The sequence below is a fragment of the Rattus rattus genome, chromosome 2, assembly GCF_011064425.1.
Source record: "Rattus rattus isolate New Zealand chromosome 2, Rrattus_CSIRO_v1, whole genome shotgun sequence".
In the NCBI taxonomy this organism is placed as follows: Eukaryota; Metazoa; Chordata; class Mammalia; order Rodentia; family Muridae; genus Rattus; species Rattus rattus.
Window position 1 is genome coordinate 90,372,337 of NC_046155.1, and position 72,089 is coordinate 90,444,425.

The 72,089-nt window shown below is 44.1% G+C and overlaps 2 protein-coding genes and 1 non-coding gene across 3 annotated transcripts; 2 read left to right on the plus strand and 1 right to left on the minus strand.

The window, feature by feature from the left end:
- The first annotated feature begins 461 nt into the window (after positions 1-461).
- Eif4g2 (eukaryotic translation initiation factor 4 gamma 2) lies at positions 462-11,849 on the plus strand. Its single transcript, XM_032895068.1, is given in 23 exon segments — positions 462-696; positions 1,142-1,268; positions 1,683-1,748; positions 2,341-2,481; positions 3,287-3,389; positions 3,883-4,014; positions 4,102-4,168; positions 4,308-4,459; positions 4,782-4,892; positions 5,060-5,143; positions 5,228-5,326; positions 5,477-5,585; positions 5,588-5,611; positions 5,693-5,853; positions 6,150-6,263; positions 6,853-6,978; positions 7,127-7,231; positions 7,320-7,535; positions 7,628-7,886; positions 8,003-8,207; positions 8,297-8,508; positions 8,605-8,726; positions 9,818-11,849. Coding segments are annotated over 23 exon segments (3,036 nt in total). The 3' UTR covers positions 9,884-11,849.
- On the plus strand, positions 6,315-6,502 carry LOC116895100. Its single transcript, XR_004387261.1, has one exon. It is a non-coding gene; the product is annotated as a small nucleolar RNA SNORD97 (small nucleolar RNA).
- Positions 11,850-25,565: 13,716 nt separating the features above from the next.
- Ctr9 (CTR9 homolog, Paf1/RNA polymerase II complex component) lies at positions 25,566-56,302 on the minus strand. The gene is given in 26 exon segments (XM_032892899.1): positions 25,566-26,569; positions 28,618-28,730; positions 29,042-29,128; positions 29,130-29,139; positions 30,001-30,158; positions 31,222-31,368; positions 31,508-31,643; positions 32,081-32,152; positions 32,933-33,078; positions 33,250-33,366; positions 35,406-35,554; positions 35,711-35,798; positions 35,875-36,060; positions 36,648-36,736; positions 38,038-38,221; positions 38,309-38,437; positions 38,543-38,632; positions 38,808-39,044; positions 39,147-39,254; positions 41,275-41,382; positions 43,399-43,547; positions 47,525-47,614; positions 49,262-49,379; positions 49,776-50,015; positions 54,789-54,887; positions 55,901-56,302. Coding segments are annotated over 26 exon segments (3,522 nt in total). The 5' UTR covers positions 55,946-56,302; the 3' UTR covers positions 25,566-26,142.
- Between the last annotated feature and the right edge of the window lie 15,787 nt (positions 56,303-72,089).

The following is a 72,089-nucleotide window of genomic DNA, read 5'->3' on the forward strand; positions in this document are numbered from 1 at the left end:
GCCGCCGCCGCCGAGCGGAGCCCTCTAAGATGGCCGCCGCCCCTGGCCGCTTCTTGTCGAGTGGAACAAAATGGCGGCCGCAGGCGGAGTCGGGCGGGGCGGCCTTTCCTCTGCCTCTGGGCTACTTAGAAATCTATGGCTTCTGCTCTCCTTCCCGTGCCAACCAAAGAGCTAGGCTGGCGTGAGGTCTAGTGGCGGGCGCAGACGGGATCCTGACGTGGGATCCGGGAACAGCGTGCGAGCGTGGCAGGCCTCGCGCCTGGGCGGGAGGGACGCGGCCCGCGGCAGGGCCCGGCCGTTGGCGCGGGACCAGCGAGGCGGACGAGTCCGGAGCCCGGCCTCCCGGCGGGGAGGAGGTGTGTGGGCCCTATTGCGGGATGCCCCACTCAGGCGAACCGGAGAGCGAATCTCTGTCCCTTTGTGGGCCATGGCAGCCGAGGCGCTGTCAGCCGGGGGGATTTATGGTGGAGGCGACGGGTGGGCAGGAGGCGGCCTTCCTGCGGGAGAACAAAGGGCCAGCCCGGAGGGGGCGCCTCCCGCCCAGTCCTGGGCCCTCGCTAGTCGCCGGTCGGAAGCTGAGCCAGACAGGGCCTAGGGGAGGAACTCGCTGCTCTTTTGTTCGCGCAGAGTGGGGCGGAGGTGCCTGCTGCCATGTTGTGGCCCCGGTCTTCCGGCGGCTTTCCACACGCGCCCTATGTAAAGAGGGGTTATAAGGACGAGCGAAGGAGAAGGCTGCCCAACACCGGGTAATGAGACTTCTGACCGGCCTGTCACCACCCCGGCCACCCATATTAGTACAGCAGACATTTCCCTATAGCACCACCAGTGTTGGTAGCGTTTCTGTTAAATTTTAAAGGCCTCATACATAATATGGCTGCTTCCTAGGCAGTATCCAGATTTTTTTTCCTTTTTCTACAAAAACTGTTCTTTGCATCCTTGAATACTAAGGGAATCCACGTGGCTAAACAAGATTTTACTGTGTATTTGTGGTTTTTGACTTAGTTCTGTTTTAGTCTTCTGAGGGCTGCAATGCAGTGTGAAAGTTTAATTAGCTGCAGTGCTGAAAGCTGAAATAAATTATAATCGAAAGTTTATAACTCTATATGGCAGTACCTAATTTTGGTGTTTTCTCTCTTTTCAGGCTTTTCATTTCTACCATCCCCTCCCCTCCCCACCCCATCCATTAATATTATTCTTTTGAAGATTCTTCGTTGTCAAGCCGCCAAAGTGGAGAGTGCGATTGCAGAAGGGGGTGCTTCTCGTTTCAGGTATGGTTTTTGGTGTGGGTAGACACATGGGAAGGGGGTGTTTGCAAAGGCCAGTCCTAAAAGTCATTACCAAATCCCACTTAATGTACTGTGCTTCTAGAATTGTTTTCTAAAGAGTAAATACATTACCTGGAAGTACACAGCAGGGGTGGGTTATTTTGCCTGAATGTTATGTCTGCACCTCTATGTACACTGTCAGAAGAGTACATCAGATCCCTTGGGACAGGAGTTAAAAGTTGTGAACTGCCATGTGGGTGTTAGGAACTGAAAGGCTTTCAACGTATGAGCCATCTCTAGCCTCTGGTTCACTTTCTTTTAGGCCAAAGTTCACTTTATTGTGCAATTTCTAAAATATAAATAGGGTCCCTCTCAAAGGAGGCATAATTGGTACAGTAAAAATTTTCTTTTGAATAGTGCTTCTTCGGGCGGAGGAGGAAGTAGGGGTGCACCTCAGCACTATCCCAAGACTGCTGGCAACAGGTATGGTAAAACTTGTAAGACAGTTAACTTTTAAAACTGTCAGTTTGATTAAAGACTTCCCCATGCCTAACAGGATAATTCTTGGGAAGTCATCAGTAATCTTGATGTGGATTCATAATTTCAAACTGCTTTTCATCCTCTTGGTTTATGTTTGCTGGTATTCCAAAATTACTGTCCCTACTATAGGGTATTTGTGAAGTGGTCTGTGTGGAATTTGCTTGTTAAACATTTTATTTTAGTATTAAGTCTCAAGGTTTGGTGCCTGGGCCAGCAGTTTTGGCATTGCCTGGGAGTGTGTGTGTGTGTGTATTCAGAAATGGAAGTTCTCAGGTACTACCCCAAACCTACTCGAGCAGAAATTGGGAATGGGCTTCCCAGTCTGTTTTAAGAAACCATCTGGATGATTCTGTTTGGAAAAGATTTGTAGGATTGTTTTTGTTGTGGGGAAGAAGTGAAGTCTAAGGTTTTGGGTTGGTAGCTCTTTCTCCCTTCTGTTAGGAGTTTTGGGGTAGGTATGGCAATTGTTGTGAGTGGATGCTGTGTTAAGTTCTTCCTAATTGTAAGCCACTTCATTGGTGTTTTATTAAACTAGCGAGTTCCTGGGGAAAACCCCAGGGCAAAACGCTCAGAAATGGATTCCTGCACGAAGCACTAGACGAGATGACAACTCCGCAGCAAACAACTCCGCAAATGAAAAAGAACGACATGATGCAATCTTCAGGAAAGTAAGAGGGTAAGTGCCACAGTCTGCCCTGATCGTGGTAGGGGTGAGTGAGCTGTATTCTAGTGTGTGCTGAAAAATCCATCAGGCAGGATTCATTAGGCATCCATTACACTGTAGTGGACTCTGGTCTCAACAGTATTTTAAAGAATCTTAAACAGAAGAGTATTTGACAGCAAGGGTTATTTGTTTATGACCTGCAAGCTTATGCTGGCATTTCCATGTTGGTCTTGTGTGTAACTCAGTGACATGGGTAATGTAACCATCTTAACTCATGGTCAGTTCCATATAATGAAGACCTAGTGCTCTTGAGTTTTTAGAGAGGTTTCTTGTGAAACAGCAGGAAAGCCCAAATACCATTCAGATGTTGTAACTGAGAAGTGATTCCAGCATCTCTGGATGAAACATGAGCACTTCTTTCTGTACTACCATGCACACGATTTGCATAAGCTCAAGCCAAACAAAAGCCCCACTCCTAGCCAAGAAGCTACTAACAATTACATGCTGCTGTGAGGACTTTTTTTTCTTGACATGGAGAGTCAGTTGATTTATCAACCACATTCCAAAGCAAAGTCTTATCAGGAATAAATTCGTGTTTTTAATGATTTTTTTTTTTTTTTTTTAAGAACACTTAGAGAGTTGGGGGTCAGAAAGAATATGATTTAAAAATACACTATGGAATTCTCAAAAGAAGTTGGGGGGAAAGGGAACATTTTCTTGTTTAGGGGGCTATTAAAGGGAAAGTCAATTTAAATGATATTTTTTTTTTTTAGCTCAAAAATTCTTTGTTAAGTCATACTTTGTGTTTTCTCTCCAGCATACTAAATAAGCTTACTCCTGAAAAGTTTGACAAGCTATGCCTTGAGCTCCTCAATGTGGGTGTAGAGTCTAAACTCATCCTTAAAGGGGTCATACTGCTGGTAAGTTTAAAATGTTAGCTTAAAAAGGGGGGTGAGAAATTTAACAGACCTAGGTTTGACTGAATTACTGCATTAAATGATGGGCTATAGTTCCTAGATATAGATATGATATGACAGATATATACATACATGATAGATATGATTAATGATGCTAATAAAAACAAACATCTTTAATGGTATCAAGATTCAAGAGTTAAACTATTTGTTTTGGTTGACCATGCTGTCTAGAAGTAGCTGTTGTTTTCCTTTAGTGAAAGTGGTTTTGTAAATTTTATGATAATTGACACTGACATCTTTTTCTACATAACTACCACAGGAGTTGGTCTGTGGTTTATGATTTATAGTTCGTTTCTTCCTGGGAGGGGGGTGTTTAAGAGTGTTTTTTCTGAGGTGTCCAAATTGAGATTGTTGCAAAATATAAGGTATGAATGTTATTAACGAGTCTATCTCAGCTTCCAATTCATAGTGGTTTGATTTTTAATGACTTACATAGATTGTGGACAAAGCCCTAGAAGAGCCAAAGTATAGCTCACTGTATGCTCAGCTATGTCTGCGATTGGCAGAAGATGCACCAAACTTTGATGGCCCAGCAGCAGAGGGTCAACCAGGACAGAAGCAAAGCACAGTGAGTGGCAGTTTTTGCTTCCTTTGTTTTGAAATTAATTTGAAAGATTTTTTTTTTACAAAGCGTATACTTTTTGTTTTTAAATAGACATTCAGACGCCTCTTGATTTCCAAATTGCAAGATGAATTTGAAAACCGAACCAGAAATGTTGATGGTAAGAATTTAAATTTGCTATTAACTAGCACTTGTATGCGTGTGTACGCACGTGCATACTTGCATTCCATGTCCTAAGTATAGAGGTCAGAACACTTACAAGAGTGGTTCTAAGTGTTGATTTTGTTTGCCTTTCTCAGTCTATGATAAGCGTGAAAATCCCCTCCTCCCTGAGGAGGAGGAACAGAGAGCCATTGCTAAGATCAAGATGTTGGGGAACATCAAATTCATTGGAGAACTTGGCAAGCTTGATCTTATTCATGAATCTATCCTTCATAAGTGCATCAAAACAGTAAGTATGACTTGAGTCAGTAGTGGCTTTTAGCGGGGATTTAGTCAATGAGAGAACATCCTTATATGGGGAGTATCAGGCAGTTTCTTAAATTTTGATAACCAGAGGTAACTTAGGGGAATTTTGCAGTATGCTTTACAAAGTAGAGATAGAACAGATTGCCTGTGTTAACATTCTTAGAGAGTTTCTTCAACACAGACCAGTAGGAAAGCATCGTCTTGACATGCATACTTTAGGAATTACAGATGAGTCGGTCCAAATTGAAGCAGGAAAAACTACATAAACAAGAATAACTTAAGATTGTAACATATTCTTTTGGTAGCTTTTGGAAAAGAAGAAGAGAGTCCAACTCAAAGATATGGGAGAGGATTTGGAGTGCCTCTGTCAGATAATGAGGACAGTGGGACCTCGATTAGACCATGAACGAGCCAAGGTATGTTTTTGTTGAGAAGAGTGTAAAGGGTTTGGGGATGTATCTTGTGAGGTGGTAGTATTTGCTCTGGTCGTTGACCTTTATAGCATAATAATCCAAAGCATCTTAAGTAGTACACATTTACCTTATATCTAATTGTGTATTTTTTTTGTCTCTTTTTTTATCAGTCCTTAATGGATCAGTACTTTGCCAGAATGTGTTCCTTAATGTTAAGTAAGGAATTGCCAGCCAGGATTCGTTTCCTACTGCAGGTAAGATGAATTTTAACAATGTTCAAAGTTTTGAGTTTTTCTTCTGGAATAGTAAAATAAAATTTATATTTTTTACAACTACAGGATACCGTAGAGTTGCGAGAGCACCATTGGGTTCCTCGCAAGGCTTTTCTTGACAATGGACCAAAGACGATCAATCAAATCCGTCAAGATGCAGTAAAAGTAAGAGATTTTTAATTTCTTGTCTTAACTTAGCAGTGTCCCTCTGTTAACTGGTATTGCTTTGTAGTGTCCTTCATCCAATTTGGGAAAATGGTAGCCTTAAATTTTAGTATTAAGGACAGTCAGTACTTACCCACTTTCTTCTCAAAGGATCTAGGAGTGTTTATTCCTGCTCCTATGGCTCAAGGGAGGAATGACTTCTTCCTGGAGGGACCGTTCATGCCGCCAAGGATGAAAATGGATAGGGACCCACTTGGGGGACTGATATGTTTGGACAAATGCCAGGTAATTTTAAAGACAGGAGTGTTTTGGTTAAACTAAAAGTTAATGTTCTAGTGAATTTCTAAGAATTGTCTGTATTTTAAGGTAGTGGAATTGGTACTGGTCCAGGAGTTATCCAGGATAGATTTTCACCCACAATGGGACGTCATCGTTCAAATCAGCTCTTCAATGGCCATGGGGGACACATCATGCCTCCCACGCAATCGCAGTTTGGAGAGATGGGGGGCAAGTTTATGAAAAGCCAGGTAAGACATTGATAGTATTAGGGTTAGCCTTAGGTCTAATATCTTTTGCCCTTTATTGTTTTTATATGAAGCTGAGTTGTGATGCTTTTTTTTCTTAGCATATTTCCACCTGACAGTTGTTTCGAATTGAGTAAGGTGCTTAAGAGTAGTAAAAACCACATCACTTTATTCAACAGATAGGTTAGATATTCTTCCCTGTTTCACCTTTTCTGGGCAAAGCAATGGCTTGGCTCATCCCTTTGGTACTTGATTACCATAATTTTTATCTAGACTTTCTCTCTCCCTTTCTGAAATAGGGGCTAAGCCAGCTCTACCATAACCAGAGTCAGGGACTCTTATCCCAGCTGCAAGGACAGTCGAAGGATATGCCACCTCGGTTTTCTAAGAAAGGACAGCTTAATGCAGATGAGGTACATTTGCCTACATTACTTCTATGAGTAGTTTGTCAGTGCAGAAGTCTCTTGCCCGATGATTATAAAAAGACGCGAAAGAGGACTTGAAGCTGGAATTCTTTTCCTTTTATTCTCTTCTCTACTCTTTGTCTTTAACTTCTCCTCTACTTTAATTTTCTCTGCTTCTTTTTCTCTGCCTTTTCCTCTCTCTGGATGTCCAGCGTCCTATGAGCGAAGATTATGAGATATGAGGGCAAGTTTCTAAGTTATTTATTTAGTTATCATGAGAAAATGGTAAAGATATTAAGTAGAATAAAGGGTTTATCTACATTGCTGATATTGGGAGACTTTGTAACAGTACAAACAAGGTTTGTGAACAGTTTTGGGTTTTTTTGTTTTTTAATTTCAGTATCTTACTCTTTAAATCAGGTATTTTTTCCATAAGTTAGATTTATTATGTGAAATGAAATAATTTAGTTTTTGGAGAATTATATCTGCCATGATAGTTAGATTTGTATAGAATTAGTTGTGGGTTATTGAAAGTATTAATGGTTATGTTCATTAGCTCTGTTAACTTGGTTGTATGTTGATTTGTTTTCAATTTTAGATTAGTTTGAGGCCTGCTCAGTCGTTTCTTATGAATAAAAATCAGGTGCCAAAGCTTCAGCCCCAGATAACTATGATTCCTCCCAGTGCACAGCCACCACGCACTCAAACACCACCTCTGGGACAGGTATGGATCCCCCGAAGTATAGTACACTTCTCAGTGTCCCGTAGGTGTGTGAGGACTCACGTGTTTCCTTCCCTCTGCTTCATGGTAATACTGTTCTTTTTGGTTCATTCCATCTTGATTAACCATGTGTTGTGTTTCTTATCTTTAGACACCTCAACTTGGTCTCAAAACTAATCCACCACTTATCCAGGAAAAGCCTGCCAAGACTAGCAAAAAGCCACCACCATCAAAGGAAGAACTACTTAAACTGACCGTAAGTTTTTGAAACCCTCACATAAATCATCTCTGCTGCTTGGAAAACATTTGAGGGTAGAAAATGCTAATGGGAATTGTGTTCTTAGGAAGCTGTTGTAACTGAGTATCTGAACAGTGGAAATGCCAACGACGCTGTCAGTGGTGTGAGAGAAATGAGAGCTCCAAAACACTTTCTTCCTGAGATGTTAAGCAAAGTGATCATCCTGTCACTTGATAGAAGTGATGAAGTTAAAGAAAAAGCAAGCTCTTTGATCAGTTTACTTAAACAGGAAGGGATAGCCACAAGTGACAACTTTATGCAGGTAGAACAACATTCTACTGATAGTGTGGGAAGGTAACTACTTTCCAGTTGAGATTGGAAATTAATAAAATTATTTTGGATATTCTTCACAAGGCTTTCCTGAATGTATTGGAGCAGTGCCCCAAACTGGAGGTTGACATCCCCTTGGTGAAATCTTACTTGGCACAGTTTGCGGCTCGTGCTATAATTTCAGAGTTGGTGAGCATTTCAGAACTAGCTCAACCACTGGAGAGTGGCACCCACTTCCCTCTCTTCTTACTTTGTCTTCAACAATTAGCTAAATTACAAGACCGAGAATGGTTAACCGAACTTTTTCAACAAAGCAAGGTCAATATGCAGAAAATGCTGCCAGGTAAGAAACCAACTGATTTAACACTAAGTAGAGGTTTGGGTCCTTGAATGGGTTTGTGTTTCCTAAGAAATAAATTTTTAACCTGGTAGAATGAGAAATCGCTTTTGTGTTTGCAGAAATTGATCAGAATAAGGATCGAATGTTGGAGATTTTGGAAGGAAAGGGACTGAGTTTCTTATTCCCACTCCTTAAATTGGAGAAGGAACTATTGAAGCAAATTAAGCTGGATCCATCCCCTCAAACTATATATAAATGGATTAAAGATAACATCTCTCCCAAACTTCATGTAGATAAAGGATTTGTGAACATCTTAATGACCAGGTAAGATGAGTAGTTCATTTGGCAGAAAGAAGTCTAATAATGTTTTGAGCTAGATAGCTGTTGTGTTTCTGACAAGACTTGCTTTTCAGCTTCTTACAGTACATTTCTAGTGAAGTTAGCCCACCCAGCGATGAAACAGATTCTTCCTCTGCTCCTTCCAAAGAACAGTTAGAGCAGGAAAAGCAGCTGCTGCTCTCTTTTAAGCCAGTGATGCAGAAGTTTCTTCATGATCATGTGGATCTACAGGTCAGTGCCCTGTATGCTTTGCAGGTGCACTGTTACAACAGCAGCTTCCCAAAAGGTAAGGCGATTAGTGTTCAGGAGTCAGGGATTGAGGGGCAGTCTAAGTAACACGTTGAATAATGAATCACATGCTTTTGTTTTTGGGGTTTTTTAGGCATGTTACTTCGATTTTTTGTTCATTTCTATGACATGGAAATTATTGAAGAGGAAGCTTTCTTAGCTTGGAAGGAAGACATAACTCAAGAGTTTCCGGGAAAAGGCAAGGCTTTGTTCCAGGTAAGTGCTTAGTTAAGATTTTTTGCTGTCGATTTGGCTTGGTTTGTGTTTTTCTTTGTTAGTATTTTTTAAATGACCCTCTTTATAACTTGAATGTGTCTAAAAGTACTGTCAACATTGTTACAAGCTACAGTTAAAGTAGACTGTCAGCAAAATGAGATAGTTATAGGGTGAAATCATATAGTGGGATATAAAAGTGTTAAATTAGGTGACAATTTTGGTGGGTAAAGCTGTTTGTATGATTAAGGGATTAATTAAACCTTAGGCTGGTTTTCTGTTATCAGTGGAATTAAGAGCCCTGAGAGTGGAACTTGACATCAGAGTATTCCATAATGTATATAGATAATGAGTTTAATAGTAAGATCCCAATCTAGTACTAAAGGTTCTTAGCACAATTCAGATAGTTCTCTACTAGTTTTTCTAGGCTGCAGATTTAAGGAAGCCCTGGTTTATAGTTTCTAAGGTTTATTATAGACTACTTTGTGAGGATCATCCTTAAGGATTAATCCCTACTCTACTATTGAGAATCTGACAAGTAATTCTGGTGTGCATCTTGGTATGCCCTCTTTCCATATATATATATATGGATATGCTGATATAATTTGGTTTGGTAGAGTTGCTGTCTTGGACTAGGTAAGGAAGACTACAGTGTTCCTGAAGTGTCATTGCAAGAATGGTCAAGCTGAAGTGTAAGACTAGTTAATTGAAGGTAGATGTGGTGCATGCCTTGAAGTCTGTCTAGCACTTTGAGGTTAGACGGACAGGGACTAGGTTCAGAACTGTTCTCAGTTACATGATGAATTGAAGGAACCACCTGGACTGTGAGATCTTGTCTGGTAGGCAACTGGAGCGACATCTCAGCAATTCCAAAGGTCTAGTGCCGTTTTTTTTTTAGCTACTGTGGGCCCTGCACACACGGTATGCAGGCGTAGCATACTGGCAAAACACTTGTACAGTCTTTTTAGAAGACTATGGAAAAGACTCAGTAGATAAAGACCAAAGTTCTGATACCAGAATCCACTTTTGGTATGTGAACCAAAACTTAAATTTTTTATACTGTAGCTTTACTAAATGATCGATTTAATTTACAGGTGAATCAGTGGCTAACCTGGCTAGAAACTGCTGAAGAAGAAGAATCAGAGGAAGAAGCTGACTAAAGAACCAGCCAAAGCCTTAAATTGTGCAAAACATACTGTTGCTATGATGTAACTGCATTTGACCTAACCACTGCGAAAATTCATTCCGCTGTAACGTTTTTCACAATATTTAAAGCAGAAGCACGTCAGTAAGGTTTCCTTCTGCATAAGGTTTTTGTAGTGTGATGTCTTAATCATAGTCTACCATCAAATACTTTAGGAGTATCCTTAATGTTTAGATAGAATATTAGCAGCATGCAATAATTACATCCTAAGTTCTCAAGCAGAGGCAGTCTATTGCAAGGACCTTCTTTGCTGCCAGTTACCATAGGCTGTTTTAAGTTAGAAAACTGAATAGCAACACTGAATACTGTAGAGATGCACTTTGCTCAGTAATACTTGAGTTGTTGCAATATTTGATTATCCATTTGGTTGTTACAGAAAAATTCTTAACTGTAATTGATGGTTGTTGCCGTAATAGTATATTGCCTGTATTTCTACCTCTAGTAATGGGCTTTATGTGCTAGATTTTAATATCCTTGAGCCTGGGCAAGTGCACAAGTCTTTTTAAAAGAAACATGGTTTACTTGCACAAAACTGATCAGTTTGAGAGATCATTAATGCCCTTGAAGTGGTTTTTGTGGGTGTGAAACAAATGGTGAGAATTTGAATTGGTCCCTCTTATTATAGTATTGAAATTAAGTCTACTTAATTTATCAAGTCATGTTCATGCCCTGATTTTATATACTTGTATCTATCAATAAACATTGTGATACTTGATGTAGTTGTACATGACTTCAAATAGTATCTGCAAAGTTCTGGAGAATTGTTCACTTTGTTTTGAAGTATGGATTTATCTCAGTTAAGAACTTGGGAAATTTTTAATTTCATAGTCTTAATCAGTAGTGATTGGGCCTGTAAAGAAACATCCCTTAATTGGAACATTTAAGTTTTTTTTACCTTGGGACTGTTCCTCATCAGTCTCATTCTAATGCAAACTGTCAACTTAATCTGACCTTTACCATCACAGACCTCGTGTCAACTCTTTGGCTCTGCTTTCTAAGCACCTAAGAAATAAGCTTGCCTCATTCACCAACCTCTTTACTGAGGTACCTGCTTAGCCCTTATTCTCCATTTATTCTTCACAACAAAACAACCAGCACAAGAAACTGAAAAATAAAACTGTGCATGCTTTAGAACCCAGCAGACTAAGATTGGCTCCCTCTCACTGCTTTTCATTTTTTTTCTTGCCCTTGCAAATTCACTTACTTAACCTGGAATAGTCAGTTGTCCCCTTACCCTTTAACCTTCAGATGTGGTGTAAATGTCAAAGAGCTAGCCTTGCTCTGCTGGCACAGTGAGCAGTTTGTATCAGTCAAACTGATGCAAAAGAAAAAAAATGTACTTTGGCATGGAATCCAGAGAAATAACAGACTGGGTGGTCAAGTCCTGTGTCCCCTGTCCAATATCTGTTCTCAGGTGTCACCAGCTCCTACTTGGTGACCAGAGCCTACTGTAGGCAGAGTAGTAACAGATAAGCCCTTGCTGCCTCCTAGCAGAACCATGGTCTGCCTCGGTGACTCATGTCATCAAGATTTGCAGTAGAGTAGAGGAACTGGGAAGAGTTGAAGTGGACAGCCGAAGAGGCCTGTCCCACACCTCAGCCCGGCCTGCGGTCCACTGCACTCACCCCTTGGTGAAAGCAGAGCTCTGAGGGGATAATGTGATCTCTCCCCAGTCATTGCTCAGCGGGACAGTGAATTTAAGTTTTGTGAGCTTCAATCTTAGAGAGTTGCAATAATTAGAAATTTAAGAGCAATTCAATTAGGTTTAGGATCCAAATTGTTCTGGATAAAAGATTGTCTTTGAATCTGAAGCTTGATTGACTGCATGATAACTGAGTTAGGGCTAACAGAACTAACTGAAATGATCTGTGTATACCCCACTCACTAGAAAAACTAGTAATGAATAAATGCTTGGATAGTGACCTGGGTTTTTCTTCTTTTGTTACACCACTTGATCCTAGCATTGCACAATGCCTCCAACCCATTATTTGATCTTCACAGTGTGGTGGTTATATTATTTTGTGTGGTATATACTATATTAAATAATTACCATATGATTTATATGCACGTTGAAAAGTGAGTACTTTGAAAGCAGGCACTATGACTGGACTGTTCATGTGACAAGAGTCCTTTCACATACCTCCAAAATGAGTATCCTCCAAATCCTTGAGGTGGATGTTGTGGATCAACTATACCTCTCAATGTTAAGGTAAACCAGGAGACATTTACAAAGCTCTTCCCCCACCTTGTCTTAGTGTCAGAGACAACCTGACAAGAAAAGAGTCCTGGTCCAGGAAGACAGTGGAGCAGAATAGCAATAACTGAACTTAGAGTCACATGGGTTCTCACCCTCTTATCACTTGGAACTGGGTCAGAAAAACAGGATAAAAAAATCAACTACCCTCCAAAAATGTTCTTAGAGCCCTCTACCAGATCCCAGGAGGGGACGGACATTGGTAGACAAGATAATAAGGATCTTTGTCCTGCATCCAAAAAGACTTGGTGGACACCAGGAGAATTTTGCTCCACCAACTCAACTGATATGGCTCAGAAGTAGTGATACCTTAATGGCAGCTGAAACAAACATCTGGAACACATTCTGGTTAACAGGAACGTTTAGAGATAGCAAAAAAATTACTCTGAGGATAAGGAAGGGAAGAGAGCCATGTGAGTACTACTTAGAGCAGGGTGTTGATACCATGTTTTGGGGAAATAACAGGGAAACAACCTGTAGGAAGAACCTTCAAAAAGAAAGAAGCAAAACCACAGGCCCTGAGGATGTTAAACAATCTCAAGGTCTGGGTGGTTGAGCAGAGAAAGGTGGCCTAAAGCTGGAGAGTGGTTGAATCAAAACGACCTAGTAGCTTGTGAAATTTATTCTAGTCAACATAGCCAACACTCACTGAGCATTTAATATGTCAGATCAGAGTAGACATACTGATTTATTCCCATCTAGTCTTCCCAGGTACTGTGCTTTAATTTACTGCTGTGGAAACTGAAACTTGAGTAAGTTATATACCTTGTCCAAGAACTGTACATAGTTCCCACACCTGGAGGCTCTGAAAGTGGCGCCCTCAATGAATCATGCGTTCTGATTCGAGTTACTGTTCACTTCCCCTATGTTCAGTCTGAGACCCCCACTCCCCACCCCCAGCTCAAGGATGATGCCTCCATATTCAAGTGGGTATTCTTCAGTTGGAACTTCCTGGAAAAACCCATAGATTTAGTTATGTGATTACAAAGTTAATCAAGTTGGCAAGGAAGGTTAACCATCACATCCAGAGAAGCTTTGTGCCTGTAGGATGAGCCCTTTTTTAAGATTTGGTGTGTAAGGTGTATATGGAGGGTAGGGTGTTAGGACTTTTTCAGAAGTCCATTCTCTTCCATGGTATTTATGAGGAAGGATCTCTCATGTTCTACAGCACAGCAGTATGTGATTTTCTGTCTGATTCTCCTGCCTCTACCTTCCATCTCATTCTAGGAGTGCTGGAATTACAGACAAAAGCCGCAACGGTTGGCTTTTAAGGCTGGATCTCTGGATTCAGTTCAGATCATCTGGCTTTGAGCAGTGAGTGCCATGCTACTAGCCCCCCCTTTTTCCCCCCTTTTCTGTACCTCATCCTATCACATGTGACTATATACTGGTTATTGTGATGAAAATGATATGAACAGATATCTCCACCCCAGAGAGAGCCTGAATGACTGACAAAATTTTATCCAGGCCTAGTTTATTGGGATTTTTTAAAAAGATTTCTTTATGTATATGAATACACTGTCACTGTCTTGAGATACACCAGAGGAGGCATCAGATCCCATTGTTGTTATGGTTGTGAGCCACCATGTAGTTGTTGGAAATTGAACTCAGGACCTCTGGAAGAACAGTCAGTGCTCTTAACCACTGAGGTTTCTAGCACTGGTCTCTCTCTACTTCCTGATTGAGTACAGTGTGATCAGGGACCTCATATTGCTGCCACTATGCCTTCCTTACCATCATGGGCTATATGCTCTCCAACTATATCCCAAAATAAACGCTTCCCTCCATAAATGGCTTGTTAACTAATATGGTCTCATTAACAGTCAGGACTGTCCCTGTACATGTACATGTGTCTGTACACTTGGTCCCCCAGTGGATTGTTCTATTTGGAGAGCTTAGGAAATCTTGAAGTGGATCCTTGCTGGAAGAAATTCTGTCCCTGGGGGCTAGATTGAAAGGGTTATAGCCTCACCCACTGTTTATTATGTGCAGCAGAAATTTCATCAGCCAGCTCCCTGCTCTGGCCATTGTCATTCCTTCCTCACCAGATGGACTCCTGTAACCATAAGCCAAACTCTTGAAAATCGGCATGTATGGTCATATTTTTTTCATGGCAACAGGAAAGTAAGAAAGTAACTTTACCCTGGACTTGTGTGACTGGAGCTGTAGTCACCACAGGGTTGGACCCCGAGACCCGGAAGTACTGCAAACTCAGCCTCCAAATGCCCCTGTGAGCGGAATTCTATCTCCAACTCAAAAGGCCAGATGTGGACTCACTTGGGGAAAAAGTCTTTGCCAGTGTGACCAAAATCAGAAGTCCTGAGCATGACCTGTGGTCCTGTGATGACAGTGTCACTCGATGACAGGCAGAGATGGGAGGAATATCATGTAGAGGCGCCCAAGATTGCAGACAACACTAGAAGAAAAGTGCTTCTTCCGCCTCTAGACAAAAACATTGCTTTGAAGACAGCGGATTACTGTAGTGCTGGCAGCCTACACCCCTGCTCCTGCCCAGCACCAGCACCGTCAAGAACCCCCTCAAGGACCATGCCTCCTAGTTCGCTCACTCCCTCCCAGCTCCCTAGAACTCCAAAGCCGCTCCACTCAATTGAATGCAGAGTTTAAGAGCAGAAACCAGTGGTAATGCTGGGACCCTTAATGCAGTTAGTTCCTCACGTGATGACTTCCTACCCTAAAATTTTTATTGCTACTTCATAAAGGTAATTTTACTACTGTTAGGAATCATAATGCAAATCTTTTTGGAGATAGAGGTGCCAAAGAGGTCCTGACCCACAGTTGGGAAACACTGGCGTAGGCAAACCAAGAGTAATGACATGAGCAAATGAACGATGCTTTGCTGCTCTAGTCGCAGATTCCCCGAAGACATTCATAGGAGTCATCCATTTTAGCCATGAAAAATTAGTAATTAAAAAGAAGAAAATAAGGTAATTTTACTAACAATTTCTATAATTTGGAGGGGAGTGACCTTTTGAGCTTAGGATTTTGAGAAGCTTAAAGTTTATATAAATTTATAAAATTGTCCTTCAAGAAGGCCTGAGTGAAAATCCTTAAATCATAAAAGGCAAATGGCAGCACGGTGGGGTGGGGTGGGGTGGGGTGGGGTGGGGAGGAGACTGCCAATATGTCTGATTTAAAACATATAAATTAATGGCATGCTAAGAAATAAAAATCTGCTGTATGCACCTCAGGAGTTGACCACAAACAGCTCTTCAAAAAATTAGTCAGGAAAAGGAATGTTTCGAGCCCTGAGATGGAGACATTATTCCAATTTGGAAAGTAGGACGCACAGCTGTTTAAAAGTCATGTCCGTCAAGAGCCTGAACTAAGAATTTGAATGACTCTAATGCCCATATTTTCTCCTAAGGCAGCAGATAAATTTGGAACTTATCCCAGGCGGTGGCAGCACAGGCCTTTAAACCCCGCACTCAGGAGGCAGAGGCAGACAGATCTCTGAGTTAAGACCAGCTTGGGGGAAAAAAAAAGGCTGGAGAGATGGCTCAGCAGTTGAGAGCACCGACTGCTCTTCCAGAGGTCCTGAGTTCAATTCCCAGCAACTACATGGTGGTTCACAACCATCTGTAACGAGATCTGGTGTATCTGAAGACAGCTGTATAAAATAAATATATACATATCTTTAAAAAAGAACTCTACAGAGCGAGTTCCTAAACAGAGAAACCTCTGTCTCAAAAGATAATGTAGTTTATTTCCAAATACATTAGGGGAAGCCCAGATTCAGCCACCTCTGCTGGCTATTTGATATTTGTTTGTCTCCAATGCTGGAAAGGAAACTTTGGGCCTCTCCATACTAGACAAGACTTACTGTGAGCTGCAATCCCCAACCCCAGCCTTGCAATTTTTAATCTCCAAATCACTCTTCAGAAAAGAATGAAAATCCAGCTCTCCCTGTTTCTTTCCAGCCACACAAGGCCCTTCAGTTACTTGTTTTGGACAACAGTGTTCTGTTTGGGAATGACACATTCTTCTGAAATTGTTCCAACCACTGCTGGTCTGTGATGTTCACAAAGGCCCTTGAAAGAGTTGGTTTTTAAAGAAGTTGAAAGACTTTTAAGCACTGTTCTGGGGTCTTGACTGTACAATCTCAAGAGTCATCAGAAGCCAAAACAGGCATTTTAAGGGAGTATTTTAAAATACCTGTGTATTCACTTAATTGTGTGTCTGTGTGTGTGAATTTATGTGCACCATTTGCTTTCACTGCTTATGGGGGCCTGAAGTTACACATGGCTATGAGCTGTTGGTGGTGCCAAGAATAAAATTCACATCCTCTTTACCACTGAGCCATCTCTCCAGCCCATGACATAGTTCTTTTGTTGCTGTTGTTGGCTTTGTTTTTTCGAGACAGGGTTTCTCTGTGCAGCCTTTGCTGTCCTGGATCTCACTCTGTAGAGCAGGCTGGCCTCGAACTCAGAGGTCACCTGCCTCTGCCTCTTGAGTGCTGACATTAAAGGCGTGCACATCACCACTGCCTGGCTATTTTTATTACTAAGTCTGAAGTATATATCTGGGATTGTGCACATGGGTAAATGTGCCCATGGAGGCAAGAATTATCAGATCTCCCTGGAGTTGGAATTACAAGAGATCGAGCTGCCCAGCCTGGGTGCTGGGAACTGAACTTGGGTCCAAGCTGAATGAGCTCTTACCCACTGAGCCACCGCTCCAGCTCCAAGTACTTTTAAAAGCAGTACATTGAATGAAGATAGTGCCCACCTACTGGGTAAATGGGAAGGCAGACCATCCTAATGTGAGGCCTAGAGCTCAGTATAATGTTTATAGATGTTCAGGGACCAAGATCCCCAAGGCCTGGACTTTAAGCAACACAATGGTGATATTCTCTCAAAAACCATGCGGGCAAGCTGCTCTCTGGCCAAAGATGAATTTATTTTATGAAATGTGGACAGAAGGCATCAGTTATTGACATATATTAGTATAATATATGCTTTTAAATGTGCATTTTAGGGGCTGGAGAGATGACTCAGTGGTTAAGAGCACCGACTGCTCTTCCTAAGGTCCTGAGTTCAAATCCCAGCAACCACATGGTGGCTCACAACCATCTGTAATGAGATCTGATGCCCTCTTCTGGTGTGTCTGAAGACAGCTACAGTGTACTCATATACAATAAATAAAATCTTAAAAAAATTTATAAAAAAATGTGCATTTAACACAACAAGATATTAGTAACCGAACTATCCCACATACCTCCCCCAAAGGCTTATAAATTTGAGTTAATAAAAGTGTTATGTTAATTACATGTTAAGTGTGCATGCATGTGCATATGTGTATGGGCCCATGCAAGCCATGGTATGTATGTGGAAACCAGATGATAACTTGGGGGCTCTATCTTTCCACTTGAGTCCTGGGGTGAGGGGCAGGCTTGTTGGTAGGCACGTTTACCTACTAATCATCTTTCTGGCCCTCAAACCGTTTGAGCAGAGAGAAGACCTTCACAGTGTTGCCTCATGCCTCATGGCTGCTGTTTTACAGTTCATGTGCCAACATGGCTGCTTAAAGAGTTCACAGTGGGAGAGAGAGGATGAAGGTACTACAAAGACGTCAATACAAGAGCCAAGAGTCAAGTTCCTGTCCAGAGATCCCATCTTTAGATAAATGTGTTTGTGCTGTGTGAGACTGAGTCTCGCCAAACTTGATCCCTCTGCCTTCTGCTCATAATCCTGGGTGGCTCGGATTGACCACCATTTCTGTCAAGAAACGTAAAGAACAGCAGCAACAACAAAAATAAATGAACACTTTTTGGCTAAGTCTTAATGACTGGGAGACATTGGGAAACAGATATAAAAGACATTAGGTCTGTTCCTTACTGTGACTGGGGCCTGGAAACCTGACTGGGAACAATGGCTGCTTACGGAAAACAGACTCAAGTAACAGCTGAGATCAGGTGGGCCCTGTGCTCAGACGGAGGTGAGCCAGAAGCCTGCATACTCAGTGCAGTGAGGAGAGAAGCTGTCTCACTAGGGCATCTCCGTAGGGGAGCAGTCCCAGGGTGCAGTGAGTCTCAAGGTGGAGTGTCATCAGTTTGAAGACATTGATAACAAACTCAAGAGTCATCAGAGATGCATTGATTGTCGCTGCATTGAGACACTTGGACTTGGTGTCATGCAATCAAGAGTGACCCCAGATTGAATTCTCTGTTTTTGTCTCCCCATCATTCCTGTCTGTTGTATTAATCTGAATATGTGCCTGCTTAAATTCTGTCTTTTGAATCTGCCTATCCTAGTCTGTGTGCCTGAATGTGTCTGTCCCTAACAAAGGGCTTTGCTCTCTTTTAAAATTGAAATACACAGCATCGTATGGGGAAGTAATGAGTATACTTTATAGAAATCCTTAATAATTTTACAGGGAACTAAGTCACTGACTCCAACTGACCCGCCCACTGACCCAGACAATGCACAAGCCAACACTAGCATATCACGCTGCATTTAGCATTTATGGTGACTATTCATTTTATAAGACCAGCCTATTTACAACAAATGATTATCATAACAAAGACACATGTATCACTGTCTGGTCAGGGGCTTGGAAGGTACAAACTGAAGACTGCAGCTCATCATTAGTTTCTATGTAAAAACTGATTACATGGAAAATCCAAAACAAGTAAGGGTAGTTGTTACATCAGTCTCTTTTTTTTTTTTTTTTTTTGGAGCTGGGGGCCGAACCCAGGGCCTTTCACTTGCTAGGCAAGCACTCTACCACTAAGCTAAATTCCCAACCCCTACATCGGTCTCTTAAAGGCAGGCTAAACAAACAGGCTGAGTACACTGAGGATGTCAGTCTTATGTGACCTCAGGTTACATTATTAACCCTGGCTGTGGGGTCCAGCAAAAGTTTCAGTGTTTTAGATGTAAGGTATTTTCAGAATAACTCATCGCACAAAGTGTGAGCGAGGTCCTCCAGGATGGGGAGACTGCAGTTGGTACTTTTTGCACTGACTGTTCTCACTGAAAGCTCTTCCTTCTGTTAATACCCATACCTGGTCCAGAGGAAGGCCTGGCCATCATTCTGAACCTGACCCAGGGAAGGCCTGACAATCCCCCTGACCCCCACCCCCGCCATGGGTCTGAGTTATAGGTGGCTTTGACATGACATGAATGCTCTTTCTTACAGGGGTGCATGCACCTCTCTGTTTTTGAATTCTCTGTCTGCAGGGGACTTAACAAAGATCATTTCCACTAGCAGTGTAAGGATCTATAGGGTCATACCAGAGAGCCCCACATACTAACAGTGTCTTCAGTGTCAAATGACAATGGCCAATGTCTAAGTTATAACCCTGCACCAGCCCAAGAGAGTCAGTTTAAGTTTATATCCTGATCACAGAAGTCTGCTGTGGGAGGGTAGGTGAAATAATAAAGGTGCTTGTCACCAAGATGACCCAAGTCTCAGGTTAGGGACTCAAAGGCTGGAGGCAGAGAACCAACTCCTCCAAGTTGTCCTCTGACCTGTACATGTGGAGAGAGAGAGAGAGAGAGAGAGAGAGAGAGAGAGAGAGAGAGAGAGAGAGAGAGAGAGAGAGGAGGTGGGGCAGGACATCTACCATTAAGCCTGGTGGTGGGAATTCAATTCCCAGGCCCCACATGGTGGATGGAGAGAACCAGTTTCCACAGGTTTTCCTCTGTTCTCCACATGTGAACTATGGCATACACATTACCCCTCCTTCCCCACAAATAAATGATGCAAAACCTTTTCTGAAGGGAGTACAGGGACTGAGAACGTGGCTCAGTGATTAAGAGTGATCGTTGTTTTCCCGGGGGACCTGAGTTTGGTTCCCAGCACTCCAGCTCCAGGGTATCTGATGTCTCTGGCCCCTACAGGCACTTGGACTCATGTGTACCACATACCCTCACCGAGACACAGGCACATATACAGGATTAGAATAAAATGGATCTTAAAAACAGGATACCTCTGAGCAGGGCAGATGAAACTTCTGAGTTATGTCTCACATACTCGGCCCTGGGCCTTTGTTCCAGAACACTGTTTTGTTTTGTTTTGTTTTGTTTTGTTTTGTTTTGTTTTGTTTTGTTTTGAGATAGTCTCACAATGTTCCCCAGGCTCATCTGGACCTCACTATATATAGCCCAGGCTGGCCTTAAACTGACAAAAGCAGGCCTGGAGATATGGCTCAGCGGTTAAGAGTACCCGACTACTCTTCCAGAGGTCCTGAGTTCAATTCCCAGGAACTACATGGTGGCTCACAACCATCTGTAAAGAGATCTGATGCCCTTTTCTGGTGTGTCTGAAGACAGCTACAGTGTACTTATATATAATAAATGAATAAATTTAAAAAAAAAAACTGACAGAGGCAGAGATCTGCCTCAGCTTGAGTGTACCCTATGCCACTACGCCTGGCGACACTCTTCTAACTGAGCCCCATTTTCCTCTCACATAACTCTGAGGGTAGCTCAGGTATAATCAATCCAAGCTCTTGTTAAACATCAAAGGTTTGCCAATTGTCACAGGACTATAGAATCCAGCATTTTCATCACTTGCCTGGCAATCTTTTTTTAAATTTTCTTTTCATTGTTGTTTTACATGACAAGGATTTTTTTGTGTAGCCATGACTGTCCTGGAACTAGCTCGCTCAGTAGACCAGGCTGGCATTGAACTCACAGAGCTCCCGCCTGTCCCTGCCTCCCGAGTGCTGGGATTAAAGGTGTGCATCATCATCACCTAGCAGTCTGTGGAGTTCTTACAGCAGGTTTTGTGTGCCATGAAAAAGACTCGTTGGTTTAAAGATATTTGAAAGACAAGTTGGGTGAGAAGGTCAGTTCAATCTGGCTCTGGAAGCCTCGTGCCTACCCAGTGTTCAGTCAGCTAATTGTGGCTTTCATGACCAAATACAGATTAGTCCCTGGAGAGACAGCAGTAGCGAGGCTGGATCAGCTCAGGACACACAAGCACACAAAAGAGATACATAATAAAGATAAAGGTTTTTTTGCTTACCTCCAAGTTGAAGTCTTTTCCAAAAATTATTTAAAAATGGAAAATGCTAACCAGAAACATTTCTTTTACAAAATAGAAGAAAATCAAGAATCAGGAGCCAAATAATATATTTATAGGCAAGACTGTAGTGTATTTATAGCTATGAAATTTTAGAACTGTAATAGTAAATACTATTTTCAATTATTTCAAAACATTGGAAGGATCTCAACTGCATTAGATTACAAATATTTTTCTCAATGAACACTGACATTCCCTGGAGAGTGGATAACAAATCTACCCACTCCTCCTCAGTCCTAAGGACAAAGTTCACCTCGGGAAAGTAACCAGTTCATTGGACTTACAGAGCATGGGGGAGGTGCTAAGGGCAGGAGCATGGGGTCCCTCATAGCATGGTGCCCCCTTCAGCTGGCCTTCCACAGCCTATTTACTCTAGCAGCTTCCAAGCCCGAGGCCATGAGCAATCAGGGCAGAACTGCCTCCAGATGGCTGGACGGAGCAGTGTCTGGTGACCCTCTCCACTGCCTTTCTCTATGAGGCATGCTAACGGTTTACAGGCCCAACAGTGACAGACTAGTGCAAACAGGCACTGCTCATCTGAGGAAGATGGTGGCTGGTTTGTTCAGAGGACTGAATGGCACAGAGAGTGGGCAGAAGGAAGAAGTTTCAAAGAATACTCTCTGAAAGGGGCGTCTGGACTCACCCCATGGGCCCAGACAAGCTGGGCACGAGAGATAGGAGCATTCACATGGTTTTTCTGGACATTTACATCTTCACCACTTAACCTGGTTAGAATCACCCCAAGCGTCCTGAGAGCTCAGTGCATCTGTCCCTCTGCTGTTATGAAAGAGCTCTCTGCTTACTGCATTTGACAATAGTAACTTGGGGAGGTAGTCAATGTTTTGGGTTTAGAATAAATTTTTTGTCTTGCATAAATGACAACAAAATGTATTTTCCAGCCCAGAGGTTAGTTCTAGTTTTATGGTTGTGCCTTGTCTAATTCTGACTGACCAACAAAGATTGTTAACTCAAGTGAAGGTTTCTCAGATCCCACTATTTGAGAAATGGTTTGTTTCAAAAGGGCCGAGAAGCAGCTGGACATGCATGAGGTCACACAGCTTTTGAGCCCTGGGGACCAAGACTGGACTACAGGGTCTCATGTAACCCAGGTAAACCTTGGTCTTCATGGAGGACAGACACCAAACCAACCGAGTTACATTCCCAACCCCCAGGGTCTGGGCTCCTCCATGCCTGGATCTTCTCCACAGCCTTCTGATGACACTAGCCCCACGAAGGGAATGGAGCTGATGCAGCAGGATCCCAGCCCTAGGGCAATGGAGACCGGCTTCTGTGAGTGCTGGAGGGCAGCAGGAGCCAAGCAGGGCCAGTTAAGGCAGTCATGAGACCTTCACCAGAGGGCTTTCCCACTCTGGATCACTCCTGTAGTGACTGTAGGCACCGGAGGAAGCTGTGCCTGAGGAAACCTCACAGTGTCTTCTGATTCTGAGGCAGGCAGTGTGGCCGGGGTTCTGAGAGCATTGCTGCTCTGGAAGTCTGGGAACACAGAGACAGTCTGAGTCAACAAAAACCAGATGGGGAGTTTACTCAGAGGCACCTCTGAGGACAAATCACCAAACACCACTACAGTATGCTAGACACATAGGAACACAATGTCAGAATTTATTGAGTGACAATAAGTTCACAAGGTTTAGTGTTTTAAGTGATAGCAATATAATTTGTCTACTTGGTAACCTGGCTGAGGCAAACACAGGTTCTTTTACTTCAATCTAACTATCATTAATGTTCACATCACACACAACACAGGGAATGTATCTACATACCTGTATATTGTCTTCATTTCTTTTCTATTGCCATGATAAGACTTTATGACTCGGGCAGTTTATAGAAGCAAGCATTTGATTTGGGGACTCACAGTTCCAGAGGACGAGTCCATGACCTTCATGGTGGGAAGTGTGGCAGCTCCAGGCATGGTACTGGAGCAGTAGCTGAGAGCTTATTTCTGATCCACAAGCACAAGAGTGGCAGGGAAGGGAAGGAAGGGGGAGAGAGAGAGAGAGAGAGAGAGAGAGAGAGAGAGAGAGAGAGAGAGAGAGAGAGAGAGAGAGAGAGAGAGAGAGAGACAGACAGAGAGAGACAGACAAAGAGAGAGACAGAGACAGAGACACACAGACACATGGTGTGAGCTTTCAAAACTCAAAACCCACCCCCAGTGACATACCTCCCTCAACAATGTCAACGCCCCCTAATCCTTCCCAAACAGTTCTAGCCATTCAAATATATGAGCCTGTGGTGGCCATTCAAACCACCCTAAATATGTGTTATAGAACGAATATGTACTGAGACAGCACAGAGTTGGAAAGGCATTACAGCAGAGAGAGCCTGCAGTGGCGATGAGTCAGAGTGCCTGGAGGGAGCTGCAGGAATCAGGTCTGCAGAGTTCAGCTGCTGGGTCAAAGAGTAAACCTGTCTGAAGCAGGATATGGAACAGGAGCGGGAAACAGGTGACCAAGTCCAGGTCTGGAGGGGTAAACGGGGACGGGTGGCAGCCAAGGAGGCCTTGTCAATAGCTGGGGACTGAGGCTAGCTGAAGCTCCAGGGATGCACAAAGTCCCGAGTCTTCAACCCACACATCAGGGTATCAGACAGTAGGTTGATATGAGACCATGCACTGTCACTTATGGGGACTCTTTCCTTGGTCGGTGCGTCCAATAGTCTTGCACCTGGTTCTCCTGGATTGCTTTGAGGCAGGGCTTTGCCATGTAGCCACCTGCCTCTGCCTCCTGATGTGATTTGAATACTTACATATGCCCCTGCAGCTCAATTCACCCCTATTCACTTACCGGGCAGCAGCCTTTCTGTTCTCAGGAGTAAGTCATTTATCAATCTATGGATTGATGGGTGCTGGATGGGCGGTGCCTGTCAGATGGTATTTATAGGTCTATCAGAAACTGCTGTCATCTCTCTCTCAAAATGGAGTAAAAAACTGTTTATAAAGAACTGGAGTGCGCTCGCTTCAGCAGCACATATACTAAAAAGAAAGACGTGGAGGAATGGCTCAGCATTCGTGAGTGTCTGCTGCTTTCCCAGAGGGCAGTCAGTTTCCCACGCTCACACCAGGTAGCTCACAACCTCTAACTCCATTTCAGGGGATCCACGTCCTCTTCTGGCCTCCAAAGGCATCTGTATACATGTGGTGCACACACAGGCACACATACATCTTTTAAAAAGTTGTTTATGAAATGGAGTCTCCTAGAGCAAGGCACATCTAGAATGCCAGTCTTACTCTAAATGGAACAACCAAGAGTACATAACCTGACCTTGCCACAAACCACACTTTACGAGTTTCCTCTGGCTTTCCCAGAGCCCGCCTTCCGGTGGGCTATAGCAGAGGGAATGGGTTCTTGTCCCTTGGGGACAGATCTGAGTACTAGTGTTCTGGAAAGTGCAGATAGAAGTGACCAGAATCCTGCCTGCTCATATACAATCCATAGGCTTAGCTGTGTGACCTGCTCCCATTCAGCAAACCCAAATCTCAGGCTTCCCAGCTTCCAGGAGTTACTGACACCCTAGTCCCTGGACTTGCCTCTGCCTGCAGCACCTCAGAGTTCCTCGTGAAGCAGAGCTGCCCAGTGCCTTGCAGTCTCCTGCGTCTTTCAGGAAATCTTGCCTGGTTTGCTTCTCCTTGGTGTCCTCAGTCAGCAGACACTGCATTCCACTTCACTCCACAGGGACAAACTTGTATTCATAGTGTTTTGGAAGAGGGCACTTTACCTCTGCATCCTCAGTTCACTGTCTTAAGGTACATTTACTAATACTTGATTGCAATCTGGAGAGATGGCTCAGGGGTTAAGAGCACTGACTGCTCTTCCAGAGGTCCTGAGTTCAATTCCCAGCAACCACATGGTGGCTCCCAACCATCTGTAATGGGATCTGATGCCCTCTTCTGGTGTGTCTAAGACAGCTACAATGTATTTACATATAATAATTAAATCTTTAAAGACCTTATAATGGTTACAAAAATAATTACTTATTAAAAATAAAAATACAGTTAGGTGTAGCACATGCCTTTAACCTCAGGAAAGGTGAGTTCAAGGCCAGCCTAATCTGCATACTGAGTTCCAGGACTATGGCCTCCTGCCTCAAGACCAAAACAAAACAACCCCCCCCAAAACAAATACAAAACACAACAACAACAACAACAACAACGAAATCCATAGCCTTCTTGTGTATTTAAAAAAAAAAGCCTCCAGAAATCTGCCATGAATTAGAAAGGCTTGAGGAAACTGCCTTTGGTTTGGAAGGTTTCCCAAACTTTTGTTTAATATGTTATTGAGGAGAAAAAAATAAAAATCGAAAAGGACACCCAGGTACCCAGCACAGTTGGTAAAGAGTTTATTAAGCAGCTGGGAAGGTCTTCCCACTCTAACATCAGAAAAGCACTTTCCACACCTTACCCTCCTCAGTGTTTGCCACTCTCTCATGGTGGCAACCTCACACCATAAACACCTCCTTTCAGAGTTCAGTACAGGACATGTCTTCCTCTGGAAATAAACTTTCAGTCTCAACTCAAAAGGGAACAAAGGCATATATCTCGGCTTCTGCAACATTTGGTACAAGTTTGCAACAAAACCGTACATAGCAGCATGCTGCTAACCGGAGAGGAGATGGGGCTAGCCTGGGCAAGCCTTGCAGGAATGCTTTAGCATCTGTTATCACTGCAGTTTTCACATATGGCAGGTGGGGCTGCACCACAACGCAGGAGTCTCATTGCTCCAGGGTCAGACACTGGACTCTCCAGCACAGGAAATGTCTCTTGGAAGTTAGTAAATATACAAGTAGAAAAAAAAATCGCCTTAAGAAAATTTCACAAACGACTATCTGAAATGTTTTTTATCACAGCTTTTATATATATAAAGCTCCCCCCACCCCAAGGAGTCTTTGATGAAATAAACCTAGTCGCTATCATCTGATCCATGTTCTGAGCCTCGGTCTGAGGCCTCATTGTTTGAGCCCTCTGGTTCCGATTCATTTCCAGAGCCTTGGCCAGAACCTTCGTTGTCAGAGCCCTGCTCTGATTCGTGGTCCGACTCTGCACTTGGAGAAACCGGGCGAGAATCGTTCTCATTCTCTGAGCCTCCGGAGGGGCTCCTCCCGGACTGCGCAGACTCATTGTCCGACTGCTCAGAGCCGGAGCGCCTTCTCTTTCTGGACGGCTGGTCACTGTCAGAATCCTCATCAGACTCCTGCCTACCAGACCTCCGGGGGCTACCCGCCTCGCTGCCAGACTTGTTCTGGTTGTCATCTGAGTCGCTCTCCGATGAGGCGCGTCTGTTGGGCCTCTCGTCATCATCAGAGTCGCTGTTGCTGTTCCTGGGATGTCTGAGGAGAGAGGTGTGGGTGAGACACTAGGAGAACCAGCAGCACTTTCTGTCCTGGGTCTGGTGCACTACACAGGAGTGCCTCTGTGAACTTGTTTTGTGTGCTATTCTGTAAATGTGGACCCTTCACTGCAAACTGAGAACAACGAGGGAGCACGTGGCGACCAGCAGCCAGTCTGAGCATGAACAGAAGTGTGATTCATACCCACTATGTTAGGCTTTATTTAGCAGGGGTTTTTCAACTTCAAACTCAAAAGGGCAAAGAGTGGGGGGGGGTCTTCAGTTGACCTTCTAACAAATCCTAGGCACGAATGTAAAATGTGGGCCCTCTGAAGGTGCTGAGACTCCGAAGTTCTAAGACTGGAACGGCAGAACACTTCCTGGGACACCTCAAGAGTGACCTCAGTCTTCTCTGAGGCTTGTGTAGGCTCCAGTCTTCCCAAGGACAAGGGTGTCAGACAGGAAGTCAGGGGCCTTCAGCTTACTAACTTTTCTTCCCAGGTTCCTTCACTGACTGTTGACACGTGTGAGGGAAAGGAAGGTGGCAGCAGCTGGGGAGTGGGGTGGTACTGGTCTCCTGCTTCAATAGGCTAGAACCACACCCTTAACCACTGAGAGGTCTGCCTCAGACTTGTGCTGGGCAGTTTCGGTTTCCATGACACATTCCAACAGGACTCAGACTGGGAAAGGTGAGGGAGAAGGGAAAGCATCCTTACACACCACATGCATTACTTAGCACAGGTCACGAGAACATGGGGATGTGACCAAAGGGATGATGATGGTGACATGTGCTATGCGGATCCATTCAGAATCAGTGGGTCATTTCATTCCACTTGGCCCAGTGCCCAGTGTCATGGTGACTGGGACAAAGATTAACTGGTGCGAATGGTGCACATAAACTTGGCTTGGCTACAGGCAGCAGCTCAGCCACAGACTCGCTCTGTGAAGAGCCTGCATCTCTTGCCCTAGCCCTGCAGACGGCTACCAAACAGCGTGGGGGGCACTGTGAGGAAAAAGGGCGGAGCAGCCCTTCAGGGAGAGCAAAAGAAAATTACACCTCCACAGACGGTTCTGCTGTGCTGAGGTCAGTGCCACAGTCACTTTGACCAGAACTCTTCCTCCTCCCACTGCACTCAACACACCCTTTCTCTTACCAAAAACAGAGCTACCATCAATTCTAGTGTGGGTGTGTTCACCAGAGCATAGATGGGAAAGTCAAGTGGACATGTACAGCCCACTGAGAGGTGGTTTGGATCTGAGGTATCCTCATGTAAACACATGAGCTTTTATATATATAAAGCTCCTCCCAACCCCATGGAGTCTTTGATGAAATAAACCTAGTTGTTATCATCTGATCCATGTTCTGAGCCTCTTAGGAAGGACATAAATGTTGGCTGAATGAAGAAGCAATGGTCATAGGGGAGTGCAGGGAGTGTGATACAGAAAGTTCTATCCCAGGAGTCTAGGCGCGGGCGGGCGTGTGAGCACCCAGGTCACGCATAGTCAGGAGTCTTTCAACAAGGCTATGAGTTCAGGGTGGGTAAACTAATTCCACTAAGGAAGGCAGAGGTGTGTCTCCAACCTAGCAGGGGAAAAAATGGGGACTGAATCCCTCATTTCCATAAGGCCAGGGCCAGGCTACTCTAGTACCTGCTAGCCAGTGTTTGGACAGCAGAATGACACTTGCTTTGGAATGAGGGTTCCACCTAGCATATCAGCTGAGCTTCTCAATGACATGTCCGCTGTAGTTTCCTCTAGCTACAAGACAGCTAGGCACGGAGTACAAATCTGAGGCAGGAGGGTCACCGAGAGTACAAGGCCAGCCTGAAGCTGGTGAGAAGACAGCACACTGACCACTCCCAGTCGTCTGGTCTCCAAATTTGTTTTCCCTCTAAAGACAAAGACACAGGAGAGGATCCAGATGGCTGGTTAGCAGCCACTGTGGCTTCCCACAGTTAGAGTGATCCCTGGGATTGTTGTCCCTATCACCCTGGGACTTACTGACCATGAGAGTTTACCAAGAGGGGCGGGGAGGGGAGTGTTTCTTACCCTTCATCAGCAATTTTCAGTTTATCCTCATCTGAAGAATCATCGCTTGATGATATAATGGCTTTGGATTTTATTTTTCCTTTCATTGAAGGAGGCAGGCGTTCTGGCTTGGGCTAGAGAAGGTCAGGCATAACCCATTAGTTGGGGCTCTCATATCACTGGGACATCTTATCAGACTAGGTCTTACGACAGGGACAGGATCAACGGCCACCAATAAAACCATCTGTGCTCAAAGAAGCTGCACGAGTGTGCCGCAGCACCCCGTCAGACAGACAGACAAACAGACAGAGAGGCGCACGCGCACACGCACGCACGCACGCACGCGCGCACACACACACACACACACACACGCGCGCACACACACACACACACACACACACACACACACACACACACACAGCAGGAAGACAATTCTAGCACTCACAGCCTTCTTTTTCTCTGCTCTCGGTGGACGGCGCTTCTTTGGTTTGGGGCCATTTTCTGTTTCATCATCATCAGATCCTTCTTCTCCCCTTTGGAGGTCTTGAACAGTAAATAGCAAGAGGTTGTCAGGAGGTTCATAGCGGCCAGGTCTGAGGCTACACTGCCGTCCCAGTACGGGTACCAACTCAAGCTATGCTATGCACTAAGGGCACAGGGTCCACAGTCTGCAGGCTTCCTCCTTCATCTATACGGCCATCTGCACATGGTGCAGTGCCTGAGTGAGGAATCCATGTTTTGGATCTCCAACTCTTTCCCCTACTTTTCCTTCCTTCTCATTTGCTACCAAGATCCTCATTACATGAAGGGATCAACAGGTTCTTTCTCAAGGATGGGAAGGGATAGGAAGGACGGGTCTGGAGAAAATTGCTGAAAGAAGACTTGTAGGCAGGAAAGCATGGGGCATCCTGGATCTTATGACAGATGGCATTGGTGGTTAAAGGCACTTTCACACCATTCATTCACATTCCAGAGAGGAACGCGCAGTGACGACCAGTACTGGACATGCACAGTCAATGAAGCTGCCACCCAGGCTGCTCGCTTCACATCTGTATCCAGAGGACGTTACAGAAAACTGGGCATAGTAGTGCACATCAGTAATCCCAGTGCTCTGGGAGGCAGAGGCAAGTAGATCTCTGTGAGTTTAAGGCCAACCTGAGATACACAATAAATTCAAGACTACTATGGGATGTATGAACCCTGTTATAAGGAACAAAATGGTAAGAGGAAGGACAACGGTGGCTGTCAGCTGTTTCAGGGAATAACCTAGGGATATACATGCAAATTAAACACCCGAGCTTCTGAAACAAGCTAACAGGGAGGCAGCGTAGGAAGATGAAGTGTTTGTAAACAAAGCAAAGCCCCTCGCCTTTGTAGATGTCAGAACAGTAATGAGGGCACTACCTTCTCCTCCTCTTCTTCTTCCTCTCTCCACCTTCCTCCTCTTCGCCTTCCTGTTCACTGCCACTGCCCTTCCTTTTCTTCTTCTTCTTGGATATAGGGAGGTCGTCATCAGTGTCATCGTTGACAAACTCATCAAACTCGCCTCCTTTCTTGGAACGCTACGATCCAAGGAGACCACAATCAGCCACTTGTAGGTAGTGAGAGCACAGCTGGGGCAGGACCCCAGCCGGAGAGCGCTCCTGCAGGTCTCTGACAAGTGAAGGGCTTTTACCAAGTCACCCTGAAGAGGGGCTTGGCTGGGCCCACATTTTCTACACTCGCCATGAGAAATCAGCACAAGACAAGCACACCTTCACTTAAACGCATTTAACCCACCTTAGCTCTGAGAATGCAGAAAGGCACTGGTTGTTTGCCCCCATGACCACATAGCTGACTAGGAGATACGAGTCTCTGCAGCTACCCAGCATCACATACCAAACGCCATGCCAGACCCCTCAGCTTGGGAGAAGACCAAGATTCAAAGTACTGTTCTCCCAAATGCTCATTTTATATTTATATTTGGTAAGTCAAACTACCATGGGAGCAGGGACTACCTGGCTTGCTGAGGTGGGCAGTACAAGAGCTGCAGAGCACATCTGTGCTCACCCATTGAACCACACCCACCACAAGCACAGACCACTACCCACACCAGATTCTGCAATCTGTGCTAGAAGATGTACTGGCTGGTTTTGTGTGTCAACTTGACGCAAACTGGAGTTATCACAGAAAAGGAGCCTCAGTTGTGGAAATGCCTCCATGAGATCCAGCTGTAAAGCATTTTCTCAATTAGTGGTCAAGGTGGGAGGACCCAGTACATTGTGGGTGGTGGTGGTCTTGGGTTCTCTAAGAGAGCAAGCTGAGCAAGCCAGGGGAAGCAAGCCAGTAAGTAACATCCCTCCATGGCCTCGGCATCAGCTCCTGCTTCCTGACCTACTTGAGTTCCAGTCCTGACTTCCTTTGGTGATGAACAGCAATGTGGAAATAAGCTGAATAAACCCTTTCCTCCCCAACTTGCTTCCTGTTTGTGCAGGAATAGGAACCCTGACTAAGACAGAAGACTATTCCTTGGCAGATAAGTGACGGCTGAGGAGTAAGTACAGAGACAAGTGAACTAAGTTCTTGGTCTTAGAAAGCTCAAAGGCAGCCCCCTGAGGTCGTTGCAGACAACAGGCCAGATCTTACCCGCCCTCCACCTCCACCTCTTTTCTTCTCTTTTGTTGCTTCAGTCTCGCCAGTGAACATGAGGATATTTTTGGTCTTCTCCACATACTGGGCCCGCTGTTCCAAAAGTTTCTTTTGCTCTTCCTTTTCTCTGAGACGTTTTTCTTCCTAGTTGGGGGGGAGGGATATATATATGGGAACTGATCGAAACGTTCTTATAATGAACAAAACAAACATAGAGTAGACAGAGGACTAGTTTCTACACACAGCACGTACACTCCGCTCCTCATTGCTAGTATAAACGCACCTGCTCTTTGAGAAGCTTCTGTCTTAGGAGCTCCTTCTCCTGCTCCTGCTTGGCCCGCAGCTCCCGTTCCTCCTCATCCTGCTTGCGTGCCCGAGCCACATGGTACTGGGCCTGGCTCAGTAAGTCAGAGCACTGCCTAATATTTCAGATGCAAAGACACAACACTGCAGTTAGGAGCACTTGCTTTCCTTAAACTCACTGTGCTAAGTTCCCCAACTCAGAATTCCTGTCTCCATTCACTGACCTAATGTGAGAAAAGCAGAGAAGTATTTCTTAGTTGGAGTGGTGGTTCAGGCCTGTACTTCTAGCACAAGAGGAGGATCCTGAGTTCTAGCCTAGCTTCAGAGCAAGACCCTGCCTCAAAAAGACAACAGAAAGGACCTTCCCACAACCCAAGTATACAACATCAATTTCCTGAAAGTCTGGAAAGGTGCTGTGGGTGAGGACTCCCAGGGAGAAGGAATGAGTGGCCCTGAGAAGGCCAGGAACCACCTTGTTATGGTGACACTCTCCTAATTCACACCAATACTCCTACTTCCTCCCAAAAGCCACCTTCTGTGAACAGGGCATTACCTGGCTTCAGAGGCAGCAAGGGCCAAATCAAATCTCATTTTATCTCCAACTTTACTCAAGTAACTGAAGTATCTAAATGGAAAGAGAAGGTAAAAGACATTTTACTCAACCCTCATCATTAAGGTCCTATTTAATACACAGAAGTTCATCAAGAAAGGCAAAACATAGTTAATACTGTCAGTCAACTAAAAAAATAACCATAACAAACAGGTAGTAAACATTAAATTTGCTAACTAACTGTGTCAGCATGGTGGGTGGGGCAGAAGTCATGAGAGCACTTACACTTCACCAGATGAGGCAAGAAACATTAACAGAGATGAACATAAGCACAGCTGATCACCAGAGATGGGAGCTTTCATTTTACCACACACTGAACTGCTAAGTCCTATAAGGTTAAACACATTTGAACTGAGCTGAATAAATCTGTTAAGCGGTAAGTGATAAGATCTTTAATCCTAGCTTGATGAAAATCAACATCCCATAAAGACACACTGGAACAGAACACGAAACCAACACCAGTGGAGACGAAACAGCTCCCAAGTGTAAAACGCTGGCTCGCACTGCTGAGAGATTAATGAAAATCTCCACGAGCCCACAGCCAGGCAACCAGCCCTAGAGATAAGGCTTCAAGAGCCCAGTGTGGCAGACTCTGCCTGGAGCTCGGTGCCACCAAAGGCAACTGTGTGCTCCGACCTTAAACCAAACTGTGCTGGACTGCTAAGGCTGCTTTCCTCTAACGGTTGTTTTTTATTTTTTTCATTTTTCTGAGGGAAGTAATTTTTTTTTTAATCTTTTGAGACAGTTTCAAGGAAACAAACTATTGTAAAGCTCCCTTTTCTTCAAAATTGTTACCTGTGTGCAAGCTCCAGCTCTTTCACAGCATTAAGGACTTCCTTCAAATTACTTTTTTCATCTTTCAGGACAGAGGTAGCTAATCTTTGCAAGACCAAGGCCACATTAAACATCAGAACTGTGTCGCTGGGTGCCACGTGTCGGGCCTACAAACACAAAGCAATGCTTGTGGTTTCGTGTGACTGGATGCCACCAAAGGTTCTCAACAAGTCAGGCCAGGCAGCCGGCCATTGTGGTTTCATATGACTGGATGCCACCAAAGGTTCTCAACAAGCAAGGCCAGGCAGCCGGCCAGGGGTGGTGGGCAGTTCTGTTACCTTCAGCAGAGTCTGCTTGCACTCCTGCAACTTGCCACACTTGAAGAGGGCACGGGCCAGGTAGAGCACAACTTCAGTGTTTTGGTGCTTATAGAACTTTCGGAGGCAGTTCTCATACTACAAAAAGGAAATGTAGTTAGAAACACAGCAGAGCTGGGAAGTGGTGGCACATTCCCTTAGTCCCAGTTCTCTGGAGGCAGAGGCAAGCCTATCTCAGAGTTCCAGCCAGCTCGCTCTACAGATCCAGTTCCAGGACAGCCAGAGTAGTTACACAGAGAGACTCAGTCTCAGGAGCAGACAAACAACAACAGAACACAGCAGGGAGGTGTTCTCCTGCTGTGTCAGGGTCTCTAAGCAACTTCAAAGCAGTGAAAAGACACTCCATTCTGGCTAATTTCAGAGACTAATCTGGAATTGACTTCTGACATTAGTCAGTTTACATATTTACAACATAAAAATCCGATCACAGAAAAACTAGGCTTAAAATATTTTTTTACTTGGAATTTGGACCAGTGCTGAATGGAAGGTAGAAAGATTAAAGTCTGCCTGCCTGCCTCCTTAGCTCGGAAACCCCTTTCTCCTATTTTTAGGACACTATCTAGAATTCCCTGGCCGCCATGACAAGTCCCATTCCTGGACCCTGTGGGTGACAGACTCTAACACCTTCCTCTGGGATCTGTGGAGACTGGTGTTAATGAGCAACACTTCAGCTAATGTGGCAATCAGACTAGCAAACAAGCATCTGAGTTAATTTTTTTTTCATTTTTTACTCTAGTGTGTGTGACATGTATCTCATGTGTGTGTCGGGAGGGGTGGACACAGGGGTCAGAAGACAATGTCAGGTATCTTGATCTGTCATTTGTCTATCTCATGGACAGGATTTCTCACCCGGACCTTGCCACCCCTCCACCCTCACAGCCTGACTTGCTACTTGTCTTTCTCCATTCCTGACAGAATGAACACATTTTACATGGGTACTAGGAATCTGAAGTTAGTCCTCATGACTATGCGGCAAACACTCCCACACAGTCATCTCCCCAGCCCCGAGTTAATTTTTAAATAAACGTTTTTTGACCACAAGCACATACACATCCTGTTCTAGGTAACTGACAAGGTAATTTCCTGGACTATCCCTAACGGCTAATTTGCATTTCTAGAAGGCAGTGCTGCTGTTCTGCAGATTGGGATGGCTTATCACCAAGAACACAACCCAGATGTGTTCTCAATCCGAGTTCTGCAAGTCCCTCCCATCAGTTTAGTTCCTGAAGCCTGGACTAACTACTCTTACCTTCTTCGTTCAGAAGCCTCTTTTTTTCTGACCATACTCTGCCCACAGACACCACAGTGAGTATAAGTTTTCCTTACACTGAAGCACTCAGCAAACATGAGAAACTAACAAGAGCTCCAAGTACAAGCCTTGTTTCCATTTTGTATTTCTTTTGTTTTCAAAGATAAACAGTGGGGCAGCACAGATAGCTCAGTGATGAAGAAAACTTCCTGCTCTTACAGGACTTAAACTTGGCTCCCAGCACCCAGGGTCAGGGGATTCCCAGCAGCCTCAACTCCAGCTCCGGTAGAGCCTTCTTTGGCCTCCAGAGGCTCCCTAACCCACACGGCATGCTTTCATACAACACAGGCACACACATAAGGAAAAATTAAATGTGAAGATAAACCATTTAATGGGCTGCCTTAGACTGTAATCCTAGCTACTTGGGAGGCTGATGTGGGAGGACCCTTTAACACAGGTACTCAAGGTCAGCCAGGGCAACATAGAGACTCAACATCATCACTTAACATTACCAAAACTTGGTTCACTTCAGAAACTGAAGGAATAAATACCAAACCTTCCATTTAGTGGACACTTGTCCTAAAGGTTACCACCCAGTTCTTTTCATACGGGATCTTCTCAAAATTCTCTGGGGTTACGAGGCCTCCACTTTAGAGACAGAGAGATGAGTCAGAGGATCTTCTCTGCTGGTGGCATGAATTCATGGAACTGGGACTCATATCTACCTGGCCTTGTCATTACACGGCTATAAATTTCTGAACAGACAGTATCAGAGGAGGTGTCATGAATGTCCATGATGGGACCAGGAGGGTTAAGGAAGCAAAGGCTCCATGTGACATGCAAATATCTGGAGAGGCAAAGGTGTTACCATCTGAACGGCGCTGATATACTGCTTCTGCTCGACGTAGATGTGTGCTAAGTTCAGCCACACATCACTGATATCTGCTGTTGCTTCTCTCACTTGGGCGAACACATCACGAGCTTCACGGAAATATCCTTTGTGGGCCAAGACAGCTCCTAAAGTTACACAAAGGCTGACAGTGAGAAAGGCCTGACTGTTGCTCTGACAACTGAAAGTCAAATACTAAATGCTGCACTGAGCAGGCAAACCCCATCTGCCAACCCCGAAGTATGAACCTCACTAACTGTTATGGACCCAAGGCTTCTAGTCACCTATGCCATTGGCAGCATACAGGTTCTTGGCATCATTTCTCAGGACTTGTTTGTAGATGGCCAGCGCACGGTCTTGATGGCGCTTTTCCTATAGGAAAAAAGAATTACTGAAAAATTCAACAGGGATACAGGCACCAATCTTGCTGAAGGAGACAGGAGATTACCTTTTCTCGGTCTCGGGTTGGCTGATGCAAAGTCTGGAGCCACACATTGCCAAGGGCCAGCATAGAGTAGGTGTCACTCTGTGTGGCTGGCTGTTTTAAGATCCTCTCAAACTTCTTCTGACCTGGGCCCCACTCTTGTTTTGCCAGATGGAGGTTACCGATCAAAGACCAGGCATCGGGATGGTCCTATGTACAGATAAAGAAGTGAATTTTGCAACCTGGGATCTGAGAAGTCAGCCATCTTCCCCCAAATGGCTAATAGCTGAAGAGGTGTACAGCTACAACACAATGGTGGTTTTCAGACTGAGAGTTGAGACCTGTTAGTGAGCTGCAAGATCAATGCAGTGTCTGTATCAGCACACAAAGTGCAACAGAATGGAATGAAAGCACAACAACGTGTACTGCCCACCAGGAAGAGTAACTAACGACCTGTGAGCCGCAATCAGAAGCTCAGGCCTACAGATGCTGAGACACTGACTCTGAAGCTGTCTCGGCAGGCTACAGGACTGAGTGCAGGGGACAGGAGGCAGGCAAGGAAGAGAAAAATAGAAGGGAAATAGGTTTATGTATTTAAGAAAATGATTCTGATTATGAGATGACTAGTCATACAAACTATTATACTCTTTAAAGTCTTTAACAAGTGAGACAAAGATAAAACAAGCCCTAAATCCAGAGATGCCATGGTTATGGGAAACATCATAGCCATTAAACGGAAAGACTGATTTTGAAAGGTAAGAGGAGAACATTTTCAAAACCGAGTCAACACCACTAACCTGATTGATCTGAAGGGCTTCCTTAAACCAATCTGAAGCTTCATAGAAGTTTCCTTTATCTCTGGCCATGGCTCCTAGGCGCAGATAGCCTGAAAGGGCACATTTAATTCATCCTCACAATCTCGCGTCTAAAGGTCCTAACACTGAAGTCTGATGCTTGGAACAGCTGTTTGTTAATACTTTCAGATAGAAGAGAAAAGCCCCACACATGGAGACACATCACTCTAGCTAGGAAAAAGAGGAACTGTATCACTAGGTCAACCTTTCTTTTTTTCTTTTTCTATTTTGAGACAGGGTCTTACTAGCTTTGGCTGGCCTGTAGACCAGGATGGCCTGGAACTCAGAGATTCCCCTGCTTTTGCCTCTGGAGTGCTGGGATTACAGATATGTGGCTGGGATCATTATACAGTACAATAAGGCTCACTGCACACACATACTGATACCCTACAGCCAAGCTGCTCTCTGAGACTACCCAGCCACTGACAGTACTAGGATAACGTACATCCTGGGCTGAGTGGAGTAGAGAAGCATGCGTGAGGTCTTATTACACACTCAGGATGGCCCACAATTTGAAATTTAGGAATTATGTATAGAACTTTTCATATAATGTCTCGAGAGTAGAGTACAGGCAAATGGAGCTATAGAGAGTGAAACCCTGGAAGAGAAGGAACTGCTACAGAGACATAGGGTAATTTTAAAACGCCAATATTTACAGTGCCTCGGTTGTAAAAACTCAAATAGGACATTTCAGTAATTGTGTTTCAAGAAAAAACCACTAATCAAGAAAGAGCACTTACAGACTGCACCTAGTAGTAAAGCTCGCCAGGGAGTAGCTCAGCAGCTGACTATCACTAAACATGGCTCAAGTGACTTTTGTTGATCCTTGTGTTTTCCAGCATAAATAAATGAAACGGCAATTTTAATTTTATTCATCTGCTTCTTTTAAATGTGTATTGATGTTTTGCCTGCATGAAGGTCTGTGAGGGAGTCAGGTCCCTTGGAACTGGAGTTACAGACCGTTGTGAGCTGCTATGTGGGCACCAGGAGTTGAACCTGGATCCTCTGGAAGAACGGCCAGGGTTCTTAACTGCTGAGCCATCTCCTCAGCCCCTTATTTCAGTTTCTGAGACAGGGACTCACACACAGCCAAGGTGTCTTCAAACTTGCCAGGTAGGGAGGCTGGCCTTGAACTCCTGATCCGTTCTCTTCTACCTCTCGAGTACTAGGATTACAGATGAGTGCTACCACTCCAGGCTGCATCTTTAACAAAGACTTTCTTTCCTAAATAAGTTTTTGATGTTATTATGGGAATTTAGGAATTTTATATCACACACACACACAGAGAGAGAGAGAGAGAGAGAGAGAGAGAGAGAGCGCCCAAAAATCTTACAATCAACATAGTTAGGATGCTCTCGTAAAATGTTTTTGTACAGTTTCTCTGCTTCATGAAATTCACACATGGCCTCGTAGAGCCTGGCTAAATTGTAGGACGTGGTGACAGAGATGGCATTGTAATAGTGTTCATCATGTTCCGCCTCCGCCTTTGCTCGGTCCAGTGAGGCCAGGAAGTACTTCTGTGAGGAAGAAAAGGCACTGTGTTACTGGATACAGCTGAGCAAGTGCCTGCAGCACAGAGAAGAGGAGGGCTTCAGTTTCCTCACCTTTGCTTCACCTAGGTTTCCAAGTCTAAAATGGAGGGCCCCAACATTATTCAAAATCTCAGGCGGGACATCAGCCTGCACCTTCTCCTGCAGGATGCGTGTTGCTGTTCCATAGGCTGAAAGGGCACCCTGCATTTTTACAGTGGACAGAGTAAGATTTACTCACAGATCAAAGAGAAACACACCAGCCTACTAAAACACATTGCTTAGGATAGGAAGAGCAGACATTGATACCTGTATGTCAGTCTGTTCTAAGATCTGGGCCAACTCAATCCAAGCTTCCACGTCATCAGGATACTGTTCTGTGACCTTCTTCAAATGGCCCTGGGATAAATGAGATCATTAAAATAACACTGTCAAAGTAAACAACGACAACAATAAACATGGCTACCATAACCTGCTTAAGAAGCCAAAGGTTTGGCACTCAGCTAACCAAACACTGCTCACAGCTGCACTAGCCACAGCTGGAGTCTCAGGGTGTCTAAGACTGAGAACACACCTTGGCTATGTCTCTTTTCTCCTGATCTTCTGAAGCAGCATAGAGAGAGCCAAGAATTTTCATAGTTTCATAATTGTTCGGATAAGCTTTCAAAACTTTCTCAAAACACTGAGATGCATTTTCTTTGTCACCTCGATAAATATACATTTGTCCCAAACCAAAAAATGGTAGGACAAAAGAAGATGAAGCAAACTGTGTGGCTTGATAGTAGTACTGAAAGGCCTGGTCATAATCTTCCTGAGAAACGAGAGTAAAACAAGACCAACAACATGTCAAATGGCCAGAAGCCTGAAACCCTGTAAGGAAAAGGACTACTTAGAAAGGTGCTAATGGTCTCACCTGAACATGGAAGGACCGAGCCAGCTGGTAACAGCTCTCTGCTTGCATGGCCTCCACCTCTGTGTTGTGGAACGCGTGGAGAGCCAGGTGCTGCACTTTACTATAATCCTGAATTTGACACCAGAAATGACAGTTGAGTGATGTCAGAAGGTTGCTTGAATAGTAGCTCACTTTAATTGGCAACATTTCGTTTAGCGTAAGGCTTATTTTCTTATTTCTTCTCCCTAAGTAGCTGAGCTTTAGCACTGTAACAGCTATAACCTTAGTGAATAATCACCACGATAATCATAACTGCTACAAGGAAAGCAGCAATCAAGAATGATGAAGCATCAGCTCTAAGCTATTAGCTCTGCTTCAATTTGCTTGTCAAGAAAATAGGCTCAGGAGGACAGACAGCTCAGTTGGAAAGATCTGTGTAGTCATGAGGGCTTGTGTGCAGATCCCCAACACTCACACAAAGTGGCCATGTATCTGTAAGCTTAGCACTGGGAGGCAGAGCGAGTGAGAGCTCAATGGCTCTCCACCCAGTCTAACTCAATCAATGAGCTCTAGAATCAGCAAGAGTCCATCTCAAAAAACCAGGTGAGAGGGGTTAAAGAAATGACCCAGCAGTCAAGAGCTGCGCTCCTGCAGAAGACCCAGGTTCGGTTCCCAGCACCTACATGGTGGCTCATGGTCTTCTGTAACTCCAGTTCCAGGGGATCCAATGCTCTCTTCTAACCTCCAGGAGCACTAGACACCATGTGGTGCACATACACACATGCTGGCAAAACACTCATAAACATAAAAATAAGAATAAAACCTTCTTTTAAAAAGGTAAAGGGAGATTGTGGAAGAAAGGAAAGAAGGATCAGCTTACTCACTTCACAGGTAGATGTGAGCATAGCAGAAGTGAGTACTGGGCATGCACTTTAACAGTGCTTGGGACTTAGTAAGCACCGAGCACATGTGAGCAACACAGGAACACATAGCTCACATTGGTAAGGCTGATCCACTCTGTTAACTTTTACCCAAATTGTTGCTCAAGTATTTTAAAGTTTACAGTACAATTTAGTCTGTGGGTCTAAAACAGCAGGTTAAACTTTACTGTTTATTGTATAAAAGCTGTCACTGGTGGGTGAGAGAGACATTTTCTTTAGCAGTGTAGCCACTGGTAAGCTGCCCATAAGCTTATAAACAAGCCCTGACCCAGGCTGCTATAAGCCATCCTAATTAGACCCATCGGGTCACCAAATAAGATGGAAAAACTGATCCTTTCCCACTGAGGCCCAACCAGGCAGGCCAGGTAGGGGAAGGAAATCCAATGGCAGGCAACAGATTGGGATGCAGAGTGAATAAATAAAGAAATTAGTGAAAAAAGCAGAGGGACTGGAAAGAGGAAAGGATCAGCAGGAGTGGGGATGAGAGGAAAATGGAGAGATATAATCAATGTATATTATATATGAAAATATCACAGTGCAACTCATTATGTATGATTAATATATGCTAATAAAAACTTTAAAAATAAAACTTTATCAAAGGAACCTTGGATTTGGTATGGTAAGAATTATAAAATATTGTTGCTTCCACAAAAATGGTGGGACTAACAGGCAAGATCAATGTGTGAAAATAAACAGAACGACCACTGACTGATACCTGTACACCCACAGTCAAATTCTATGAAGCAAGTGCTTCCTAACAGGGCCTAACACAGCACCTGTTGTGGTCTACTGTCTGTCCTAACTTCGCCAAAGGCTGAGGTTTTCTCCAGCCCACACCTAGCCTCTTGCAACTCTCTAGTGACCCCTGTGAGTTTAATACAGGTTTAACAGCTTCTGCACTGTGGTGACTCCCCCTCCCCCTTATCACTTGCTCATTTCTGTGTGTGCAAAGGCCTTTGCTTGAGTGCCAACAGCAGACTTACTATTCTCCCATCCCAGGCTGCACACAGTGCAAGGTGCCTATGCATATCAAGTTAGTGAATGTATGAGTGTGCTCATTTTCAGGCAACTAATACAAACTCTAATTTGGGAGTAAAACAAAAACAAATGACATTTTCACATTTCTTTCCAAATTAAACAAAAATCATGCACTGACTATATTGAGAAGAAAACAGATTTCAAAATAATAAATAAATAAATATTTTTACCTTCTTGAAGAAAAAGTGGTTTGCCAAATGGTTCAGTACCATAGGGTTGCTAGGATCAATAGTGTAGGCTCTGGAAAGAAGCTGCACACCATTTTTGATGGAATCAGCCTAAAAGAAAACAATGTAACACAGTGGAGTGAAAAACAGCACTTAATTAGCACTGTCCAGAAATAAGGTTCTATAGTTCAACACCATAAGACAGGTTGCTATTCTTCATAAATGCTGTAAAGTTCCAAATAAGGAAATACCAAATTGTTATGATATAGTTTTCTTAACAAAAGTATATTTGGACTTATGCTGACTCTGAGAACAAAAAATAGAAAACGTATTTCTAAGACTTATTTATTTTTACTGATATGTATGAGCATTTTGCCTGTAACATGCATGCCATGTGTGTACAGTGACGGTGGAGATCAGAAGAATATCAGATTCTTTGGAGCTGCAGTTATAGACAGCCGTGAGATACATGTGGTAGCCGAACTCAGGTCCTCTGCAAGAGCAGCAAGCGCTCTTAACTGATGAGCCATCTTACCATTTTTTAATATCCACTTGTAATGAAATCCATTTTAATTTCAGAATTTGATTTTGTGTGCCATGGTCTGGATATGCTTAGCCCAGGGAACGGCACTATTTGGAGGTATAGCCTTATTGGAGGAAGTGTGTCACTATGAGTGTGGGCTTTAAGACCCTCATCCTAGCTGCCTGGAGTCAGTATTCTGCTAGTAGCTTTCAGATGAAGATGTAGAACTCTCAGCTCCTCCTGTACCATGCCTGCCTGGATGCTGCCATGTTCCTGCCTTGATGATAATGGACTGAACCTCCTAACTTGTAAGGCAGCCCCAATTAAATGTCATCCTTCAGGTCATGGTATCTGTTCACAGCAGTAAAACCCTAAGACAGTGTGTGTATGGGCTGTGTGTGGGGCCATCTTATCTTACTCAGTTCTTGTTTTAGGTTGTCTACTTATTAGTTCTGCCTCAGCTGCCTGCTGGTGTGGTGGCCATTTTACCTTGCTGAAGAAACATAGCTTCTTTCCTTCCGTTTTTTTTTTTTTTTTTTTTTTTTTCTTTATAACACATGGTCTTACCATGCACGCTGGCCTGGAGCCCTCTATGTAGACCAAAACTAGCCTCAGACTTACAGATCTGCCTACATTTGTCTCCTGAGCGGTAGGATTAAAGCCATGCCTCAGCATGCCAGGCCTCAGAACAGAGTTTTTGTAGTCTGTAACACATTTTGATTCCTGCAAGTTCTCTTCCTTTTTTCCATTCCCAGGTGACAAATCATGATTGAGAAACCAGTCAAGATAATCTATTCTCCTCCTCTAGAGGCTGGCCTAAGGAAGAAATTCTTACTGGGGACAATGTCAGGTTTTGTCATCACTACTATGGAGATGGTACCGGCATTCAATGGTAAGGGCCATTCAGTAAAGAGGACAGTTACTCCAAAGACAATGCAAGGCTCAACTGTCAACAATGTTGACACAGAGAAGCCCTGGCAACCTTTTGGAGAATTAAATATAGAAGCAGGCCAGGAGCTGCCTTTACATATTTGCTGGAACTTCCGGAAAAGCCCTGTAGGAAAGCCTTTTGTCCCTTCCTTTCTGTAAGACTAATAGAACAAGCAGCAACTACCTAATGACTGTACAGGAGAAAGTCACACATTAAGGAGGGGTCAATACAGTTACTGAAGATCACTGAATTTGATAACATTGTGGTGTCAAGTATAAGTTCTGAGACACTTTGTTTAGTGAACTATAAAAATGTTAAAGTTTAAGTCGGTCAAGTGTGAATTTGTTACTTTGTCAGATACATGTTAGACAGATCTATGGGCCCACAATCACTCAGATTCTAAACTTTAGAAAGTTCTAAAGTCATTTTTGAGGGTATGTATGGTATGTGTGCTGGTCTTAAAGCAGATGGCAGGAACATTTTACCTAAGCAGTGAGGCTATCTTCATATGACTGACTATACCACAGAAATGTTTGCTTTGGGGATGGTGCCTGCAGTCCAGGCACCACATTTCCTATCTATAACCTAGAATCTAGATCTCTAAAGTATAACCCGTTCTAGATAAGGGACAGCTTGATAAACCTGAAGCTAGAGGTGGTCTTTCTTCCCATACCTCTTTATTGTTGAGTTCTAGAACAGCCAATCCAACCAGTGCTCCCACACACTTAGAGTTGAGTTCCAGGGCTCTGCTGAATGCTAGTCGGGCTTTTTCCAGTTTGTTAAGTTTGACAAAGCAATGGCCCATTCCTAAACGAACTTCAGCTAAAAAATAAATAAAATCAAGTCATTTGTCTTGTCAATCTAGGACATTTTAAGAGTTCAATTTCCAGTGTCTGGACTCTTTAAGACCTGCTGGCTTACCACAAACTTGACTTCATTAGTAGTTAGACCATGTCATTCTAATCCTTCTCCCCCTCTTTTTTTTTTTTTTTTTTTAAAGATTTATTTATCTATTATATATAAGTACACCGTAGCTGTCTTCAGATACACCCGAAGAGGGCATCGGATCTCCTTACAGATGGTTGTGAGCCACCATGTGGTTGCTGGGAATTGAACTCATGACCTCTGGAAGAGCAGTTGGGTGCTCTTAACCGCTGAGCCATCTCTCCAGCCCCCTTCTCCCCTCTTATGGATACCTCTCCACTATACAAAAGAATATCTATAACAATGGCATTTTCTTATCTTGTAGCACCTGCTGCAGTAAACCACCACCACTGGCTCCGTTTCTACTTAAAAATTATTATGTATATGTGTATGCACACACACGAATGTTCAGTGCATGCATGAATAGCCCTACTACTTAAATAGAGAACAAACCCCTTAGCAAAACCTTTATGTTTGAGTACACAGAGCTGGTGTCATTTGTTTCTGATCTATGCTCATTTAATCTACCTCATTTCAAGGTCATGGCAGAACTCGAACATGTCCTCTTCACAGCTACACTCAGTGGTCATGGAAGCCTTTCGCATCTATTTGAAGACACCGTGACAGTACCAGCTCTCAATTTTCCTGCATTATAATATTTTCTTCTCTGGACCATTCTCAAACATTCTACTGTCTTACAAGAAAATCTCTTGATTCCATTTCCTTTCTGGCTGCCATTTCTGCTCTTCCAGACAATGGACTCCTCAACTGATAAAGCACTGCTGCCTCTAATCCTTCTGTTTCCTCTGGCATCCACTCTAGTGAGGTGTTATGCCCACCTCCAGGAAAACTACCTAATTATGGTCACAGTGATTTGTATTTTGCTCATCAATCCTGACGGTTTCACTGGCCTAACCATACAATGAGACAGAGTCTATAACCCTTGCAAAATGTTCCGCATTTGCCTGGAAGGACATTACTTTGAGGTTTTTTTTCTGATTTGTTTTCCCCTTATCTCTGGCTACTCCTTAGGCTGCTTTTCCAAGTCTTCCATTTTCCCAACCTTTACACTTTAGAGCAGCTGTTCTCAACCTGTGGGTTCTGATCTCTTTGTAGTCAGATGACCTCTTTCATAAGGGTCACTGAAGACCATCAGAAAACACAGACATTACAATTCTTTTTTTTTTCTTTTTCTCGGAGCTGGGGACAGAACCCAGGGCCTTGCACTTGCTAGGCAAGCACTCTATCACTGAGCTAAATCCCCAACCCCGACATTACAATTCTTAACAGTAGCAAAATTAGTTATGAAGTAGCAACAAAAATAGTTTTATGTGGGGGCGGGGTCACCACAACATGAGGAACAATATTAAAGGGTGACAGTATTAGGAAGGTTGAGGACACTGCTCTAGAGTGTCCCAGGACACGTTCCTGTCTATATACTTATTTCCCTTACTTCATGCACTCCTGGCTTTTGCACCATCAATACGTTGGTTTTAAGTTAATCTGTTCATAACAGACTTCTTTCATGAACTCCAAGATAAAATCTTGTTCCCTCTAGTACCTCAGATAGGTTTTCAATCTTTTCATCTCTAAACAAGTTTCTCTTGGACTGTTTTCCCAATGTACTAAAATGTAGCTCTACTCTTAAAATTTTGTTTAGCTTTTGATTCTTGCTCTTTTTTGCTTCACATATTACATCGGCTCTCCTTACAAAATACTAGACCATGACCACATGTACCACCTACTGTTATCTCTTCAGTTGTGAACTTTAATCGTCTGTGACCTGCATGCTTGCAACAACCTTCTCCCCAGTTCATGCTACCTCTGCCCTTACCTACTCACTCACATCCTACTCTAGACTCTAGCTCAATGGTACTCTTTTTTTTTTAAAAAGATTTATTTATTTATTGTATGTGGGTACACTGTAGCTGTCTTCAGACACACCAGAAGAGGGCATCAGATCTCATTACAGATGGTTGTGAGCCACCATGTGGTTGCTGGGAATTGAACTCAGGACCTTTGGAAGAGTAGTCGGGTGCTCTTAACCGCTGAGCCATCTCTCCAGCCCTCAATGGTACTCTTAAAATTTTATGTGCATTGGTGTTTTATCTGCATGTATGTCTGTGTGAGGGAGGCGGGTCCTCAGAACTGGAGTTACAGACAGTTTGAAGCTGCCATTTGTGTGTAAAGAATTTAGTTCTCTGTAAGAGCAACTAGTACTCCTAACTGCTGAGCCCTCTCTCCAGCCCTTCAATGGTACTTTTTTTTTTTTTTTTTTTTGTTTCTTTTTTTCGGAGCTGGGGACCGAACCCAGGCGCCTTGCGCTTCCTAGGCAAGCCCTCTACCACTGAGCTAAATCCCCAACCCCTTCAATGGTACTTTTAAGCACAAGTCAGATCACACATTCTTCTACCCAAAGCCCTCCAAGGATTCCTATTTCTGTCAAAAGTTTGAAGCACCTATTATAAACTCAGGTGCTCAACATGAAAAAGCATTGGGTTCAGTAGCCCTGAAAAAAAAAAAAAAAAAAAAGAAAAAAAAAAAATAAATAAATCCCAGGTGCTCAAATTGATCTCATTTTTGATCTCATTTTTTTTTTTTAGGAATCTGTTTATTTATTTTTACATAAGTACACTATAGCCATCCACAGACACACCACAAGAGGCCATTGGATCCCACTACAGATGGTTGTGAGCCACCATGTGGTTGCTGGGAATTGAACTCAGGACCTCTGGAAGAGCATTCAGTGCTCTTAACCTCTGAGCTATCTCTCCAGCCCTTGATCTCATTTCTTATGACTTTCCATCCATTCCATTTTGGATATACTGGCCTTCACGTATTTTGCAAATTTGCAAAGCAGTTTTCTGAGGACCTTTGTACTGCTGTGCTTTTTCCAGGATGACTCTCTCCCATATGTCTGCATGACCCTTGATTATTCTAGCACTTTATATTCCTGGTAAATTTCCCTGGCCACCCTTTGTAAGTAACACTCAATGCTTTGTATAGCCTGATTTTGTTTCAAGTTTTCAATCTTTTACAGTCTCTGTTTTTCTTATTTAATTAGCTGGAAGGTGAATTATATGAGAGGGCAGAAACTTTTATCTTTTGGTTCACTGCTGCATTCTTTAAACAGAACAGTATCTGGCACATAGTTGATACATATCAAAAATATACTGAATGAAAAGTATTTGGGAAGAAAAGTAGCACAGGTCAAAAAATACAGTATGATCTGCCATCAAATAAACACCAGGAAAAATAATTTTGTTTGTGTGTGTGTGTGGGGGGGGGCAAGGCTGATACTGGGTGTCTCCCTCCATCCTTCTCCACTTTATTTATCCACGCACAATCTCTCAACCAAACCAGAGCTCACTAATTCTGTTGAGTGTAGCTAGCTGGCTTGTGTCAGCATCCCATCTCTGCCTTCTGAGTACTGGGGTTACAGATGGCTACCACACTTGACTGACTTTTCTTTTTTCTTTTTTTTTTTTTTTTTAAAGATTTATTTATTTATTATATATAAGTACACTGTAGCTGTCTTCAGATACACCAGAAGAGGGCATCAGATCTCTTTACAGATGGTTGTGAGCCACCATGTGGTTGCTGGGAATTGAACTCATGACCTCTGGAAGAGCAGTCGAGGGCTCTTAACCACTGAGCCATCTCTCCAGCCCTTGACTGACTTTTCAATAAGAGCAGGGGATCCAAAGTCCAGGCCTCACTCTGGGGCAGCACTTTATCCACTGAACCATTTCCCCAACCCCAGAACAAAATAACTATGACCTTATCATTTCATTACTCCTAAAGTATCTTTTTATAACCAATTTTCAACATTTTAAGTTGGATCAATAAACAGCTTAGAATTAAAATTCCCGTACCTGGACATCCTGGGTTAGTGCGCAATGCTTTTTTATAGTAAGCAAGGGCTCCTCTGTAGTCCTTCTTGTTGAATGAGATACAAGCTTTCCCTGCGGTTATTTAAAGAGACAACCTTGTTGAGTAAAGAGCACAAATGAATTGCATTTTACACTAACTTATATCTCAGTGGGAAATACTTGAAAATAGTGAATTATCATATTAAATAATGTGTTTTCCATAGGTAGTGCAATATTTTAGTCCTGAGTCTTTATGTAAAATAACAATATAAATAACTGCCTTGCAATTATTCTAGGAAGAGATTATTTGCTGACTCTTTGGAAGCAAACAATAACTTATTCTACTTTGCTTTTGATTGCTGTGATAAACCCTGGGACCATAACAACTTGGGGTGGGAAGGGCATATTTTAGCTTACAGTTTAGTCATGAAGGCAAGTCAGGGCAGGAACTCAAGCAGAAACCTGGAGGCAGAAGCTGAAGCAGAGGCCATGGAGGAGTGCTGCTTCTTGGCTTGCTCCTTCTGACTTGCTCAGCCTGCTTTTTTTTTATACCACCCAAAATTGTCTTCCCAGGGGTGGCACTGTTTCAGTGAGCTAGACCTTCCTCTATCAATTATCAATCAAGAAAATGCTCTACAGACTTACCTACAGGTAATCTGATAGAGGATCCTTTTCCACTTCACTCTACCTTGGGTCAAATTTATAAAAAACTAACCAATGTGGAGCAGAGACTGAAGGAAAGACCATGCAGAGACTGCCCCACCTGGGGATCTACCCCATATACATAGTCACCAAACCCAGACATTATTACAGATGCCAAGAAGTGCATGCCAACAGGAGCCTAATATCGCTGTCTCCTGCCAAAGCCTGACAAATACAGAGGGCGATGCTCGCAGTCAACCATTGACCTGAGAATGGGGTCCCTAATGGAGGAGTTAGAGAAAGGACTGAAGGAGCCAAAGGGGTTTTCAACCCCATAGGAAGAACAACAATATCAACCAACCAGACCCCCTAGAGCTCTCAGGGACTAAACCACCAACCATGGAGGGACCCATGGCTCTAGCTGCATATGTAGCAGAGGATGGCCTTGTTGGGCACCAATGGGAGGAGAGGCCCTTGGATCCTGTGGAGGCTTGATACCCCAGTATAGGAGAATGTCAGGGCAGGGAGGAGGGAGGGGTGGTGGGCCGGGAGCACCCTCATAGAAGCAGGGGAGATAGTGGTTACTGGAGGAAACCGGGAAAGGGATAACATTTGAAATGTAAATAAAAATATCCAGTAAAAGAAAAAGATTGTTAAAAAATAAATAAATAAATAAATAAAAATAGGAGACATCCTTGATCCTGTGAAGGCTTGATGCTCTGTGTTGAGGGCCAGGTTGTTGAATGCCAGGTTGCTGAGGTGGGAGTGGGTGGGAGGGGGAGCCCCTTCATAGAGGCAGGGGGAGGAGATGGGATAGCGAGGTTCCAGAGGGGAAACCCGGGAAGGGGGATAACACTTGAAATGTAAATACATAAATTTTCCAATTAAAAAAAAAAAAAACCTAACCAAGACTTTCTTTATAGACATACACACATATTAGGTTATTATATTTATACATATTATAATATATATTTATACACTATACACTATTCACTATACACTACACACACACACACACACACACACACACACACACACACACGTTCCCAGTCAACGCCGACCAACTAGAACCTAAGGTCCCTGCTGAAGACCACTCACCAAGAAGGGCTGGAATATTGTTTGGAGACTGGTTAAGTACAAAATGAAACTGTGCATCAGCTTGGTCCATTTTGTCACCCTCGAGCAGGCAGAAGCAGGCTCTTCCCAACAAATGATTCTGTAATGTACAGACTTTACTAAGACCAGAGACAATACCAACCACAGAGGGTGGAAGCTCAGGACTCCTCTGTAAGTGGCCAGAGCAACTGGCTACGTAAGAATCTCAAAGTACAAATGAGACGCTTACCCTGAAATGCACATCTGTGCCTAAGACAGTGACAAGACAAAGGTCACAATCCTTAAAACCTACTAGAAATTCACCCTTGATACTGGGGTTATGGACTCAACGTGTACATATACAGTTTAAGGACTAATGCAATTCTAATTTCAATAAATTCTTTTTTGACTGTATCAACATTTTAGTAAAAACTCTTTCACAAAGAATCTGCTATATATATATTTTGCTTTCATGTGGTATTCTGTGCTCTCATAAATTGCAACAGATTTGATTTACCTGATCATACATAATAATTTTATCAGCCATTGTATACAACAAAGTTGCCTGCGTAATAAGGTCCTTCTTATTGTCTTTGTTCTTTTCTTTCCGAGCCTGTTGTACATAGTAGGCTGCTAATGTATCCAAGCAAGTCATCTGGTCTTTCTCGTGGTCTCGATAGTCCAAATTGCCATCTATCCGTGCAGCCTCCAGCAGCTTCACAAACTCTTCTGTTTTCCCTTGCTTGTAGTACTCCAGCTGTAGGCAAAGGAAGATATTAAAATCATTAAACATGTGTCCACACACAAAACAACACAAATGTTTATAGAAGCTTTACTTGTAATAGAGAAAATGGGAAGCCCAAATTAACAAGTGGATCAATAAAATAGCTATGGTATATTTCTGTGATGCAAAGAAGTAAACTATTGACAGCAATTACAAAATAAATAAATCTCAAATTAATTATGCTAAAAGAAGCCTGTCTACCATAAGAATACACACTGTGGATTCCACTTCTGTAAGACTCTAGAAAAATGCTTAACAGCAAAAAATCCAAGTAGTGTAGATCAGTGCTGGCTGGAAACAGAAGGGCTGAGAAAGAACAAAGAAGGAACTTTGGGGCACTGTATACATTCACTGACCTCAAGTGACTGTGGTGGCAGCTCCACAGGGACACCCAGACTCAATACCAAGTGGTACAATTCACACATGAGCAGTTTATCAAAGTCAATTAAATATGAATACAGCTATTAAAATTAGAATCACAAAAGATGTTTGTTTCTCATCTAGTAATAGTTTAACCCCAGGAAACGAGAGAGAGAGAGAGAGAGAGAGAGAGAGAGAGAGAGAGAGAGAGAGAGAGAGAGAGAGACAGACAGAGAGAGACAGAGAGAGAGAGACAGAGAGACAGAGAGACAGAGACACGGGGGTAGGGGGAGAGAAAAGAGAACAAATGACCCTGGGAGATTGTTGGCCAGCCACTCTAACTGAAATGGGGAGCTCTATGTTTAATGAGAGACCTTATCTCAAAAAATAATGTGGAGACAGATGGATTTCTATGAGTTTGAGGCTACACTGGTCTACACAGTAAGTTCCAGGCCAGACAGGGTACATGTTGAGACCATCTCCAAGAAAAAAAAGATAGCTATCTGGCCTCTACATGTACACATAAGGGCAACATACAAACAGATACATGTAGCATATACACTAATCTCATCCCCACAGTAAAAAATAAATGAATCCTAGCATGCTATAAGAGACCCTGTCTCAAAAACAATAAAAATCACTTGGGCTCTGGTTTTGCTTCTACCAAAAACTATCAGTAATTTGGGGACAGATTATTAACTTCCCTAGGCATATGCCTCATAAATAATATATAAAAAAAATCTACCCAGTATCAACTACTGTCTATAGGTCACATACCATGCCAGGAGCTATATATATTTCCTCTGATCCTTACAACTTCCTAAGAGTGAGTACTAACATCTTCATAGTTTTGAGGAAACGGTCTCAGAAATTAGAGTACTGTTTAAGGACAAACTTGAACAAAGTCTTCTTTAAACCTATGACTACAGGGCTGGAGAAATGGCTCAGTGGTTAAGAGCACTGACTGTTTTTCCGGAGGTCCTGAGTTCAAATCTCAGCACCCACACGGTGGCTCACAACCATCTGTAATGGGATCTGATGCCCTCTTCTGGTGTGTCTAAGACAGCTACAGTGCACTCATATATATTTAATAAATAAATAAATAAATAAATCTTTACAAAAACAAAAACAAAAAAAAAAAAAACTATGACTACAGCTTCCCCAACAGTAACTACAAAGCTTTATCAGTTTATTCTACCATTAATACCAATTCTATCAATTAATAACTGGATCAATGGCTTGATCTACAGGGACTAGGAAAAGTTGACTGTTCTGTTAGTAGAAATAACTTTTTTGTATATCCATGTGTGAATGGAAGACTTTTTTTTTTTGAAACAGTTTCAATATGGAGCCTAGACTAGCTTCAAACTTGCAACCCTCCTGCCTCAGACTCTGAAATACTGACTTTTAGAAGTATGCCTCTGCACCCAGCTAGGAAGACTGTCTTAGGGTAGACACTTCAGAAAACAAAAGCACAAATAGACACACAGAACTACAATAAACTGAGTACCTGCAAGCAAAGGAGTCAACAGGGTGAAGGAGTTGACTTATGGAATGGAGAAAATCTTTGCCAGATATTTACCTAACAGAGGATCCGTCTCTAGATATTTATATTATATATTATATTTATATTATAATCCATCTCCAGATATTTACCTAACAGAGAGTCCATCTCTAGAATACATGAAAAAGTAAAAAACCAGCTATCCAGCAAACAAGCACAAAAACAAGTAAGCCAATCAACCAACAGGCCAAGGACACGACAGGCGCTTCCCTACGGCTAAGCACAGACTCCTAAGTCCACGGGCATGCAGGGTCTTTAGTCAGGAGGCAAGTGTGTGTGAAAAGTACACTGTGAACCGGACACAGAGGCATAAACCTCCCAGCAGGAGGTGAAGGCGGGGAAGCTCAAGAGTTCAAGGCCAGCCTCAGACAAATAGCTGGTTTGAGGCCAGCCTGGGCTATATGAAATTCTATTTCAAACAACAACATCACCCCAAACAACAACAACAACAAATAAACCAGAAGATGGAGAGATGACTCAGCAGTTAAGAGCAGCAAGGATGGGGGTTTGGGTCCCAGGCTCTGTCTAATGGCATCTAACGACTGTCTATACCTCCAGCTCCAGGGGGGTCCAATACTCTCTTTAGCCTCTGAAGGCATCAGGCATACATGTGGTATACAAGAATACACACAGGCAAAGCACTTGTATACAGAAAATAGAATATATCTTTAAAAACAAAACAAAAAACTCCAAAAAAACCCCCAAAATTTGAAAAAGTTGAGATTCTACTTTGCCCTAGTAAAAATGGCTATCACCAATAATACCAACAATTAACAAATGTTGGCAAGGATGAGGAAAGTCAGTAGGGTAATTCCTCATAGTCTAAAAGTAGGATGACCTATGACCCCCCCCATATCACCCAGTCCTATATCCAAAGGAAAAAGTCAGCACATATAAACACTACCCATGCATCCACATTTAGTGTGACTGCTCACAAAAGCAGGCTATGGAATCAGTGTAGGTGCCCATGGTGAATGGTAAATAAACTATTCATGTAAGAGAGTTTTATCTAGCCATAAAGAATGAACCATGTCAGTTTCAGGAAAATGGATGGAACTAGAAGATATATACAAAACTCTAAGGATGGTATAGATTTTTTTTTCAAGAGAACAAGACTTTATTGAAACATTAGGTTTAAAAGTTTGGGGGCTGGGGCTATGAGATGGCTCAGTGGTTAAGAGCACTGGTTGCTCTTGTATGGTTCAGTGCATAGCACCCACATGGCAGGTTCCAGGGGGACTTTTATCTGGATTCCAAAGGCGCTGATACTATATGCAGGAAAAACATGAAGTCAATTCTGCTTAACAAACCAGCTGTACCTACCTGGGAGAGCCTATGCCCTGGGAGCTTCCTATGGCAGCCAAACAGGGAAACCTGGACATGTTGTCTACTTAACATACACCAGAAATTCCATCTAACATATTGTTAATCCATTTTACCCAGAGTTAACTACTCAGGAATGGTGCCCATCAACTGGGGACTAAGCAGATGAGCCCTTAGTGCATGTACAAGCCCACTACTGGTACACCTGTAATCTCAGCTTCTGGGAGATGGAGAGACCCACACCCTTGCATGCCTGTTAAAAAACAAACCTGCAGCTGGGATTCATTATCCCCCACAATCTTATGATTATAATAAGAAGGCTCAGGTCTATTACAGTAACTTATAAGGTACAGGGATCTGTGAGTAGTGCCCACAGGAGAGATTTTTTTTTATGTGAGCTGGAATTGAGAAAAAGAAATACCCCTTAAAATCGATGGATTATAGCAGGGTATGGGTTAGGGGGCTTAGCAGGGTGGATATGACCAACGCACAATATATGCGTATAGAGAAATGTCTCAGAGAAATCCATTAATATGTACAATGTGCACTAACAATTATATATTTCTTAAAATAAATACCTAGAAGGCTGAGCAGGAAGACTAAAGGTCAAGGCCAGCCTAGGGAACTTAGTGAGACTCTGCCTCATAGTAAAAGGTAAAAACAAGGCTGGGGATACAGCTTAGTAGGTGTGTGTTTGCCTGGAATTTTTAAGGACCTAGATTCAATCCACAGCATACTTGGGCAGAAAATGTGCCCAATTCCAAACCTATTTTTCTGACCATCGAGGTAATATTAGGAAGTTCTTCTCTATCTTTATATAAGCCACTGTGGCATACCAGTTTAGGAATAATGAGTATAGTTTATCTTACTATTTCTCATCATAAGGAGACATGGTGCCGGGGGCTAAAGAGTCTAGTTGTAGGTTCCCAGACTGGATTTCCTGAGATTTCTAGTAGCATTCATATTATGGAGGAAGGAACAAATATGACAAAAACGTGATGCCAAGATAAACTGCACCACAGAAGGGCCTCTTTATGTATTAGCTTGGAGCCTAATCACCTTCCAGAATGTTTTAGAAGAGATGTTATGGAAAGCAATGTTTATTCCAACTAAGCTAAGCTTCAATGAATTACCACTAAGTAATTAAAACCTCCATATAGAGAACTATTTACCTTAAATGATCTTGCGGCGCTATCAACAGACATTAATTTACCAGTAGAGTTGTAGTTAGGAAACTGCCCTTATTATTCCGTAAACGATAATATAACCATGTTTCATGCACACATGCGTAGCCCTCACTGTCCTGGAAGTAGATCAGGCTGAACGTAAACTCGGTGATCGACCTGTCTCTGCTGCTACCATGCCTGGCTTTAACTAATTTTCATACAGATAATTTAATCATGCACAAACGATTTAATCATGTGGGCCATTACTGTCCTTGAAAACCAAAATCACATATCTTTCCAGTCAACAGAAAAATCTGCAATAGGAATACTGACCGCCAAAGCAATCCATATGTGCAGTTGTGTGTGCTCCTGCTTCAGAATACTGATAACTTCATCCCCCTCCGGTAACTGATCGAAGTCAAGTTCAATGACCTGAAACACAGAATAAACGGTTTGTTTCCTTTTTAAGTTCACAATTTCTCTCTTCTGCCTGCTGTGAACACTCCGCAGTGCACACACACAAAGGATATGTACTCACTCTCGGTAGGGTGAACGAATACATGTTCCTGTTTAGGAAACACATGGCAAATAGGTTGTAGTGTGGTGTGGTCAAAGCATAGAGAAGCAGACAAATCCTGTTAGTCGTCTTCACACCACCAAACTATAAAATTCCCAACGACTTGCTTACTCAAAACCAAAATGAAACCTTGTATAACCTATAAGCCAATGAAACACTGATGCCATGGGTTGGAGATCCCAGAGACCAGGCAAAGTTGAATGTCAGTGTACACTTAAATCACGGAGGCACTATCATGTGTCACATATATGCCTAAAATGTGGGCACAAAAACTAGAAGAAAAATATTCTGGAATATACCCAAGACCACCAGATTTTAAGAATGAATTCTACCTCGATCAAAAATAAAAGTGTAACAAATCCAGTAAGACTGAAGCAAAACTGGAGCTTTATTCAGACAAAACGCACGCCACCCATGGATGAAAGTGGGTCGTTGCCACCAGCATACAGGAGCGGCTAAATCTCGAGTCCCTTATCTCGCTGAGAGAGCTGTGTTAACAGTGTGCCTTGACAGACTTTTCTTCCAAGGAATTAAGAGCCACCTCTCAGATCCCCAGGGAGATAAGAAAAAAAAAAAAAAAATCCAAGTTGGAGCAGCAGGTAGCTCCGGGAGCATCGAGTCCCCTCTGTAATCCGTGGTTTACTCGGCGCTCACACCCCTGCGCCCCGGAAGACAGCCGACTGTCAACAAGAAGCAGGCTACAGGCGAACTTTCCCGAAGTCCTTGCAGCCAGAAAGGTGACCAGCTGAATGGAGCTTGGTTCGAGGAGCTCGACTGCGGCTCTCCCCTCAAAATACCAAGCGGAGCAAAGTCGGTGCTGGGATCGTCCAAGTTCACAGCCCTCCCCCGCTCCACACTCGGCACCCACCTCGTCAGTATCCCGGAGGGGAATCTCGATGGAACCCCGCGACATGGCGAGCTCTGAAAGCAGGAGCTTCTCACTCTGCGGCTCGGGAGCTGGTAGTCCGGGCTTCCAGTGTTGCAGAGGTTACCACACCTCACACCCAGCGGAGCTGCCTGAGATGCACCTTCTCCTTTCCTGTCGGCCGCTGAAACAACGAGCTTCAGACCCGCGACCGGCCACTTCCGGAGGCCCCGCCCCCTGTCCCGGAAGCACTATCAGGAGGGCGTGTCCCAGGCGAGCTCCGCCTGGCGGCTCCGGCGCAGCCTTCTTTGGAAAGACTGATAGTTTCGAGGTTGTCGTTGTGTCAGCCGTAGGTGACCAAGAGCCTTCGGGAACGCGGCATCTACCGCTAAGTAGTCCAAACTCAGTTCCTCACAGGCCCGCGCCAGGGCGGGGAGTGGTGTTGACGAGGCGAAACCACGCCCCTATGGGCGGGACCTCTGGTGACGAATTTTGTGGGCGGTGCCTTTTCGGCCACCTAAGCTTCTTGGGGATAATTCAATCTTTTTTTTTTAACCAGCTCTGCAGTCTTTTCCCAGCCTGTTTGTGCAAGTCACACTGGTGATATCTTTGTGACTAATTTAAATAGACATAATCAGTGAATTCTGAAGTTATGGTAATAATGCGCGGATTATTTTATTTGTTGCATTTTTTTATTCGTTTACGGATACACGCGAGCGATGGTGTGGGGAATGGAGGTCAGGGGACATCTTGTGGGAATCAGTTTTCTCTTACTCTGAAGGTCCTAGGGATCGAACTCAGGTAGTTAGCGTTGGATCCAGGCAACTTTACCCGCTGAATCTTCTTGTCAGCCCTATTTTATTTTTTTGAGATAGTCTGTACCCCAGGTTGACCTGAAACTCCTGACCTCAACCTTCTGACTGCTGTGGTTATGGGCATAAGCTTGGGCACTTGGCTTTTATATATTTCTTTATGTACTTATATTTCTTTGGGAGCACAATAAAAAGGAACCGCTAAATTTTATTTAAATAAAATCAGAAGAATTCGATTAAACCAAAATAATGAAATTATAGAATTTAAAAACGTTTTAGCTAAAGATTTCACTATAGAAGAGTGTTAAATAGTTTTTTTGTGATCGGAATAAATAAGGGAAGAATCTTAATAAATAAGCAAATAAAAAAGGGTCAGTTTAGCTGAGCATGGTGGCACATGCCTTTAATCTCAACTCTCAGGAGGGAGGGGTGAGTGGATCTCTCTGATTTTTAGGCTACCCTGCTCTATACATGGAGTTCCAGGCTAACCTGGGGTTACAGAACAGAGAGAGAGATCCTGTCTCAAAACAAACAAACAGAGCCCCCTCTGCCCCTAGCAAGTGTTTTTGGAGCTAGTCCCTGCTCTTTCTCCCCGTTTCTTCTGCTGAGCCCTTTGCCGTCGTCACTCAATTCTTCATCTTCTCTGGCTCCAAGCTCCAACCTGGTTTCAGATAAATATACACACTCAGGGGCAGAAAAATACCGGTTCATTTATGTTCTTCCTTTCAACTCCCTTAAAACCCTTGAGGACAAACTGAATTAAATTTATGTTTTCCCTTAATGGTTGTGTAATTATTTAAATGTTTGGATCAGTGCTTGCCAATATAAGTAGAGTGATAACTACGTATGTAATCTTAAAAAAATTTTTTTTTAGACAGGGTCTCACTATGTAGCCTGTAACTCACTAAGTAGATCAGGTTGGTCTTGAACTCACAGAGATCTGTCTGACTTTGCCTGTGCAATGCTGGGTGAGCCACCATGCCTATCATAACTTAAAAAAAATGTTAGCAGCCACATTAAAATATAAAAGCCAGATGAGATTAATCTTAGTAATATATCTTATTTAACTCATTAAAGCCAGGATACTATCATTTCAACTAATGGCTAATATTAAAGTTGAGCTGTAATTTACATTTTTCCTATTAGGTCTTGGAAATCCAGCATGTATTTTAAAGGTATATTCTTGATTTAATTGTTTTAACTTTATTTGGGTCAATATTTAGATTTCCTAAGATCTACAGTGGGAAAAGGACCACATATCTCAGTTTTCCATACTTTCAATTAATTACAATTAAAGTCAGTCTTCCACTTGGGTAAGCCATATGTCAGATGTCCTCACGTGCAGTTAGGGAATATTGTTTGGGGAAGTCTGCTGAAGTCTGCTTGATACATGACAAAGCTTATAAAGAATCACATAAAGACACACACACTACAGTGGTTGGTGGTGGTTACTCGCATGCCCCAAAGCCTCCCTGGTATGAAAGTCCCTGTCAGACGTTTGGTCTTTTGTTTACCAGTAACCAAAGATATCCTGATGATGTGGGACTCAGTGTTTGGTTAATAGGGGAACTTGATTCAGGTTGGGATTTGGGAGAAGTGATAATTGATGAGAAAATTAATATGATCTGGGTGTGTGTCCTAGAGAGAGGAGCGTCACGAGTCCAGAAGGAAGCCATGAGCCTGGAATGTAAAACACGTGGAGAGTAGGGGGGAGTTGAAGATTCCAACCTCAGCGTGCTGACGTCAGCCATGTAGAGCAAAAGCTCAGGGCACAGCTGAGTACTTTGTGCTTTGAAATAAACCAGTACAGGACCATGTTTAACTACCCGTTGTCTCCAAGGAGGAAACTATTTAACGGTTCTCAAGTGACACTGACTCTCTAACAGAACAGTTTAATTTCAGACGTTAAAGATGAAAGTTTGAAGATAGGAGTTCATTTGGAATCATGTGAGAAAATAGCCCTTTCCCCACCATGAACTGACCGGTTATATAATTGGAAACTCTGGTGTGTGTACATTTGATGAAGCAGTCGTTTTAAGTCTGAACTCGCTTAACTCTTCCAAGTGTCTTATTTTTAATTTAAAAATTGTATTTATTATATACTATTATGTGTGGGGGGGACAGAAGACAACATTCTGGTGTCTCTTCTTTCTTTCCATCAAGGGTTCCAGGGACCAACCTCCGATGTCAGGCTTTCGCATCAAGGGCTTTTACCCACAGAGCCATCTAACTGTCCCACAGATATAAGTGACTGCTCCAACAACAGCTCTGCTTTGGGTGCCCCTCCCCCTTCCCCTTCCTCCTCTTCTCTCTCCACCCCTCTCCCTGAAACTCCCCCTCCCCCCTGGACAAGGAGTTACAGGCAGTTGGAATTGTGAGTTGCTCAATGTGACTGCTGAGAACAAAACTTGGTCGTCTGGAAGCACAAAACATACTTGTAACCACTGAACCATCTCTAGCCCCCCACCCCCACCTCACTCCCTGCATTCCGGTTTTTGCCTTAGGTCCATTGTGACTGAAAAGTTTTAAAAGATGTGTATGCATCAGTGAGAGAAAGGGAATGGGAACACGTTCTTTGTGGCTTTAGACAATTGTCCTGTGTGCTTGCAAATGGACTGGAAGGTGAAAGAATGTGGCTAGACTGCTTAGGGGACTCCTGTCCCAGTGGCATGCTGCATCCCTGAGGTAATGGAGGAGTCAGTGGTTTAGGCTGTGTCTGTCTAGCCACTGATCCGTCAGCTGATATGTCGGAGACAGCCAAAGACAGGCATACAGTAAGCAGCTGGATATGAAGATTTGATTCCTGACCTGGAGAAGTAAGCCTGAGAGCTACTGGCATAGAAATGAAACTTAAAACACTATGTGAGGGGTTGGGGATTTAGCTCAGCGGTAGAACACTTGCCTAGCAAGCACAAGGCCCTGGTTGGTCCCCAGCTCAAAAAAAAAAAAAAAAAAAAAAACCAACAAAACACTATGTGGGACTGAGGGTGGGGGCTGGAATTGGAGAGCAGCGGCGGCAGCAGCAGAGGCAGATCTGAGTTCGAGGCCAGCCTGGTGTACAGTGTGAGTTCCAGTACAGTCCAGGCTATAGAGAAACCCTGTCTTGAAAAGCCAGAAACAAATCAAAATGAAAACCACAAAACCAAACAATAGGGTTGGCTGAGATACTCCAGAGAGAATAGAGCCAGAGCCTAGGAGGGTTCAGGCCTTGAGGCACTTTAGGCTCGGAAGGCACGCGGCAGGGGTCCACCTGCTGCAGTCCCGACCTAGTGCAGCCAGCCCTTTGTTTTTCCTGACTATGCAGACACTGATTAGATCGGATGTCTGAAGCTGTGGGTCCAGTTTCAGGGAGATTTCAGTTTGGTTAGCTTGATTGCACAAGGTCTGCTTACAAAATGCCGAGCTTTGCTGGCTGTGGTGGCACATGCCTTGAATCCTGGCTCTCGGGAGGCAGAGGCAAGAGGATCTCCAAGTTTGGCAACTTGCCTGGTCTACAGTTTTAGATCAGCCAGGGAGACCTCATCCAAACAACAAATAAACAACAGTAACAATTCTGAGCTCCGTGCTGGGCCTCTGGGCTCCTGGTCAGAGTGCAGCACCTCCAGCAAGCAAAGTGCACATTGGAGCGCACTGTGGGCTGTTCTCTGTTGTTGACACTGTATTTGGTGGCCGAGTTAAACACACAATGAGCCAACCTGGAAAACAAGCTGCTTCCTGTGTTGATACATTATCTCACTGTTAAAAGTCATAAAGGGATATTTCATCTTAACAAAGAATATTCCAGTTCTTCAATTAGATATCCTTTGAGAATCTGTACACGAAAGGAAATATTATAAGCAGTCTGTACACGTTGTTAGGAAGGTTTGAGAAGCTGTACAGAGTTTGCTATGGTTCAAGTAATAAAAACTTCACTCAGGATGACTTAACAGAAATTCATTTTCTCCCAGCTCTGAGAGGCTGAGCGTTACAGATCAGGATGTTGGCTGGGCTGTTTATTTTTTCTTCCCTGAGGTGTCTTTTCTTGGCTTGTGCGGGCTTGTTTTCTCCCGGTTTCAGAGTGACTCCCTCTGTGTGTCTAAGCTCTTCCTGCCTCTGCTTCTAAGGACATCCCTTATGCTGACGAGGAGTACATTAATGGCCTCATTTTAATATAATTATGTTGTCAATGCTTCTGTGTTTAAATACTTTCTAAGTACTGGAACTCAAGACTTTAATTTGTTTCAGGAGATTACAATAACCAGAAAATTTTCCTGCTAAAAATGCCTAGAATTGCTGAATTAAAAACAGAATGTGCATCCTCCAAAACATGCTTGGCCGAGTCATCTGAGGATTGTGTGTTTAGGCCTTCACCAGGGCTCCCATAGAGTGACAGTGAGAGCAGGGCAATGTCCCCATATTCCAGAGGCTTGTGTTTTTGATATTAGGACACAGGCTTGGGGCCTCAGATGTTCCTTAAAAGAATAAGAAAAAGGAAATTCTGAAAAAAAACCCACCAATATAGGCGGCAGTCTGGCTTGAAGGTATAAAAGTTAAGTATAGGGGATGGAGATGAGGCTCCATGGTTAAAGGCATTTGCTGCTCCTGCAGAGGACCTGAGCACCCCAGCTCTAGGGGAATCACATGCCCTTTCCTGGCTTCCAAAATCTTGCATGCTCGATGGTGGTGGTGGTGGTGGTGGGGGGGGGACAAAGAGGACTGTATCTCAGGTTTGTTTGCCTGGTCTGGGAATCTTCAAGCCAAGGGATAACTGTAGAAGTGGTCCCTAAGTGTGTGCTATCCTTTGAGTGCCTGGGAAGGTTACCTAACCTCTAGTTACTCCTTATTTCTTCTGGTAATAATTGAATAATAGTAACTACCAGGCTATGAATGTTTATTTGTGCCAGAACATTCATTCCGAAAGTCATTTATTTTTTCAGACCAACTCATGGTATGGGTACTATAGTCAGTGATGCAGGCGGTGGGAGGCAGGTAGCAGTCACATCTGTCTCCTGTAGTTGATTGGGAGAATGAGCTGAAATGGACCGTGTTTGGTCAGAGCTGTTTCTACATCGTCCACCATCTATGTGTCCTTTGTGTTTTCTTTCACTTAACATGGGAATGGTCTCTTAGCTCTTCTCTCCCTGCTTTCCGGGTCCCCAAGGAGCCACTAGACTCCCCTCTTCTCCTTTTAAAGACTTAATATTGATGCTTTTTTCCTAAAATATTCATTTACTTTATGTATGAGTGCGTTGTAGCTGTCCTCAGACACACCAGAAGAGGGCATCGGATCCCATTTCAGGTGGTTGTGAGCCACCATGTGGTTGCTGGGAATTGAACTGTGGAAGAGCAGTCAGTGCTCTTAACCGCTGAGCCATCTCTCCAGCCCCTATTGATGGTTTTTGAAGGAGAGAAGTAAGTTAAATTAGGCTTTAACAGATTTCAAGCAGAATAGAATCTTGACAAGAATCTACTTTGTGGATGGTGACATGTGAGACCATGACCTCATTCAAATGTAAGGGCTTTGGTATATGCTGTGTGTTCCCTGTGCTCTCTTCTGTTAAAATTCTGCTAAAATGGCCCAAAAGTGTGGTTCCCAGTGTGGTGTGCACTTGCTGCTCCACAACCATCTGTAACTTCAGATTCAGGGTGTCTGATGCCTTCTTCTGGCCTCTGTGGGCACCATACTTGCATGTAGTGTATAGATACACATGAAGGCAAACACCCAGACACACACACACACACACACACACACACACACACACACACACACACACAACAAAACAACAGACCTTGAGTTCTGGAACTTGTTATGGCAAAGAAAAAGCAAAACAAGACAAAATGAAATGAACCAGCATGCCCTTTAGGGGAGAATCTTTTTGCTTATCCCTCACGTGATTTTATGCCAAAAGAATGATGTGCAGATTTAAGAAAGTCTTTCCCAACGATTGTACCTGTTTATCCCCTCAATCATGTGGAATGTCAACTTGACTGTGGTGTTGTGGCTAGTAAAATCGATGGCTTAAGTCTGCTTTGTAAACTCTGCAAACTTAGTAAACTTTGCCAACTCGTCAGTGAGTTTTGGCCAAAGAGAGTTCAAGTCCTGGTCATACTGACATGCCTTTGCCACAGGGCAGGCTGCTCTCATGTAGCAGACCTGTTTACAGAAATAATTGAAAGAGGCATTGGAATCAAAATGTCAGCACTATTTTTATTTCAAGTCTTTTCACTTTGTTTGGAAAGATTCTCTTCCAACAGTAATAACTTTCTGCAATAATGAGATGGAAGGCGAGCTCTTTGTTTTTTGAGACAGGCTGTCTCTACATAGCCCTGGCTATCCTGGTATTTGATATATAGACCAGGCTGGCCTTGAAATCAGAGATCCCCCTGCCTCTGTTTCCCCAGGGCTGGGATTAAAGGCTAGTCTAGAGAGCTTTTTAAGTTTAAAGAGGTCTTTCTGTATTTCAGAGCCAAGCATGTCCCCAAGAGCTCTGCTGCTCAAGCTTGTCAATGTCACAGGCTTCACCCAGGGAAGAGTTAAACTCAGATTTCTGAGTAGCTCCTCAGTGTCTGATTCTTAGGAGTGGATAACACTCATTTTTATTGAGTCTCCGGATGGTGCTGATGTTGCTGGTCCAGCATACTTTGAGAACGTGGGACTGGAGGGTTGCTGAATCAGACAGTGGAGAAGTGAGTTATCAGTTCCTGAACACTGGTGGTGTGGCAGGCACTCAGCGCATAGTCTGTCCAGTAGTGCAAGAACTCCACAAGTGCAAGTGTGCCTCTGCTTCAGGTGAAGGGCCTGGATTTAGGAAGCTCCCTGGATTGTCCAAGAGTGCACAGTAACAGAAAGAATTTTTCTGTTCAGATCCACTGTACCCATAAGTTTATCTATCTAGATGAAACTTTGTCTAGTTCTCTCTGCATTCAGGGATACTCCTTTGTTTGTTATAGCTTTTTATTTCTTTTGTCCGCCCACCCCCAGGCAAGGTTTCTCTGTGTCACCTCACAGAGATCTCCTTCCTCTGCTTTCCCAGTTGTGTTTGTTTCTTGAGGGAGGGGTTTTCCCAGGTTAGACTGGCATAGCCTAGGCTGGCATCAGAGTTCAGCACCTCCCCTCTCAGTCTAAGTGCCGGGTTACAGAAAGATCAGTCACAGCTGCACAGATGAAGACGACCTTAAATTCCTGCTCCTCCCTGAACAGCAGGTCCCGGTGCTGGGGTTACTGACATGTACCGTGTCTTTATCTTTTCCCATCTACCACTCAACACAGACACTTCCAGCCATTAACATGTATGTGAGGTGTTTTCCATGTGTTAGTGAATTCTCCAGAAGTCCCAAACTGGAGGTGCTGCAATTTGACTTGGTTTGAGCACTGTCTACTGGGGACAGAGCCACGGCCCACAGATGAGGGCTCACTACCTAGAGATTGTCACCTCTTTCAATGGCAGATCTTAAGCTCTGGGTTGTAAAGCAGCACTTCCAACTTCAGCTGTGACCTGGGGGTTCCAGTGACTCAGTTCTCCAGGTTTGTTAACTTGAGGGAGAAGCTCGAAGACTCTGGATTACAGGCCGATCATAGTCGAAAAGCAATTGAAAAAGATGGCTGGCTGGAAGAGGAGCCACAGGACAGGTTTGGTAGAGAAGGGGTGCTGGGCCTCTCCGCCCATCCAAGGCATCCCACCCTCCTGTACCCAGGCCCTATCTGAATGGTCAGCCCAGGGATTTTTATGGATGCATCACCATGAAGGTGTGACCAGTTATCACCTCAGTGACCAGCTTTTCTCTCCGCTAGGCTGGCACCAGAGCACCTCCCCAATTCTCCTGCCTCTGCCTGTCTGTCTCAGTGTTGGGGTCACAGGCTTTGGCGGGGTCATATCTGGTTGTTGTGTGGGTGCCGAGATCTAAGCTGTGGTCCTCACAGTTGTCAGGCAAGTGCACTTACCGGCCGACCCTAATTCCAGACCCTAATTTGTGTACTTTGATCTGTACTTTGGGTTTTGCTCTCATGAAAATTCTGTCAGGAAGAACCCTCTACACACACAAGGGAAATGTCTACGTGTATATGTACGTGTAATACACCATACCGAGATGATTGGCCAGGAGAATGAACATAAACCTTTTGAGTTCTGATATAGATTCTACAGGGAAACTGCAGTTTGAGGCATCCAGGCTGTGCATGTAGCTCAGTGGCAGAGCGTGTCACTTGGCATGCACAGGTCCCTGGGCTTGATCCCCAGGAAGGAGAAAAAGAACACAAGCCATTGCTCCACCTGCACCCTCAGTAAGGGCGGGCACTTCCTACCGGCACCACAGAGGCTTTTGGTCTTTTATTTTCCCACTTTGCTAACTGGAAACACACTATGTGAATTTCTTCAATGATACCATAGGAGAACATCTTCCCATATGTTCAGGGTCTTCTCCATTAATTTCCCTATAAATATTTCTCTGTTCAGCATGGCTTTCTATTGGCTTCTTTAAAAAAATAAACTCATTTATACCAGTTCTGTTTAACTTAAGGAAAGCACTCTCTGACAAGTCTGTTCTGAGATATATTTTCTCTGGTTTGGAAGTCAGTCTTTTGAGTGAACTTCTCTTTTTTGGACCCAAATAATGTTGCTATTTGTGCAAATTTATTGGCTTCTCTCTTTAAGGCCCCTTGGTTTTATAGTCATCTCAGAAGAGCCTTTATTATTCTTGGATTCGGTAATAAAATCATTGGCATTTTAAGCGACTTTATGAGTTAGTGTCTGCATCTGAACGTTCTTCCTTCTGGAGTGACTGTGGGGGTAACGAGTGAGACAAGAACTCGTGTAGTCTCAAAGGTGGCAGGCAGCTGCCTCATCCCTGGGTTCTGAACAGTGGAGGCCACTCAGGGCTGGGCTGGCCTTGGAGACGGCACCTCAATCCTCCTCAGCCCTGTTTTGACATTTCCCTGTACAGTACAATACATCACCTGCTTTCGAGTTGATTTCTGACTTTTCCTTGGCTTCAGTACTCTCGTCCTGTAGACTTGTTATTGGTTAGAACTTCAAAATCCATCTTGGTGCGGGAAGACACTTGGTACAGGGGAGACAGAGGAGGTCTTGTTACCTAGGTGACTAAGACGCAATCAGCTTCATTAAGAGCCGACAGGACTGTTCTGGGCAAAGGATGTGGCATGTCTGAAGTGGGCAGGGGACAGCCTGGCCTGTTTGAAGGAACTGTGAGAGGCCTGTGTGGTGAGCGTGGTAAACGGGGCATAAAGGATGTGATGGTTTGGAAAGACGGCCAGATTACAACACGTGCTTAGACTTATTTTATTTTATGTACGTGAGTATTTTGCCTGCATGGATGTTTCTGCACCATGCATGTGTCTTATGCCCAGGAAGGTTAGAAGAAGGTGTTGCAGTCCTTGGAACTGGAGTTACAGATGGTTGTGAGTTGTGTGGATGCTGTGATCCAAACCCAGGTCCCTGGCAAGAGCCACAGGTGCTCTTGGTACCTGAGCCATCTCCCTGGCAGTGTGGTCCAGATTTGAAGTTGGTGTGTGTGTGTGTGTGTGTGTGTGTGTGTGTGTGTGTGTGTGTGTGTGTGTATTTCATCTTCAGTGTGCAGAGAGGTCTACATGGAGACACCAGCCCACATACAGATGATTAGAATCATGACAATGGGGCAAGAGAATGTAGACAGAAAAGAGCGGGGGACAGACCCTGAAGGGTGCCCGATCCCAGAGCCCGGAGGGGTCAGCCAGGGGTGGGCTGAAAGATGGACGGACTTTATAGCCTTCTGTGGCTTCCAATGCTTTTACAGGACAAGCTGGTCCCCATGTGCTCCTGGCTTCATTTCTCCTGACTCCTGCTCTCCCCGTCCCGTGTCCCCTTACCCTCCCATCCCACAGCAGGTTTTGGTTTTGATTTTTAATTTTCAGCCTGACTCACTGCTGTGTTGATTCAGGGCAAGAAACCTCAAGGAAGCCTCTTTTTTGTTTCTTATCCTTAGTTCTGACATAGTATCTAGCAAATAGCAGGCATTCAGCAAGTTTGATTCTGGAATGGATAAGCTCTTTTAATGGGGCTGAGACTTTGTAAAGTAGCCTTAACCCCTTTCTACCTTTTTGTTTGTAAAGAAACAAATCGAGGATAGGATCCTTGGAACAAGAAGGTGACTTTTCACAGGTTCCAGCAGGGTGAGCCTGTGATGGCCCGGCGAATCGGTGAGCCTGGTTGCTGCGGAGCCAGAGGCTGTGTAGTCAGGGACCCAGCAGGGGGCAGCAGAGGGCCATGCAAAACCGGAACTCTCGACCGCTGCCTGGGCTTCTCTTGTTTGCTGAACCTGGTGCCTACAGCGTCAAGACAGAGTGTTTTGAGATCTGCTGATACAGCATTGAGTGTCAGTGTCTTCCTGTGGGTCCCTGGAAAAGGGAAAAATGAGGTGGCAAGATGGGTGGAGATGGACGTGACGACGGGGCTGCCTCACACTCAGGTGGAACAGTGATCACAAGTGGGATTTGGGGCCCTTTTGGCTTCAGTCAGGCAGGGAACTAGGAGTGGTGAAAGTGCTGCTCCCAGGACTTACATGGTCAGAAATAACTTCGTTTCTTTTGTTCTCTAATCTAGATTTCATTCTGTCCTCCTTTTTGTTGGTAAGGGGTTTTTGTGTTTGTTTTAAATGTCCAACCTATCACGGGTGCTGCTGGGTAAAGGGATTTTGCAGCGGGTCACTGGGGGCTATCGAGGTCACAGCATCAGTGACCAGAGTGCAAGGTCTTGCATGGAAACTGATTAGTCCAGGATTTTGGTTTCCCAACTCATATACTTTGCATAAATGCAAACCATAACATACATCCACAAACCAAGTGCATGTACTCTTATGGGCACACATCACCCATGTAACATACATTCATATGCTCAAAGGCATACATGCCACCTATGACCCTTCATGCATGCATACTGACATACAGTCTAACACATTGTGGGGGGCTCTGCCGTGGGTTTTATGGAGACATTCCAGCTCCTCTTCCTCACCTCCAGGTCCCCATGCAGAGAGAGAGCAACAGTGTGATTTAAGTCTAGGATCAAACCAGCTCTCAGCCCTTGCACCTAATGCCACCAACACGATCCCAGCCCCTTGACTTCACCTTGGTGACTGCACCTCTGTGAAGAGTGAAGAGGGAGGAAGTAGCTGTGGAAGCTGCCCGCTGCTATTCTGTTACCCCCAACAAAAAGCCAGGTCAGAAAAAGCTGACGGGGATGTGCAGATGAGAGGCTTACAGACAGAGTTGGCAATGGTTTCTCTACACCCCCAATATCTGGAGCCTCAGAGCAGCCTGTGCCATCTCTGGACTTTAGGCTCTGATATTACATTGCCGTGGGGTTTTGATTCATTCACATTGGGCTTTTCCTACTTATATGCAGGGTTCTCAACGAGGAGCAACGTCTATCAGAACTCTTGTTGGGAAGGCCAGGAACAGGGCCAGCCTCTGATTTCTCTCCTTTCCTTCTTTTAGCCTTTTGATCCTTAGTGTGACCACGGGCACTGTGTGCAGTTCTTGGAACTTCATATAGGAGAAGACAGTAGTGCTTGAACCAGGATGGACAGCAGCCTCTCTTTCTTCTAAACAAAGTGACACAATTCAAATGCAGAGAAGAATGGCTCTCTGCATGAATTGTAATTTTTTGCAGAGGTTGAGATGAGATTCCGCCAGTGCCTTTGGATTAGGAGGGCAGAAAATCTTTGCTGTCGCCCTGCGCCTCCTCCCTCCAATCTCTCTCACTGCTCTGAGAGTGAACATTACTTATCCGACTTTGAAGATGGATTATGAAGATGTCTCAGAGAGGATGTTTTCTGCTCAACAGAGTGGAGCCCAGCCTCCCGTCTAGGGTTCTTTGGCTCAAAAGCTTGTGGGTGCTTCTCCAGGAGGGAGTGGCCCTGATTGAACTCAGACTGTTCACGTGATCTACTTTGGGGTAGGCTCTTTGGAGGAGAAAAAGGTAGTGAAGAACTAAGTCCCCAGATGTTCTTGTGTATTTATGTGACTTTTACCAGAGTGGTGGAGGAAGCAAGGAAGAGGGCCTTATAGTAGGTTCTCATTGTGGTAGGTAGGATAGGCAAGGTGGACCTTAGCAAGTCAGCTCTGGGCTGGGGCCATGGCTCAGGGTAAAGTGTTCAAAGCACGAGGACCTGAGGCTGATCCCCAGCACCATGACTAAAACAAAAGGGCCAAATGTGGTAGGGCATACGTATAATCCGTGCTCTGGGGACACAGGGACAGGCCTAGGCCACCAGGCCAGCCCCAAGCCTCAGGGAAAGACCTAGGCTTAACAATCATGAGGGCTAGAGAAATGGCTTAGTGCCTCAGAGAAGCTGGCTTTGATTCCCAGCAGCTTTGGCGACCTCTTCTTGCCAGCTTCGATACTGCAAACACTGGTACGTTCATGGACATACAGGCAAAACACTCACACGTGTAAAATACAAATGAACCTTAAAGACAAACAAAAATCTGACACCTGAGATTGTACTTTGACCTCCACATTCATGTGCATACATATGTACAGTCACATGAATCCACATTTACGTGAACACCTACCCACCCACATGAACACCCTCCTATATGAACACTCACCCACATGAACACCCTCCTATATGAACACACATACACACATGAACACACACACATACATGAATGTACACATACATGAGCATACACATGAACACCCACCTACATGAACACCCTCCTATATGAACACCCTCCTATTTGAACACACATACACACATGAACACACACACATACATGAATATGACACAGTAACACATACATGAGCATACACATGAACACCCACCTACATGAACATCCACCAACACAAACACCTACCACCTGAACACACACACACACTCACATACACACAAGGAAGGGGAAAAGAAAACAGCTCCTTTGGGGAGTGGACCCTGCAACACAGGAACTGGCCACCTAGACTTGGACCCAACTATGGCTTCAAGTTCTAGGGCCATGGTGTATTTGCTCTAGGACACCACAGTACAACAAGCTATCAAGTTTTAAGTTTCAGGTCTGAACATGAGAGCTACCTCCTTTGGTCTTGGTGGAGGTCCAACCAAAACCCACAGGTAAAGCACTTAACTCAGGGCTCCCCCAAAGAGCAGCTGTTCCCATGCTGGATTAAGACACGGTGCTTAGTAGGTTTGCGGGCACCCTGGAGTCTGGGAGAGGGCAGGGAGGTAGCACATGGCAATTCTTCCTTTTCCTTTTCTCCCCTTGGGAGCAGTGGGTGGGGTCAGGTTGGTGGGCAATGGAGCAGGCTGAGCCACGTGCTGCCTCTGGTACTGAGTGCTGGTGGGAAGGAAGGAGAGTTCCTCAGTGCATGGACAGAGTGGCCCCATGGAGACATGGTAGAAGGCTTCTGGATCCAGAGCACCTGATGTCAATCTTTACCATCAACTCGGCTGGGTTTAGAGTCAGCTGGGAGGTCCACCTCTGGGGTGTCTGGTGATTCCAGAGAGCTTTAACTGACGAGGGTCATCCTGTGGCTGGTGCCTTCACTCTCATGATGAACTCCCAAACCATGGGCTGGAACAAGCCCTTCCTTCCTTAAGATGTTTTGGTCAGGAATTCTGTCACGGCAGCAAGACTAGTAGCTAATACACCTTGCATAAAGGAAGTTGGTCCTTAGAGTCTAGCCTCTCCCACATAGGGCCCGGATGTGGCAAGAAGCCTGGTCACCAAGCCTGGCCAGGGCCCCCAAGGATAGCAAGGTCTATTCTTGGAGCTAGTGGAGAAGGAGTGGGAGGGGTATTCAGGGCACACATTTAAGGAGAATCTGGTTTTCTTGGCACCCTGATCTCACATGAGCTTGACGGGGGCATGTCCTGTAACTTAGGACATGAGACACCTTCTCTGTCTCCTTCTCTCCTTGTCCCCATATAGGGAAGCCGACTTCCCATCACTGGCCCTGTTACAGAGCAAGGGAGATGGCATCTGCTAAGTGGTGTGTGTGTGTGTGTGTGTGTGCTTGAGTGTGTGTCTGTATGCCTGTGTGCTTGTGCTTGTATGTGTGTATGTGTGTGTGTGTGTCTGTATGCCTGTGTGCTTGTGTGCTTGTGCATGTGCATGTGCTTGTGCGTGTGCGTGTGCGTGTGCGTGTGTGCGTGTGTGTGTGTGTGTGTGTGTGTGTGTGCATGTGCCTATGTGCCTCTGTGTGTATGTTTTCCATATCTTAAGGACGAGTGCTCAGCTGGATACATTGTTTTTCAGGCAGACGAGGAGATTTGACTCAGGTCCATATTTTCTTGGGCAGAGGTCTGATGTCAAGGAACTACATAAGAAAACCATGCTTCTTTCTCCTGTTCCCTCACAGGGACAGCTATGGCCCTTTCAGATGTGGAGTTGAGTACACTGTGAAAGAAAGTACCTCAGGATCTATTGCAGTGTGGCAGAGATGCTCAAAGCTTTCATGTTTGTAGCTCAGGACTCCAGCTTGGCTCTCCTGGTCCTATTTCAGATTTTCCATAGGGAGAATCAAGATGTCACTGATGTCTTAGTCATTAGGTGACTGGGGACCTATCTAAGCTCACTCACATGGATTGGTAGGCTTTGATTTTGTTTTTCTGGATGGTGCCTTGGAAGCATTCTTTAGTTCTTATCATCTGGGTCTCTACAAAATAGCAAAGAAAGGAAATCAAAAACCTACATTTCCCAGAATCCCATGCAGGCGGGACACACAAGGGGTCTCTGAAGCACTGTGGGAGAACAGAGGCCACAGGCCTGACCTGCCTTTCTCTGGAAGTGCAGGCAGACATCCTTCAGCCATCAGCTTGGACCCTGGGGAACAAAGGGTGTGCATTGGTTGGGTCCCTGTAGCAGCACCGACTGTGGAAGAGGTAGCATCCTGGTCAGAGGGCCTCTGCTGCCTGCTCAGTGCCCAGGTTTTCTGGGAGCTTTGCTGAAAGTTCAGTCTAAACTATTTTCTAAATCCCTTCTGGTGATCCTGTAAGATGCTTAATCCCCTGTCATGAATCTGGGCTGGCTCTAGCCAGAGTAGACTTTACTCTCTTCAGCTGAGCAGTCCAAATGGGATGAAGAGACTGTGGCTGGATTGTTCTCAGAGAATGTGTATGTACACGCATGCCTTTCCCTCCTTCCTCCCCTTCCCCTCCTCCTCCTCCTCCTCTTCCTCCTCCTCCTCCTCCTCCCCCCCTCTCTCTGAAGAATGCATTGAGATGTGCCTGGAGAGAGGTGCACAGAAATGTAGCTGGAGGCAGAAGGTTCCTGGATGGTGCAAGTCCAGGTGCTATATTGTAACAAATACCCCCTTTTCAGGACTCCAGCTTCATGCTTTACACAACGGTTGTGCATATGCTTGGTGTGATCCATCCATCCATCCTTCCTTCCTTCCTTCCTTCCTTCCTTC